This window comes from Theropithecus gelada, chromosome 19, assembly GCF_003255815.1.
Source record: "Theropithecus gelada isolate Dixy chromosome 19, Tgel_1.0, whole genome shotgun sequence".
Classification (NCBI taxonomy): domain Eukaryota; kingdom Metazoa; phylum Chordata; class Mammalia; order Primates; family Cercopithecidae; genus Theropithecus; species Theropithecus gelada.
The window spans coordinates 25694689-25763820 of record NC_037687.1 but is presented as its reverse complement, the minus strand read 5'-3'; the positions used below and the strand labels follow the sequence as shown (position 1 = coordinate 25763820).

At 52.6% G+C, this 69132-nt stretch overlaps 3 protein-coding genes across 3 annotated transcripts in view; 1 reads left to right on the top strand and 2 right to left on the bottom strand.

Moving 5' to 3' along the window:
- The window catches only part of FAM83E (family with sequence similarity 83 member E), a 14081-nt gene extending 1353 nt beyond the window's left edge, over window positions 1-12728 (top strand). The window contains exons 2-5 of the mRNA XM_025366728.1: window positions 1992-2159; window positions 2828-2952; window positions 9353-9770; window positions 12168-12728. Coding sequence (XP_025222513.1) covers window positions 1992-2159; window positions 2828-2952; window positions 9353-9770; window positions 12168-12428 — 972 coding nt within the window. The 3' untranslated portion in view covers window positions 12429-12728. The remainder of the gene's footprint in view (window positions 1-1991; window positions 2160-2827; window positions 2953-9352; window positions 9771-12167) is intronic.
- SPACA4 (sperm acrosome associated 4) lies at window positions 5492-6482 on the bottom strand. Its single transcript, XM_025366733.1, has one exon. It carries the CDS (start codon window positions 6249-6251, stop codon window positions 5868-5870), a length of 384 nt encoding a protein of 127 aa, XP_025222518.1. The 5' UTR covers window positions 6252-6482; the 3' UTR covers window positions 5492-5867.
- Window positions 12729-14517: 1789 nt separating the features above from the next.
- On the bottom strand, window positions 14518-62374 carry SULT2B1 (sulfotransferase family 2B member 1). The gene is made up of 7 exons (XM_025366729.1): window positions 62135-62374; window positions 38705-38847; window positions 26832-27040; window positions 22683-22809; window positions 21274-21368; window positions 17533-17713; window positions 14518-14801 (listed from the first exon to the last, which is right to left on the bottom strand). Exons 1-7 carry the CDS (start codon window positions 62203-62205, stop codon window positions 14536-14538), a joined length of 1092 nt encoding a protein of 363 aa, XP_025222514.1. The 5' UTR covers window positions 62206-62374; the 3' UTR covers window positions 14518-14535.
- Between the last annotated feature and the right edge of the window lie 6758 nt (window positions 62375-69132).

Genomic DNA, 69132 nt, shown 5'->3' with positions numbered 1-69132 from the left:
TGGGACGGGGACCCAGGCATTCTCTCCCTTGTCCTCCTGGGACTTGCAAGCCCACACCCCTACCCTAAAGAACCTATACCCCTGGGACCCAGGAGTCCACACCTTCCAGCCCCAGGACACAGGTGCCTACACGCCCAGACCTCATCCTTACTCTCAGAAAGGGGGGCCCAGCAGAGTGCAGTGGCTCACGCCTGTAATCTCAGCACTTTGGGAGGCCAAGGCAGACGGATCATGAGGTCAGGAGTTCAAGACCAGCCTGGCCAACATAGTGAAACCCCATCTCTACTAAAAATACAAAAATTAGCCGGGTATGGTGGTGGGTGCCTGTAGTCCCAGCTACTAGGGAGACTGAGGCAGGAGAATTGCTTGAACCCGGGAGGCAGAGGTTGCAGAGAGCCAAGATCGAGCTACTGCACTCCAGCCTGGGCGACAGAGCGAGATTCCATGCCAAAAAGAAAAAAGAAATGGGGGCCCCTACCCTCCCTCAAGACCTGGGTGCCCTTAGGTATCGATGCCCCTTGAGCCTAATTATGACACCCCCAGTCTCAGTCATTCCCTTATTCCCTCATCACCAAGCCAGAGGTCTCCACTCTCCCTCCAAGGAGGACCCAGATGTCCCCACTATAGCCCTTGGAAAGCCCACTATGTACTTCACAGTCTTAGTGTCCGCCAGCTCCCATGTGAAGGGCTTCCCAGGGACTAATGTGAATCATCGAGCCAGAACCCTGTGCCACCAGAGGGACTACTGTGACCACGGAGGCACGGGGCAGTTAAATCTCTTCCCTGCAAGTGGCCGAGTGGGGATTTGAACCCAGGCTGTCTGGTTGCTGAGTCAGGGTTTTCCACTATTTTATGCTGCCTGCAATATCCAGGCCTTCAGCACCTCTGTGTCCCCCAGGTTCGCCACGGTGGCCTAGCAGGTCAGCCCTCCTGCACCCAGCACCCAGAAAATTCCCCAGGACCCAGAAATGTAGCTGCCCACAGTGCCCTATGGGACATCCACCACTGATCTTAGAGCCAAACTGCCGTGGACATTTGGGCACCGCAGTGTCGCAGCTCAGGGGACGATGTTCTGTGATTTGTAGGCCAGGCACGGTGGCTCATGGCCTGTAACCCCAGCACTGTGGGAGGCCGAGGCTGGGGGATCACCCGATGTCAGGGGTTCCAGACCAGCCTGGCCAACTTGGTAAAAATATGAAAATTAGCCAGGTGTGGTGGCGGGCGCCTGTAATCCCAGCTACTCTGGAGGCTGAGGCAGGAGAATAGCTTGAGTGCTGGAGGCCGAAGTTGCAGTGAGCTGATATTGTGCCACTGCATTCCAGCCTGGGCAACAGAGCAAGACTTCGTCTTTAAAAAGAGAAAAAAAAAAAAGCCGGGTGTAGTGGCTCACGCTTGTACTCCTAGCACTTTGGGAGGCTGAGGCAGGTGGATCACGAGGTTAGAAGATCGAGAGCATCCTGGCTGACGCGGTGAAAGTACAACTCTACTAAAAATACAAAAAATTAGCTGGGCGTGGTGGGCGCCTGTAGTCCCAGCTACTCGGGAGGCCGAGGCGGGAGAATTGCTTGAACCCGGGAGGTGGAGTTTGCAGTGAGCTGAGATCGCACCCCTGCACTGCAGCCTGGGCGACAGAGCGAGACTCCGTCTCAAACACAAAAACAAAAACAAAACAAAAAAACCCCAAAAAAACAAAAAAGAAAAGCAAGCAAACATGATTTGTGATAACAATTTTCCAGCATTTAGGAGCCAGGAATCTCAAGAAGGGGCTGGGGATTTCATGGAGGGACAGCGTTTTGCTCATTCACACATCGGTGCGGTTTGAGCAGCAGTGTATGTCTGGGAGTCTCCCCTTTAGTGCCCCCTGAATGTTAAACTCCCAGCCCGCAGAGCACTTTACTCCCAGATTCCGGATGTCAGGCTTCCCACACCCTCTGAATGTCCCCCGAACCAGCTTTCGTTCACACATCCACCTCCCCTCTCCCCACCCCCAGCTGGTGGCCGTGGTCATGGACGTCTTCACCGACCCAGACCTGCTTTTGGACTTGGTGGATGCTGCCATGCGCCGCTGGGTACCTGTCTACCTGCTCCTGGACCGTCAGCAGCTGCCTGCCTTCCTGGAGCTGGCCCAGCAGCTGGGGGTGAACCCCTGGGCCACGGAGGTAGGGGCCGGGCCAGGGGCACCTGTGAGTCCCCATTCCCCTGGCATGGGGGCGGTGGGGGCAGACCCTTCCACGGAGCCCTGGGTCATTGAGATGGATGCTAGCAGGGATGGTCCCCTGGGATCTGATGCCCACGGCATTGGGGAAGTGGGGGTGGGCACCCCAAGGAATCTTGAGTCACTGAGTTTGGGTATCCCCAAGAAACGCCTGAGGGGTGATATCAGTGGCTCTGAGGAAGCCGAGGCAGATATTTCTTTTTTTTTTTTTTTGAGATGGAGTCTTGCTCTGTTGCCCAGGCTGGAGCGCAGTGGCACCATCTCGGCTCACTGCAACATCTGCCTCCCGGGTTCAAATGATTCTCCTGCCTCAGACTCCCCAGTAGCTGGGATTACAGGCATGTATCACCATGCCTGGCTAATTTTTATATTTTTAGTAGAGACGGGGTTTCACCATATTGGCCAGGCTGGTCTTGAACTCCTGACCTCAGGTGATTCACCCGCCGTGGCCTCCCAAAGTGCTGGGATTACAAGTGTGAGCCACCAGGCCTGGCCTTGGACAGATACTTCTATGGAGTCATGGGTCCCTCCAGTTAAAACCAGCCTGGAGGGAGCCTGAATCTGTGCAGTGGGCCTCAGCAAGGGTGTGCCGTCCACTCCCCACACCAACAGAACATGGATGTCCGCGTCGTGCGGGGCTGCAGCTTCCAGAGCCGCTGGCGGCGGCAGGTGAGCGGCACCGTGCGGGAGAAGTTCGTGCTGCTGGACGGCGAGAGGGTCATCTCAGGATCCTACAGGTGTAGTCCTCACCCCGCCCTCCACCTCCCAGCGTCCTATACCCCACTTTCCCTCAGTGTGCTCAGAGAACAGCTGGCATCCCCTGCTCAGCCCTCTCTTTTCTCATCTGTGTAATGGGGACAAAACACCCTCCCCTGGGGAGGAGATACGTGCAGCGGCCGGACCCGGTGCTGGTCTGTTTAGTGGTCTTGGGTAAGTCTGCTTCCCTTTGACCTGGTGTTTTCTCATCTGGAAAACTGGGCAAACAGTTTGGGGGTGGATTGGCACCTCGATTGGGGTCTAAGCTCTGCCTTGGGTAAATAACTCCACCTGTCTGAGCATCTAAGAAAATACCCGGGTGTGGTGGCTCAAGCCTGTAATCCCAGCACTTTGAGAGGCCGAGGCAGGCAGATCAGCTGAGGTCAGGAGTTCAAGACCAGTCTGGCCAACATGGTGAAACCCTGTCTTCCCAGCTACTTGGGAGGTTGAGGCAGGAGAATTACTTGAACCAAGGAGACAGAGGTTGCAGTGAGCCGAGATTGCGCTGTCGCACTCCAGCCTGGGAGACAGAGCAAGACTCCGTCTCAAAAAAGCAAAAGAAAAAAGAAAAAAAAAAAAAAGAAACTGCAAATAATAACAGCACCTACCTCACAGGGTCACAGCACAGTCGGGGAGGAGAGGGGTGTGGGCTCTGGGACCAGACGGCCTGGATTCAAATTCTAGCTCTGTCAGTTCCCCGTTGTGTGACTTCAGGCGACTTACTTCACCTCTCTGTGCCTCAGTTTCCCCCCTATGTCACGGGGCTGATAGGGTTAGAGCCTCTAGAAGCAGGTCCCTCAACAGGGGTAGCACCCACACTTGGGCTGGCTGAGTCTTCGTTGCGGGGGCTGTTGGGTACACTGTGGGAGGCTGCTTGGCATCTTCTGCCTTGACCCAGCAGAGGTCAGTAGCATCACACGCCCAGTACCCCCAGCTTTCCCTGCCAATTAGAGAACCGAAAACGTCTCCAGACAGCAAAGATGCCCGCTGGGGAGCACAGGTGCCTAGCTGAGAACACTGGTCAGGAACAGTGGCTTTCAACCCTGTGCGTGCACCAGAATCCCTGGGAGCACTTGTTAAAACACAGATTTGGGCTGGGCATGGTGGCTTACACCTGTAATCCCAGCACTTTGGGAGGCCGAGGCAGGCAGATCACCTGAGGTCAGGAGTTCAAGACCAGCCTGGCCAACATGGTGAAACCCCATCTCTACAAAAGTACAAAAATTAGCCAGGATGATGGCGGGTGCCTGTAATCCCGCCTACTCAGGAGGCTGAGGCAGGAGAATCACTTGAACCCAGGAGGCAGAAGTTGCAGCGAGCTGAGATCATGCCACTGCACTCCAGCCTAGGTGACAGAACAAGACTCCATCTCACAAAAACAAAAACAAAAACAAAAAACAAAAAAACCACACAGCTTTTGTAGCAGATAATTCAGGAAAAGGAAGAGGAAAAAGAAAAATGGCTGGGCGCAGTGGGTCACACCTGTAATCCCAGCACTTTGGGAGCCCAAGGCAGTGGATCACCTGAGGTCAGGAGTTTGAGACCAGCCTGATCAACACGGTGAAACCCTGTCTCTACTAAAAATACAAAAAATTAGCCAGGCATGGTGGCGTGCGCCTCTAGTCCCAGCTACTCAGGGGCTGAGGCTGGAGAATCGCTTGAACCCGGGAGGTGGAGGTTGCAGTGAGCCGAGATCGCACCATTGCACGATTACACTCCAGCCTGGGTGACCAAGCAAGACTCTGTCTCAAAAAAAGAAAAAAAAAGGAAAAGAAAAAGAAAACGGAAAAAGACATGGTGGTTCACGTCTGTAGTCCCAGCATTTTAGGAGGCTGAGGCAGGAGGATCACTTGAGCCCAGGACTTCAAGACCAGCCTGGGCAACATAGCAGGACCCCATCTCTACAAAAATTTAAAGAAATAAAAATTAGTCAAGCATGATGGAGCATGCTTGTAGTCCCAGCTACTCAGGAGGCTGAGGTGGGAGGATCACTTGAGCCTAGGAGGTGGAGGCTGCAGTAAGCCAAGATTGCACCACTGCACTCCAGCCTGGGCAGCAGAGCAAAACCCTGTTTCACAAAGGGAAAAAAAAAAAGAGAGAGAAAGAGAAAACAATACACAGCTTTTGGACCCCACTCCCATTCATCGTGCCTGGAACAGGGCCTGAGAATCTGCATTTTTAGTAAGTTCCCACTTGATACTGCTGCTGTTTCTGGTCCAGGGACCACACTTTGAGAACCCACTAGAGTTGAGACCGGAATGTTTGAAATGTTTGAAAGAGTGTTTACCTTCCCAGCTTTGTGTGAGGATTCATTGGCACGTAACATAAGACAGTCTTGGCTGGGTGCCATGGCTCACACCTGTAATCCCAGCACTTTGAGAGGCTGAGGTGGGAGGATCACTTGAGCCCAGGAATCTGAGACCCCCCGGGCAACATAGCTGGATCTTATCGCTACAAAAAGGAAAAAAAAAAAAAAAAAAAAAAAACCAACAACAAAGGAAAAGGAAAAACAAAGAATGCTCCATGAACATCAGCTGTCATTTATTATGAGATATATATATATGTATATATATATTTTTTTACCGTATTTCATGGACTCTAAGGTGCCCCCAATGGAGAGAAGCATCGTGATTAAAACGTGAGAAGCTCTGCATCTTAGAACCGGTGGAATAGAGTAGTACAATCAAACCCACAGGCCATGCTCCCCTGCCGCTCAATCAGGCCTGGGGGTGCTTCCCTGAGCACCGGGCTCCTGGTGGACAGCCTTAGAAGGGATGAAGCCAGGGCTGCAAGAGGTTGTCCAGGGCCTCTCTGGCCATTTAGTGGGAGAAGGAGACGGGGACGTGAGGAGTGGCAGATCTGGGAGAACAGTCCCAGGCCTCGTCCTCCCTGTTGGTCACAGCAAATGTGGAGGGAGCAGCATACCCAGCCCCAGTGCCAGGCTGGTGGTGGCCCCCACCGTCTGGCTGCTCGAGGAGCCCAGAGCTCTGTTACACAGGCGGCCGCTGCAGCAGGTGGTGGTGAGGCTGTAGGTGACGCCCCTGTAGCTGACGGGTTCCTCCCGGCCGCAGCTGGTGGCTCGAAGGCAGCCTTTGTTGATGACCGGACCGGTGCCTGGGGCGATCCCCCGGCCTGTGAAGCAGTCCTCGTCATCACCACAGCGCATGGAGGTGCCGGGACACTGCGTGGAGTCGGTGAGCTCACAGAAGATGCAGTCCTTGACGCCCGTCGTGCCTGGGGGCAGAGCCATCACCAGAAGCAGCAGCCAGCACAGGACCATGGCGGCCTGGCGGCGTTGACGCTGCCCCAGCCAGCCCGTGGGCTTCCTAGACCTCCCGGAACTGCTGAATGAAGGACCTCCGAGGACTCCTCCTGCCCACGGGACTTTGGCCCTGGTCCTGGCCTCCCAGGGTCAGCGCCTGGAGTGTCCTCTGTTCCCAATGCCCTGTGTCCCTCTAAGTCCTGGGGATGGAGGTGAGCTGGTGGCTGCCGTCTGACAAGAGTCTGTGAATGGAATGAGTGATCTCACAGATCCCTCAGGGTTCCCACTGGCTGCTCTGGGGATGAGGTCATAGGTGAGAGGAGGGGGTGTCACAATCCAAGGGGTAGCCTGTCCCGCCAACCTGCCAGGGCGCAAGAGGGCTCTGCCACCTCCGCCAAGGTGAAGATGCCCTGAACCCAGAGAACGCTGGCCGCAAGCTTGTCCATATTCTCTGTGCTGTACCCACCAAGGGCTTGACTTCAGCCTCATACCTCCCATGGTGACCCCATTTTCCAGACGGGCAAACCGAGGCTGGGGAAGGGAAAGTGATGTATCTGGGGTCCCGGAGTCAGGATGAGAGCCAGGTTCATTGAATTCCAAAGAGGCTGGGAAAAAAGAGGGTGTATTAACTGAGCATTTACTGTGTGCCAGGATTCATGCTCAGTGCTGGCTTGCTTTTATTTTATTTATATTTTTTGAGACGGAGTCTCACTCTGTCACCCAGGCTGGAGTGCAGTGGTGTGAACTCAGCTCACTGCAGCTTCTGCTTCCCAGGTTCAAGCGATTCTCGTAACTCAGCCTCCCAAGCGGTTGGGACTACAGGGGCGTGCAAGCACATCTGGCTAATTTTTGTATTTTTAGTAGAGACAGGGTTTCACCATGTTGGCCAGACTGGTCGCGAACTCTTGAGCTCAAGTGATCTGCCTGCCTCGACCTCCCAAAGTGCTGGGATTACAGGCATGAGCCACCGCGCCACACCTGGCCCTTGGTGCTTTCAATAACTACTGTGATGACAGGAAGTGTTAGGGCACTGGCTCCCACAGCTCACAGGCTCTCAGCGGTGGCCACGTGCAAGGGGCTTGACCTGTGTTCAGTCATTTGAATCTTCCTATGTTTTATTTATTTTTTAATTTAATTTTTGTTTTTAAAGCTGGCTGGGCACAGTGGCTCACAACTGTAATCCCAGCACTTTGGGAGGCCAAGGCGGGTGGATCACCTGAGGTCAGGAGTTCAAGACCAGCATGGCCAACATGGTGAAACCCCGTCTCTACTACAAATACTAAAAATACAAAAGTTAGCTGGGCGTGGTGGTGGGCACCAGTAATCCCAGCTACTTGGGAGGCTGAGGCAGGGAGAATTGCTTGAACCTGGGAGGTGGAGGTTGCAGGGAGCCAAGATTGTGCCACTGCACTTGAGCCTAGGCAACAGAGCAAGACTCCATCTCAAAAAAAAAAAAAAGAAAGAAAAAAAGGATCTTGCCCTGTGGCCTAGGCTGGAGTGTAGTGGCGCGATCTTGGCTCACTGCAGCCCTGACTTCCCAGGCTCAAGTGATTCTCCTCCCTGAGCCTCCAGAGTAGCTGGGACTATAGGGGTGCACCACCATGCCCGGCTAATTTCATAAAATTTTTTGTAGAGATGGAATCTTGCTACATTGCCCAGGTTGGTCTCAAACTCCTAGCCTCAAGCAGTCCTCCCGCCTCAGCCTCCCAAAGTGCTGGGATTACAGGCGTAGCCACCGCACCCGGCCTTCCCAGGTTTTGGCTCCATATTGCAGATGAACACTGCAGGGAGCAGCAACATGGAGAGCTTGGTGCACAGCCAGGGCTGACTAGATGGCAGTCATTCTAGGAAGCAGCTGGGTCTTAAAACAATCCCTTTTAGTGTCCAGAAGTGAATTCCATCTTTTTCCAAAGGGGAAAACTGAGGCATTCAGGTGTTCCTAAGTGGGGACCAGGTAGAGCCTGGGTTTAAACTCCAGTCTGATTCCAGATAAGTTTTTTGTTTTGTTTTGTTTCGTTTTGAGTCAGAGTCTCGCTCTGTCGCGCAGATTGGAGTGCAGTGGTGTGATCTCGGCTCACTGCAACCTCCGCCTCCTGGGTTCAAGCAATTCTCCTGCCTCAGTCTCCTGAGTAGCTGGAATTACAGCATGCACCACCATACCCAGCTAATTTCTGTATTTTTAGTAGAGATGGGGTTTCACCATGTTGGTCAGGCTGGTCTCAAACTCCTGACCTCATGATCTGCCTGCCTCAGCCTCCCAAAGTGCTGGGATTACAGGCGTGAGCCACAGTGTCCTTTTTTTTTTTTTTTTTTTTTTGCGGGGCGGGGAAGGGTCTTGCTCTGCTGCCCAGGCTGGAATGCAGTGGTATTATCACGGCTCACTGCAGCCTCAATTTCCCAGGCTTAGCAGGGCGCAGTCACTCACGCCTGTAATCCCAGCACTTTGGGAGGCTGAGGCAGGTGGATCACCTGAGGTCAGGGCTTCGAGACCAGCCTGACCAACATGGTGAAACCCCATCTCTACTAAAAATAGAAAAAATTAGCCGGGCATGGTGGCAGGCGCCTGTAGTCCCCAACTACTCAGGAAGCTGAGGCAGGAGAACTGCTTGAACCTGGGAGGCAGAGGTTGTAGTGAGCCGAGATCATGCCATTGCACTCCAGCCTGGGCAACAAGAGCAAAACACCATCTCAAAAAAAAAAAAAAAGATTTCCAGGCTCAAGGGATCCTCCCACCTCAGCCTCCCAAGTGGCTGGGAGTACAGGTGTGCGCCACCACAGCTGGCTAGTTTTTTTATTTTTTGTAGAGACAGAGTCTCCCCATGTTGCCCAGGCTAGTCTCAAACTCTTGGGCTCAAGCAACCCTCCTGCCTCAGCCTCCCAAAGCGTGAGTCACTGTGCCTGGCCCTGATTAGATAAGTGTCTTAACTTGGGCTGTCTTCACTCCATCCCTCCCGGGTACATACTTCAGTTGTCCCCATTCTACAGATGGGGAAGCTGAGGCTGGAGAGGTCAGGACTCTCCTGAGGTCCTACCGCCTCCCCTGGGACCTGGCTGGGGATGGGGGCGGGGCTGGGCCCTCAGGGTTGGAGACCCTGATCCCCCTGCTCCCCAACCCCCAGCTTCACGTGGAGTGACGCACGTCTGCACCGAGGCCTGGTGACCCTGCTGACCGGTGAAATTGTCGACGCCTTCAGCCTTGAGTTCCGGACGCTGTACGCGGCCTCCTGTCCGCTCCCACCTGCACCCCCCCAGGATCCCTCGGTCACGGGGGGCCTGCAGCGGGGCCGCAGCCCGCACCGCGTGTCCCGCCGCCGCTCCGTGGCCCCCGCGTCGCCCCCGCCGCCTGACGGCCCGCTGGCCCACCGCCTGGCCGCCTGCCGCGTCTCCCCTGCCGCCCCGGGGCCCGCACTCAGCGACATCCTAAGGAGCGTGCAGCGCGCCCGGACCCCCAGCGGCCCCGCGACCCGGCCCAGCCGCTCCCTGTGGGACCTAAGCCGCCTGTCCGAGCTGTCTGGCTCCAGTGATGGGGACAACGAGGTGAGATTTTGTGGCTGGTGCCAGAAGAGCACGGAGCCCAGGAAGGGGAAGGCGTTTGCCCAGGGTGGTGCAAGCCAGGCTCCAGGGGCCCTGCTCCCAGCCATAGAGCCCGAAGCGTTTCCTGAGGGCGTGCGCCGCTAAATTCCTAATAGCGTCGTTTGTTGACTTGCTGCATGCTGGGCAGGTGGGCGCTGGGTGGTATGGGGCAGAGACAGGAGAGCCCTGGGTGCAAATCCTGGCATGACACACTAGGTGGGGGGAAGCCGAGGACCTGACTTCTCTGAACCTCAGTATCCCCATCTAGGAACGGGCGGAGCAAGGGCATTCATTCAGAGTTTGGTTGAGGGAGGAATCCACATGGCTAAATAAAAATAGAGTAGTAATGATAACAACAATACATTCCTGAAACAAGGAGTTCGAGACCAGCCTGGCCAGCATGGTGAAACCCTGTCTCTACTAAAAACACAAAAAATTTAGCTGGGTGTGGTGGTGCACACCTGTAGTCCCAGCTTTCGGGAGGCTTAGGCAGGAGAACTGTTTGAGCCAGGGAGGTGGTGGTTGCAGTGAGCTGAGATCGTTCCACTGCACTCTAGCCTGGGCGACAGAGCGAGACTGTCTCAAAAAATAAACAATAATAAACAATAAATAACTTCCTGAAGTGGAATTTATTTATTTTGTGATATCCTCATCCCAGGCCAGGAAGGCTGGGAGATATCTATATTTGAGACAGGGTCTTGCTCTGCAATCTCTTGAGAATCAGGAATCATCTCCCTCCGTCCCAGGCAAGGAAGGCTCCTAGCTGGAGAGGAGACGGGGGATGGGCAGGGGCAAGGTCCTCACCTTCACCTGGTCCTGAGCACCCTCACCCAGCATCGCCTCCCTTGGCAAATATTTGCTCCCGGCTGGCAAATGCCAGCGCTTCTGGTTCCTCCCCAGCTGCAGAGGTGGGGACCCAGTTCCTTGCCCCTCTGTAGGTTAGGGGGTCCCAGGCTTGCCCTCTCACTTCCCCCCTTCCCTCTCGGGCTCCCCACACCGTCCTCCTTGCCTGCCTCCTCCTCTGCATCCCTCTCCTTTCTGTCCCTCCTCCTGCTGCCTTCCTGCTTCTTCTTGCTCATGTCGTCCTTCACCTTTCACCCCCTCTGTCTACTCTCTCTCCTTCTTGGCTCCCCTCCTCCCTCCTCTCCTTCTTTCTCCTCCCTCACCTTCTCCCTTACCCCTTCCTCTTCTTTTACCTTCCTACCTTTTTTTTTTTTTTTTTTTTTTGAAACAGGGTCTCGCTCTGTCTCCCAGGCTGGAGTACAGTGGCATGATCTCAGCTTACTGCAGCCTCAACCTCCTCGGCTCAAGCAATCCTCCCACCTCAGCTTTCCAAGTAGCTAGGATTACAGACCCATGATACCACGCCTGGCTAATCCGTGTGTGTGTGTGTGTGTGTGTGTGTGTGTGTGTTTTGAGACAGAGTTTCACTCTTGTTGCCCAGGCTGGAGTGCAATGGTGTGATCTCAGCTCACCACAACTTCTGCCTCCCGGATTCAAGGATTCTCCTGTCTCAGCCTCCTGAGTAGTTGGGATTACAGGCATGCACCACCACACCTGGCTAACTTTGTATTTTTAGTAGAGGTAGGGTTTCTCCATGTTGGTCAGGCTGGTCTCGAACTCCTGACCTCAGGTGATCCGCCCACCTCAGCCTCCCAAAGTGCTGGGATTACAGGCATGAGCCACCACACCCAGCCTAATTTTTCTATTTTTTGGAGAGTTGAGGTCTCACTGTGTTGCCTAGGTTGGTCTTGTCTCAAACTCCTGAGCTCAAGCAATCCTCCCACCTCGGCCTCCCAAAGTGCTGGGATTACAGGCGTGAACCGTGTCCAGCCTTCATCTCTCTCCTCCCTCTCTCCTCTCTTCCCTCCCTTCCCTCCTCCATCATCTCCTTCCACCTCCCTCAAATCCTTTATCACCTTTTTCTTTTTCTTTTTTGTTTTTCTTTTTTTTCTTTTTTTTTCTTTTTTTTTGAGATTGAGTCTTGTTCTATCGCCCAGGCTGGAGTACAGTGGCGCTATCTCAGCTCGCTGCAGTCTCTGCCTTCTGGGTTCAAGCAATTCTCCTGTCTCAGCCTCCCGAGTAGCTGGGATTACAGGCACCCACCACCACATCAGGCTAATTTTTGTATTTTTAGTAGAGATGGGGTTTCACCATGTTGGCCAGCTGGTCTTGAACTCCTGACCTCAAGTGATCCTCCCACCTTGGCCTCCCAAAGTGCTGGGATTACAGGTGTGAGCCACCATGCCTGGCCGTCTATCACTTTCACTGCTTCTCTCTTGCCTCACTTCCTGCCTTCTCTGGCTCTCCCCCAGGGCCCCACCTCAGCCTCCTCTCACCTCCTTCTCTTTCCTTCTACAGCTCAAGAAGTCCTGGGGTTCCAAGGACACCCCAGCCAAGGCTCTGATGAGGCAGCGGGGCGCTGGAGGAGGCCCCCGTGGGGAGGTGGACTCCCGACCTCCCTGGGGCGGTGCCCTGCCCCTGTCCCCTGCCCACCGCCTCCGCTATCTGTCCCCAGCCCGAAGGCGGTTCGCTGGGGATGCTACATTCAAACTTCAAGAGCCCAGAGGCGTCAGGCCGTCAGACTGGGCCCCGCGGGCAGGACCTGGGGGGCAACCCTGAACAGGAGACCAAGCCAAATCTGCTGGCCCACCCAAGGAGCAGTGCCGGACAACTGTCAGCTCAGAGCCCCCTGCCTCCATACCCTGCCTTGGATAAGGCTTCTGGCCTCAGCGTCTGTAAAGCAGAAGGGATGTTTTTCACTTGTTCTGCAACTTGGGGCCAGGAGTGGTGGCTCATGCCTGTAATCTCTGCACTTTGGGAGGCTACGGTGGGAGGGTTGCTTGAGGCTAGGAGTTGGAGACCAGCCTGGGCAACATAGTGAGACCCCATTTCCACAATAAATAAAACAAATTAGTTGGGCGTGGTGGCACACACCTGTGGTCCCAGCTACTCTGGAGGCTGAGGTGGGAGGATCGTTTGAGCTCTGGATGTGGAGGCAGCAGTGAGCCAAGATCACGCCATTGCACTCCAGCCTGGGCAACACAGCGAGAGGCCATCTCTTTAAAAAAAAAAAAAAAAGGAAAAAGAAAGGCTGAGCAAGGTGGCTCACTCCTGTAATCCCAGCACTTTGGGAGGCCGAGGCAGGTGGATCACCTGAGGTCAGGAGTTCGAGACCAGCCTGGCCAACATGGTGAAACCCATCTCTACTAAATACAAAAATTAGCTGGGTGTGGTGGTGGGTGCCTGTAATCCCGGCTACTTACGAGGCTGAGACGGAAAAATTGCTTGAACCCAGGAGGCGGAGCTTGCAGTGAGCCGAGATCACGCCACTGCACTCCAGCCTGGGTGACAGAGCGAGACTCCGTCTTAAAAAAAAAAAAAGAAAATGGACTTTGGCAAGCCCATTGCCTGCACCGGACCTCAGTGTCACAGCCGAGAAAATGGGCCGGCAGCGTCCCCCGCTGCGGATCCTAAAGAACGCACACGCAGCTCCCGAGGGTCAGGCCTTCCTGATGAGGGATTCGGCTGAGGCCCTGAGCTGGAGCTGTGGAGGGGAAGATGGGGAGTCGCTGCCATGCACACTGTGCTCAGGAGCTGTGGGGAAACTGAGGCATGGAGCTGAATACTGAGGGACTGGAATGTGGTACAGCCACAGCCACAGGCGAACGGGGTGGGTGGCGGGACTTTCAGTGGGCGCTGACAGGGCGGGTCTGCCGGAGCTCCCCTTTACGTCTGCTCGGAATAAAACCACTTCATGCCAAAAACATTCGTTACCACAGCCTGTCTCTGCATCCAAGAGTCCATAATCCAGCCCCCTCCTCCCTCAGACCTGGGAGTCCATAACCCAGCCCCTCCTCCCTCAGACCCGGGAGTCCATAACCCAGCCCCCTCCTCCCTCAGACCCAGGGGTCCAGGTCCCCAGCTCCTCCTCCCTCAGACCTGAGACTCCAGGCCCCCAGCCCCTCCTCCCTCAGACCCAGGAGTCCAGATCCCCAGCCCCTCCTCCCTCAGACCCAGGAGTCCAGATCCCCGGCCCCTCCTCCCTCAGACCCAGGAGTCCAGGCCCCCAGTCCCTCCTCCCTCAGACCCAGGAGTCCAGACCCCCAGCCCCTCCTCCCTCAGACCCAGGAGTCCAGACCCCCAGCCCCTCCTCCCTCAGACCCAGGAGTCCAGACCCCCAGCCCCTCCTCCCTCAGACCCAGGAGTCCAGACCCCCAGCCCCTCCTCCCTCAGACCCAGGAGTCCAGGCCCCCGGCCCCTCCTCCCTCAGACCCAGGAGTCCAGGCCCCCGGCCCCTCCTCCCTCACACCCAGGAGTCCAGATCCCCAGCCCCTCCTCCCTCAGACCCGGGAGTCCGGGCCCCCAGTCCCTCCTCCCTCAGACCCGGGAGTCCAGGCCCCCGGCCCCTCCTCCCTCACACCCAGGAGTCCAGGCCCCCAGTCCCTCCTCCCTCAGACCTGGGAGTCCGGGCCCCCAGTCCCTCCTCCCTCAGACCCGGGAGTCCAGGCCCCCAGTCCCCTTCTACCTCAGACTGGGGATCAGGCCCCCAGCCCGGGAAAGTGAGATGCCCAGCGCTGGGTTCCTGCAGCACCTTTGCCTCTGGGCAGGACTCTGAGTCGGGAAACCTGGCCTCTGGAAGCCTTGGGGTGGTGAGGATTCTCCACGCCCCGCTGCATGCCCTGCCACAGCGCATCAAGGAACCTGGGCGGAAGCGACGTGTTTATTCTCAGGGTCGCGGGTGCGGGGGCTCAGAGGCCTGGCCAGGGTTGGGGCTGGGGCTGGAGTTGGGTCTAGTTTCAGGCTCCAGGCTGTTGGGCTCAAGGCTGGGCTTGGGCTTAGGATTGGGGCTGGGCTCAGGGTCCGGGCTGGCGTCCTCCTCCGGGTCTTCATCCCAGGGGAAGGTCGGCATCCCCCGCATCTGCTTGCGGTAGACATGATCGAAGGCTTCGCTCTGGGCCACCGTGAAGTGGTTCTTCCAGTCGCCGCAGACCCCTGGAGGGGAGGGCGCGCCAGGGGGTGAGGAGCCTCTGGGGAGCACCGTGCCCCTACCTCCAACATTCCAGCACCCTCTTTACCCCTCCCGGCCTTTGGCGAGGTGTTCCCTTTGCCAGAAACACCATCCTCCCCACCCTCCACATTGCCCCCTTTGTGTCCTATGGTGGCAGAGTCTTGGCTTGTCACCTGGCACCGTTCTCACCTCCGCCCTCACTGCCTCTGCTACTGCAGGCTTCCTGTCAGTCCTCCCCTTTATCCCGGACCCTTTAAGTCTCTGCCTAGAACCTCTGTCTCCAACCCCGAATTCCTGCCCACCTTATAGCTTGTGTCACCTCCTTTGCAACCAGTCCCAAACCTCCCCTGCTAGAACAAATCATCCTGTCTCAATGCCCCCACAACACTCCGTGCTGCAGCCATTACTGCTGGGACATGGAAGGGACCCCCTTCTGCAGGCACTGTGCTCAGGGCTGGCAACCAATTTGCTGACTGGCGCAGCAAGCAAGCCTCAGGAACCCTCCAACCCTCAGTTTTCTATTTTTTTGTTTTCTTTTTGAGATGGCGTCTCGCTCTGTTGCCCAGGCTGGAGTAGAGTGGTATGATCACGACTCACTGCAACCTCCTATTCAAGCGATTCTCCTACCTCAGCCTCCCGAGTAACTGGGATTACAGGCGTGCACCACCACACCCAGCTAATTTTTTTTTTTTTTTTTTTTGAGACGGAGTCTCGCTCTGTCACCCAGGCTGGAGTGCAGTGGCCGGATCTCAGCTCACTGCAAGCTCCGCCTCCCGGGTTCACGCCATTCTCCTGCCTCAGCCTCCCGAGTAGCTGGGACTACAGGCGCCCGCCGCCACGCCCGGCTAAGTTTTTGTATTTTTAGTAGAGACGGGGTTTCACCGTGTTAGCCAGGATGGTCTCGATCTCCTGACCTCGTGATCCGCCCGTCTCGGCCTCCCAAAGTGCTGGGATTACAGGCTTGAGCCACCGCGCCCGGCCAAATTTTTATATTTTTAGTAGAGATGGCGTTTAACCATGTTGACCAGGCTGGTCTCAAACTCCTGACCTCAGGTGGTCCACCTGCCTCGGCCTCCCAAAGCGCTGGGATTACAGGCATGAACCACTGCACCCAGTCCAAGCCTCAGTTTTCTCACTGTGGGGCTATCACCAGGGCATCACCCCTCACCTGGAAACCTGGGGCTGATAGGATTCAGGGATTCTGCTGTGGCAGCAGAATCGCTTGAATCTGGGAGGCGGAGGTTGCAGTGAGCCGAGATTGCACCACTGCACTCCAGCCTGGGTGACAGAGACTCTGTCTCAAAAAAAAAAAGAAGAAGATGCTTCTCTGGTGGCTTGGCAGATGGAGGAAGAGGCCATGAGCCTCGGAATGCAGGTGGGTCAACAACTAAGAAGGTGAAGCAAGAGATTCTCCCCTAGAGCCTTCAGAAGAGATATGTCCTTTTTAACACCTTGATCTTAGCCCAGCGAGACAGATCTTAGCCCAACTCCTGACCTCCAGAGATGTTAAGAAAGTACATGCAGCCAGGCGCGGTGGCTCACACCTGTAATCTCAGCACTTTGGGAGGCTGAGGCAGGAGGATTGCTTGAGCCCAGGACTTTGAGACCAGCCTGGGCAATATAGCAAGACCCCTGTCCTTATTAAAAACATATTTAAAAAAAACAGGGGCCAAGCACCGTGGCTCACACCTGTAATCCCAGCACTTTGGGAAGCCGAGGCGGGCAGATTACTTGAGGTCAGGAGTTCAAGAGCAGCCTGGCCAACATGGAGAAACCCTGTCTCTACTAAAAATACAAAAATTAGCCAGGTGTGGTGGCGCATGCCTGTAATCCCAGCTGCTCAGGAGGCTGAGGCAGGAGAATCGCTTGAACCCGGGAGGTGGAGGTTGCAGTGAGCTGAGATTGAGCCACTGCACTCCAGCCTTGGGGACAGAGCGAGACTCCATCTCAAAAAAAAAAAAAACAAAGAAAAGAAAAAAAAAAAAAAAAGCCGGGCGCGGTGGCTCACACTTGTAATCCCAGCACATTGGGAGGCTGAGACGGGTGGATCACAAGGTCAGGAGATTGAGACCATCCTGACCAACATGGTGAAACCCCGTCTCTACTAAAAATATAAAAATTAACCAGATGTGGTTTCAGGTGCCTGTAGTCCCAGCTACTCAAGGAGGCTGAGGAAGGAGAATTGCTTGAACCGGGGAGGCGGAGGTCGCAGTGAGCCGAGATCGCGCCACTACAGCCTCCAGCCCGCCTGGGCAACAGAGTGAGACTCTGTCTCAAAAAAAAAAAAAGAAGAGTAAACGTGTGTCGTTTTGAGCCATGGAGTTTGCGGTGTTCGTTACAGCAGGAAGAGGAAACAACTGCGCTGCCGCCTGCACCCCGTAACCCAAAGTTTGAGTATTTCTGCCGTGAACATGGCCGTGGAGGAGGATTCGTGAGGATTCTAGATCTCCTCTCTCGGGCAGACCTGGCGTTGGCAGTACTCCTGGACGTTTTGCTCTCGTTGGGAGTTCTCTGGGTGGGGACGCCTCGGGTGGCTGGCACGTGTGCCGAGCCAGTGCTAAGCCCTGTGCGTGATCAACCCTGGGGCCACAGTGACCCTGTTCACCCAATGTTACAGCTGGGTGAGAAACTGAGGCCCAGAGAGGTTAAGTAACTCTCCCAGGTCACACAGCCAGGCAGTGGCCTAGTGGGCTCCGAACCCCAAAGCCCCCGCACCTTTCCGGAGGAAGGCCCCGCGACGGTGGTCCAGTAGGCTGGGAGGCAGCAGTGTGTAGTTGGACATGGTGTTGGCCTTCATGGCGCCGAAGGTCGAGTGTGCCACGACGGAGCCCAGTGCCTCCTTGCCCAGCGGACGGCCCAGGAACCCGCAGATGCGCTGCACGGAGCCCTGTAAGTCCTGCAGGCAGGGGAGACGGGTCAGCAGAGGGAGGGCACTTGGCCAAGGAAGGAGCATGGAACCTGGGGTCTGCACGTCTGGGTCCTACCCCAGGGCTGCCTGAGGGACGCTGCCTCTTTGCCTCAGTTTCCCCAGCTCCAAGCTGAGGGGTTGGGCTATATTGCCTCTAAGGGTTTTTGCAGTTTCTGTCTTTGGACGGTTCTCTAGGTGGGAGGGAATAGGTGGGCTTGGGGCAGAGGTCACAGCAGGGTCAGAGGTCAGAGCATCACCTTACCCGGAATCACCTTCCTTTGGTTAGAGACAGGCATTGGCTGGTCTACATCTCAAACCTGCTCCTCCCCCAGGCTCCCACTGCAGGATCCCATCCACCCAGGAGCCTGGCCTCCCTCTCTGGGTACCCCTCACCCCCAAACTCTGTCCCGTCATCAGACCTGTCCCTTCCCACCTGCCTCCCCTTGCCATGTCCCCTCCTCTGTGCCCTTGTAGCCTAGCACTGCTCAGGCCTCATCCTCTCCTTCCTGGAACCATGCCCCAGCCTGCTGCTCCATAACCTCCCTGCCTCCAGTCTTCATCCCCCTCCAGCTCATCCCCCACACCCAAACTGACCCTGCTCCTCACTGGCTCCCAACTCTTCTGTGGCTCCCGAGTGCCCTGGGACAGAGTCCCAGACCCAGACCCAGACCCAGACCCAGCTATCAAGCACAGAAGTGGGGCAGGTGCAGCGGCTCACGCCTGTAATCCCAGCACTTTGGGAGGCTGAGACGGGCGGATCACCTGAGGTCGGGAGTTGGAGACCAGTCTGGCCAACATGGTGAAACCCTGTCTTTACTAACAATACAAAAGTTAGCCGGGCATGGTGGTGGGCACCTGTAATCCAGGTGCTTGGGAGGCTGAGGCAGGAGAATCATTTGAACTGGGAGGTGGAGGTTGCAGTGAGCAGAGATCTCACCACTGTACTCCAGCCTGGGTGGCAGAGCGAGACTCCATCTCAAAAAAAAAAAAAAAAAAAAAGAACAGATGTGGTCTGGTTTCAGCTCTTCCAATACCTTTCCCACCCTCTCCTTCTAAGACTCACCATTCCCTACACATTCCTCCCTGCAGGCCTTGGCACGGGGCTTCCAGAAGGGCCATTGCCATGGCTGCAGCTCAAATATCACCTTCCTTACTGAGTGTCTACTATGTACCAAGCTCTGATCCAAGCCCCCCATACATTTGTGCCGATCCCACCATCAGCTTTGCAAGGGAAATGTCATTATCTCAATTGGTAAAGAGAGACCCAGAGAGGGAGAGACACTTGTCCAAGGTCACACAGCCAGAGAGGAGCTCAGGTTCCTGGAGCCCTTAGTCCTCCCCTTTGCCCCTCTGCTTTTTTTTTTTAGACGGAGTTTCACCCTTTTTGTCCAGGCTGGAGTGCAATGGTGCAATCTCGGCTCACCGCAACCTCTGCCTCCCGGGTTCAAGCGATTATCCTGCTTCAGCCTCTTGAGTAGCTGGGATTGCAGGCATGCACCACCACGCCTGGCTAATTCTGTATTTTTAGTAGAGACAGGGTTTCTCTATGTTGGTCAGGGTAGTCTCGAACTCCCGAGCTCAGGTGATCTGCCAAACTCGGCCTCCCAAAGTGCTGGGATTACAATGAGACTGTGTCTCGCTCTGTCGCCCAGGCTGGAGTGCAGTGGTGCTATCTCAGCTCACTGCAACCTCCACCTCATGGGTTCCAGTGATTCTCCTGCCTCAGCCTCCAAAGTAGCTGGGATTATAGGCATGTGCCACCATGCCCGGCTAATTTTTGTATTTTTAGTAGAGACAGGGTTTCACCACGTTGGCCAGGTTGATCTCAAACTCCTGACCTCAAGTGATCCAGCTGCCTCGGCCTCCCAAAGTGCTGGGATTATAGGCGTGAGCCACTGCGCCCGGCCATTGCTGCCTTTTGATACGTAGCGCCCAGCACGGTCAGCCCTCTGGTCAGCTCCACCAACCCCATGGCTCCTATTTTCCAGGTCATTCCTGGTTTCATAACCTTCCATCTCTTTATCTTCTTGAACCACTGACGTGTCCCAGAAATTTTAACATGTGGGCGGCGCCTCACACCCAGGGGCAGCCCAGAAGCTGTTAGGCTCTGTGGCCCAGTTCTGGGTTTGGAGAAGAAAGCTTGCTGGAAAAGAGGGGGAGGAGTAGTACCAACACCTTTTCTGGAGCTTTCCATTAAAAGAAAGTTACCAGGGTGGGAAAAAATAACCATGGAGTCTGCAGGCAAGAGCCATATGCCTTGGGCAAGTTATCAACCCTCTCTGAAATTACAAACCTCCAGTTTCCTCATCGATAAAATAGGGATAATAACAACATTTGGGAAAACCGTATAAAATTACCTTTTTTTTTTTTTTTCTGGAGACAGAGTCTTGCTCTATAACCCAGCTAGAGTGCAATGGTGCGATCTCGGCTCACTGCAACCTCCAGCTCCCAGGTTCAAGCGATTCTCCTGCCTCAGCCTCCCGAGTAGCTGGGACTACAGGCGCCTGCACCATGGCCGGCTAGTTTTTTTGTATTTTTAGTAGAGATAGGGTTTCACCATGTTGGCCAGGCTGGTCTCAAACTCCTGAGCTCAGGTGATCTGCCCACCTTGGCCTCCCAAAGTGCTAGGATTACAGGCGTGAGCCACCATGTCCAGCCAAAATTACCGTCTTAAGATAAACACTGGTTGGTGGGGCAACAAGAGCGAAACTCTGTCTCAAAACTAAATAAATTAATTAAATTAAATAAATACAAATAAATAAAGGTTGGTTGAATACAGGCATTTCATGTGGTTCAATCTTTTTTCTTTCTATTTTTTGGAACAAGGTCTTGCTCTGTCGCCCAGGCTGGAGTGCAGTGGTGCAATCTCAGCTCACCACAACCTCCGCCTTCTGGGTTCAAGTCATTCTCCTGCCTCAGCCTCCTGAGTAGCCGGGACTACAGGCATGTGCCACTGTGCCCAGCTAATTTTTGTATTTTTAGTAGAGATGTGGTTTCACCATGTTGGCCAGGCTGGTCTCAAACTCCTAACCTCAAGTGATCCACCTGCCTTGGGCTCCCAAAGTGCTGGGATTACAGGTGTGAGCTACCACACCTGGCCCTCTCTCTCTCTTTTGAGACAGGGTTTTGAGGTGTTGCCCAGGCTGTACAGTGGCACCATCATAGCTCATGGTGGCCTCAACCTCTTGGGCTCAAGGGGTCCGCCCGCCTCAGGTTCTCAAAGCATTGGGATTACAGGTGTGAGCCACTGCATCCGGCCAACCCTCCTGTGTTAAATCTCGCCCCTGCCCATTCCTTGTCTTCCTTCCCACTTGCCTTTGCTCCATAGCTCCTCTGCCCCGCTAGCTCGCTGTGTGGTTTAGGGATTTTGTCTGTGGTCCTTGCTCACAGGCTCAGGGCCTCTGTTCTGTTCCTGCAGTATCCCCAGAGGCTGGCGCATTGCATGGGGAAGCGGAGGGGTCCTGAGACCCTCGAGAAGGGGAGAGAGTGGGGTGTGAGCAGAGGGCATCAGGTGGGGGATGCTGCACCTGGCGGAGGTGGGGACTCACCTGTTGCAGCTCCTCGTAGGTGATAAATAGGAAGTTATCTTTGCCCTGCATCCGAAGCCAGCCCTTAATGTGGTCGAACCAGGAGCCAAACTGCACTGTGGGCAGAGGGACAAGTTGGGTGAGGGCCAAGTGACAGGGTCCCCCCAGCCCCACTGGGGCTCATGGGTCTAACTAGCTGTGCCCCACAAACCCCCAGGTCCAGCCCCCAGAGCCCCCACATCTCCACCAAGTTCGGGGGCTCTTCCAACCTGCTTCTCCCCTGGTTGCCCGTCTTGGGGTGCTCTTGTCCATCTGTCCATCCAGTCCCCCTCCACACACCTGGATTTCCCTCCAAAGCCAGGGTCTCTGACAGCAGCAGATAAAGGAACACGTGGCCAAAGGGCGCTGCCTGTCTTAGTACCTGGGGCCTGTGTCCTCCTGTTTCCTTGTCTCTCCTTGTCTCTCTCTGACTCTATCTCTCTTTCTGCATTTATTTCCTTACCTCTTTTTATTTTTTAATTTTTATTTATTTATATATTTATTTTGAGATGGAGTCTCGCTTTGTCGCCCAGGCTGGAGTGCAGTGGCACCATCTCGGCTCACTGCAAGCTCCGCCTCCCGGGTTCACGCCATTCTCCTACCTCAGCCTCCCGAGTAGCTGGGACTACAGGCGCCTGCCACACCCGGCTAATTTTTTGTATTTTTAGTAGAGATGGTTTCACCGTGTCAGCCAGGATGGTCTCGATCTCCTGACCTTGTGATCCGCCCACCTCGGCATCCCAAAGTGCTGGGATTACAGGCATGAGCCACCGCGCCCAGCCTATTTTTTATTTTTTACTTATTTATTAATTTAATTTTTTTGAGACAGGGTCTCACTCTGTTGCCCAGGCTGCAGTGCAAGAGCATGCAATAGCTCGATCTCTGCTCACTGCCACCTCCCCCATGGGCTCAAGTGATCCTCCCACCTCAGCCTCCTGAGTAGCTGGAATTACAGGCGTATGCCACAATGCTTGGCTAATTTTTGTATTTTTAATAGAAATGGGGTTTCACCACATTGGCCAGGCTGGTCTTGAACTCCTGAGTGCAAGTGATCTGCCTGCCTTGGTCTGCCAAAGTGCGGCATTACAGGCGTGAGCCACTGTGCTGGCCCCTGTCTCTTTTTTGTTGCCCTCTCTCTCAGTCTTTCTGTATCTGAGTGTCTTTCTGTCTCTGTCTCCTCTGTCCCTTGCTTGTCCTGCATCTCTCGGTCTCTTGGTCTCTCTCCCTCCGTCTCTTCTCTTGGTTGCCTGCTCTCTGTCTCCATTGCTCCTTTTGATGCCCTGTGTCTCTGCCTTTCTCCCTTTCTTACCCCTCCTCTGTCCCTCCTCTGCCCATCAGGGTCCTCTGGGGCTCCTCCCCACCCCTCCTGCCTGGCTTTGCCCTGTCCTCACCTTCGCCTTTGAGGAAGTCCCTCAGGAACTGGTCGGGCGTGCCCGGATCCTTTAACTGCCCGGCAATCTTGGAGTAGTGATAGAGGGAGACCACGACGTCCCGGGGGTTGCGGCCCATGTAGATCACCTGCGTGCGGATGATGAGAGGGGAGAAGGCGTCAGACGCAGGCAGGACCCCAGTCCCTAAGGCCTCCTGCCCTGGAGACCCCTCTCTTCTGACCCTGAAGCAGGAAGGACTAAGGGCAGAATTTTTTTTTTTTTTTTTTTGAGATGAAGTTTTGCTCTGTCGCCCAGGCTGGAGTGCAGTGGCACGATCTGGGCTCACTGCAAGCTCCGCCTCCTGGGTTCAGGCCATTCTCCTGCCTCAGCCTCCGGAATAGCTGGGACTACAGGTGCCCGCCACCACGCCCAGCTAATTTTTTGTATTTTTAGGAGAGACAGGGTTTCACTGTGTTAGCCAGGATGGTCTCAATCTCCTGACCCGGTGATCTGCCCGTCTTGGCCTCCCAAAGTGCTGGGATTACAGGCGTGAGCCACCGCGCCCGGCCTTTTTTTTTTTTTTTTTTTTTTGATACAGAGTCTGACTCTGTTTTGCCCAGGCTGGAGTGCAGTGGTGCCATCTCAGCTCATTGCAACCTCTGGCTCCTGGGTTCAGGCGATTCTCCTGCCTCAGCCTCCTGAGTAGCTGGGATTACAGGAGCGTGCCACCACACCTGGATAATTTTTGTATTTTTAATACAGATGGGCTTTTACCGTGTTGGTTACTCACAGGGTGAGGAACCCCTTGAGGACAGGCGGGGTCTTACTCGTTCCTAGAGCCTTAACCCAGAGCCCCACACACAGGAGGCTGTAGAAATTGCTTGAGGGGATGACGAAGGCATGAAGGGAAGGAGGCTGAGAAAGAACACTTGGCCAGCCGCGGTGGCTCACGTCTGTAATCCCAGCACTTTGGGAGGCCGAGGCAGGAGGATCACTTGACCCCAGGAGTTCGAGATCAGCCTGGACAACATAACGAGACCCCCATTCTACAAAGAATACAAAAATTAGCTGAGTGTGGTGGTGCGTGCCCGTGGTCCCAGCTACTCGGGAGGGTAAGGCAGGAGGATCACTCGAGCCCAGGAGGTCGAGGCTGCAGTGAGCTGTGATCATGCCACTGCATTTCAGCCTACATGACAGAACAAGACCCTGCCTCAAAAACAAACAAACCAAAAACAAAAAAAAAAACAAAACAAAAAAACACCCCCTGATCCACCAAAAACTAAATGAAAACAGACTTAGAGAAACGTGGCTTCTGGTGTGAGGCCTTGTAATGACGTTGGGGCTCTCCAGGGCTCCCTCCTGATTCCTGTGCTATAGAGGATTCCTTTCTGCCCAGAGAAAGGCCTGGCCCTTGGCCCTAGGTCCTGAGATACTTCCTAACGCCTTGGAATTTTTTGTTTGTTTGCTTAGATGGAGTCTTGCTTTGTCTCCCAGGCTGGAGTGCAGTGGCACGATCTCAGCTCACTGCAACCTCTGCCTCCCAGGTTCAAGTGATTCTCCTGTCTCAACCTCCCAAGTACCTGGGACTACAGGTGGGTGCCACCACGCCTGGCTAATTTTTGTATTTTTAGTAGATTCGGGTTTTCGCCATGTTGGCTAGGCTGGTCTTGAACTCCTGACCTCAAGTGATCCATCCGCCTCGGCCTCTGAAAGTGCTGGGATTACAGGCATGAGCCACCGTGCCCAGCCTAGTCTTATTTTTTAGAAACAAGGTCTTGTCAGCCAGGCGCTGTGGGTGGGCATGGTGGTGGGTGCCTGTAATCCCAGCTATTTGGGAGGCTGAGGCAGGAGAATTGCTTGAACCCTGGAGGCAGAGGTTGCAGTGAGCCGAGATCATGCCATTGCACTCCAGCCTGGGCAAGAAGAGGGAAACTCCGTCTCAAAAAAAAAAAACACGAAAGAAACAGGGTCTTGTTCTGTCCTTGAGGCTGGAGTGCCTGTGGCACAATCATGGCTCACTGCAGCCTCAAATTCCCAGGCTCAGGTGATTCTCCCACCTCAGCCTCCCAAGTAGTTGGGACTACAGGTGCATGCCACTCCAAGTAACTAATTCTTAATTTTTTTTTGTAGAGATGGGTGTTACTAAGTTGTCCAGCTGGTCTTGGACTCCTGGGCTCAATCAACTGCCCACCTTGGCCTCTGAAAGTGCTGGGATTTCAGGCGTGAGCTACCGCGCCCAGCCCCCTTGCCTGATTTCCAAGTTTGCTTTCATTGTAATTGACTATAACCAGGGAGTCCAGCAGCTTTGCTGAACACTATGAGTTTTGCTAAGTTGTTGAGCCTGAGGGTGGTCTTGGGGACTCCCCGATTGCAGTCCCCTTCTCTGCTCTGACCAAGCTCAATTCCTTGGCCATATCACCCAGTCCTGGGGCTTCGATTAATTACAGAATATATGTGCCACGGAATTGCAAATGGACGTGTCAGCTGAGGTCTCTCCCCTGAGATCCTGATGGGTGCATTTCTGTGCCCACTGGCAGCCTCCGCTGGACGTGGGATGGGCCGCAGCAGAGCCCGTGTCTCCCCCCGCCGCCTGCTCCCCTCCCTCCTCCCCTTCCCAGTTGCCCAATCCTGACAGTTGCTTCCGCCGAAACCTTGGAGTCACCCTTGACTCATCCCTTTCTCTCACACCCACATCCAGTCTGTCAGCAAATCCTCCCGGTCTCGCCTTCAAAATACCTCCGTGACCACCACCCTGGTCCAGCCACCTTCCCCTCCCCTGGACCCTGGCCAGCGCCGCCTCTCTGGCTTCCCGGCTTCTGCTCTCTCAACAGTTGGTCCCCATCTGGCCGCCAGAGGGCGCCGGTGAAGCCTAAGCCCGCTCGGGCTCCTCCTCCGCTCCGATCCCTGCTGCGCTGCCGCGTCACTCGGTCACAGCTCAAGTCCTCGCTGGGCCCACGCGGCCCTGCACATTTTGGCCCCTGTTGCCCCCGACCTCGACCTCAACTCCACTCCTCTCCCCACTTGCTCACTTGGCTCCGACCACACCGATCTCCTTCTTGCACCTCAGATACACCCACCTCGGGACCTTTGCACCTGCTTTTCCCTCTTGCCTGAAATGCTCTTCCTCTGGAAACCTCTGTGGCTCCTACCATCGCCTCCCGGGTTTTTACTCACTGGGCGCCCCCTTGACCTCCTTTTATAATTGCAGCCCCACACTCACCCCTAACTCTATCTCCAGCCCTCTCCCCACAGTGTAAATTTATCCCATCAGACATTTTATATATTATATTGTATTATATTCTTATATATTATATATTAAATATATAAATATTAAATATACAAATATTAAATATAAAGTATATTGTAATACTATTATATTATGACATGTAATATTTTATATATATATATATTTTTTGAGACAGAGTTTCACTCCCGTTGCCTAGGCTGGAGTGCAATGGTGCAATCTCAGCTCACCGCAACTTCCGCCTCCCAGGTTCAAGTGATTCTCCCCAGTAGCTGGGATTGCAGGCGTGCGCCACCACGCCCAGGTAATTTTGTATTTTTAGTAGAGACAGGGTTTCACCATGTTGGCCAGGCTGGTATTGAACTCCTGGCCTCAGGTGGTCTGCCTGCCTCTGCCTCCCAAAGTGCTTGGATTACAGGCGTGAGCCACCGCGCCAGCACCGGCTTTTTTTTTTTTTTTTTTTAGGCTGGAGTACAGTAATGTGATCTCAGCTTAGTGCAGCCTTGACCTCCTGGGCTCAAGTGATCCTCCCTCCTCAGCATCCCAAGTAGCTGGGACTACAAGGGTGTGCCACCATGCCTGACTGATTTTTAAAATTTCTTGTAGTGATGTGGTCTCACTATGTTGCCCAAGTTGGTCTCAAACTCCTGGCCCAAAGTGATCCTCCTGCCTCAGCCTCCCAAAGTGCTGGGACTACAGGTGTGAGCCATCACTCCCTGCCAAAGGGCAGGCATTTCTGTGTGTATATTGATCACTGTGCTAGGCATTTCTGTGTGTATATTGACCACTGCACTAGAGCAGAGACAGGCACATAGTAGGTGCTTAACAAATAGGTGCTGAATGAATCAATGTGTTATGCTCCGTCTCCCTGTCACCCCACACACCCATGCAGCCCCTCCCAACTGACACACACCCCTCCTCCCAACCTTGGCCTTGGAGCTGAAGAAGGCCTTGGTGAAAATCTGGATGGGAAGATGGGAGCTCATGAGGCGAGGGCTGTACTGGTCCGGGAGGCTGAAGGCACCCACGATGGTCTCACACCAGGGTGCCCGCTCCCAGATGGGCACGGAGCGGATCCAGGACGGATCCCCGTCCTTCAGGATTAAGCAGATGATCTCGATCATCCAGGTCGTGCCTGTTGGGAGAAATCGAGCAGATTATTTGGGTGCGGGAGGGCTGAAGAGGGAGGATATCATCAGAATAATCACAACAGCATTTATTGAGCAATTTGCCTTTTTTTTTTTTTTTCGGGCAGAGTCTTACTCTGTCGTCCAGGCTGGAGTGCAGTGGTGCGATCTTGGCTCACTGCAACCTCCGTCTCCCAGGCTCAAGCGATTCTCCTGCCTCAGCCTCTCGAGTAGCTGGGATTACAAGCACCCACCACCACACCTGGCTAATTTTGTATTTTTAGTAGAGACGAGGTCTCCCCATGTTGGCCAGGCTGGTCTCGAACTCCTGACCTCAGTTGATCTGTCCCCCACCCCCCTCGGCCTCCCAAAGTACTGGGATTACAGGTGTGAGCCATCGCACCCAGCCTGACAGCATTTATTGAGCAATTTACCACGTATTTTATCACACTGATTCCTTACAGCTGGCGGAGAAGGCAGGGTTGCTTAACCTCATTTTCAGAGCTGGAAACTGAGCCTCACAGAAACCATGTCGCTCGTCCAAGGGGACAGTGCTAGGAAAGTGGTGCAGGGCAGAGACTGGCGAGCCGTCCACCCAACCCCATTTCAGTTTTCTGCTGGGAATATGGCGTGATGACCTTTTCTCTTCTCCCCTGCTGCTACGTGTGGGGCCAAGAGACTGGGTCTGGCCAAGGAAGTGTAGGTGGTGGTGATGTGATGTGTGGCTATTTCCAGGCCTGGCCCATAAACGCACACCATGTGACTCCCCACTCTCTCTGCTCCTGGATACAGAGACTCCAGAGGAGAATCTGGGACTCCCGGGGATGGCAGAGCCATAAGACGGAAGGAACCAAATGTCTGGGAAAGCATGGATTTCCCCGCCGCTTCCTTCCACCCTTCCTACACCAACTAGAGTTTATAGGAACAAGAAACAAACTTGGGTTCAGCCACTGAAATTCTGAGGCTGATCTATTAGTACAGCCAGAATTGCTTTACTTATTTATTTATTTTGGGATCAAATCTTGCTCTGTCACCCAGCCTGGAGTGCAGTGGTGTGATCACAGCTCACTGCAGCCTCGAAATCCCAGGCTTAAGAGCCTTCCGAGTAGCTGAGACCACAGGTGCACGCAACCACACCTGGCTAATTTATTATTTTTATTTTTAGTAGACATAGGGTTCCACTGCGTTGCCCAGGCTGGTCTTGAACTCTTGGGCTCAAGCAATCCTCCTGCCTCAGCCTCCCAAGGTGCTGGGATCACAGGCACCATGTCCAGCAAGCACTGCTTTACTACCTGGAGGAAGCTGGAATTGAACCCAGGTGTCTGGACATAAAAAATCTCTGTTCTTTTTACTTTTCACTGCCCACTTTTGAGGGTCACCTTTTTTTTTTTTTTTTTTCCGAGACGGAGTTTCCTGCTTGTTGCCCAAGCTGGAGTGCAATGGCATGATCTCGGCCCACTACAACCTCCACCTCCCGGTTTCAAGCGTTTCTCCTGCCTCAGCCTCTCCTGCCTCAGCCTCCCCAGCAGCTGGGATTACAGGCGTTCGCCACCACGCCTGGCTAATTTTTGGTATTTTTAGTAGAGACCAGATTTCACCATATTAGCCAGGCTGGTCTTGAACTCCTGACCTCTGATGAGCTGCCTGCCTTGGCCTCCCAAAGTGCTGGGATTACAGGCGTGAGCCACCACACCCGATCGAGGTTCACCTCTTTATTTCTGTGGGGAGCCACAGAATGTTACCTAGTGGAAAGGGACCTCATCAAGGAGCCAGTTCACGGTTTTGAATTTCAGGAGACCACAGGCTGTTCAGAAGAGGAAACAATTACGTTCACAATTACCTTCTGTTAGTATTCATTGCATTTAATTCTTTTTGAGACAGGATTCCTTTTGAGACAGGATTCCGCTCTGTGACTTGGGCTGCAGTACACTGTTGCAATCACAGCTTACTTCAGCTTCAGCCTCCAACTCCCAGGCTCAAGTGATCCTCCCATCTCAGCCTCTGGAGTAGCTAGACCACATGCACCCAGCTATTTTTTTTTTTTTTTTTTTTGAGATGGAGTCTCACTCTGCTGCCCAGGCTGGAGAGTTCAGTGGCTCTATCTTGGCTCACTGCAATCTCGGCCTCCTGGGTTCAAGCAATTCTCCTGCCTCAGCCTCCCAAGTAGCTGGGACTAGAAGTGTGCCACCATGCCTGGCTAATTTTTGTATTTTTAGTAGAGATGGGGTTTTGCCATGTTGGCCTGGTTGGGCTCAAACTCCTGACCTCAGGTGATCCACCCGCCTTGGCCTTCCAAAGTGCTGGGATGACAGGCATGAGCCACCACACCTGGCCTGCGCCCAGCTAATTTTTAAAAATTTTTGTAGAGATGGGGTCTCACTGCGGTGCCTAGGCTGCTCTGGAGTTCCTGGCCTCTAGCCATCCTCCTGCTTTGGCCTCCCAAAGTGCTAGGATTACAGGCATAAGCCACCACATCCAATCCATTCACTGGCTTTCATTCTAACAACCACCCTGTACCAGTTATCAGTTTACAGGCTGGTGGCTCCAACTTCAGGCCTCTCTCCCGGTTTGTGATATTGGAGCTGGACCCTGTAAACATTTCTCCTCTGCCAGCTAGCTCAGTGTTAAGCCTTGTCAGCAGAGGGCGCTGGAGGAACACTGAATGAGGATGGGGCTCTTCCTGATTCTTACGGGCTTCTCTTCCTCATTCTCACCGGCCCCTCTCAGCAGGATGTTGTGATGGACAGGGACCAGCCCTGCACTGGACACCCAGTGACGTTTACCCCTCCCCCTAGCAAATTTCAGTGGCTGGTTGCACCTCAATGAACTTCTCAGTCACCCAGTGGGCCATGGCCATACCTCTACAGTGAAACTCTAATCTTGGGTGGGGAGCAGGTTGGGCAGGCAAGTCCTTCTTCCCAATTTTTGTCTTCCTCGGGAGTTTGGCTTTAGCCCTAGAGGAAGTGGCTGCTCCCTAGTTTAGTTATTCCTATGTGTGGTGTTTTTGTTTGTTTGTTTGTTTGTTTGAGATGGAGTCTTGCTCTGTTCCCAGGCTGGAGTGCAATGGTGCGATCTCAGCTCACTGCAACCTCCACCTCCTGGGTTCAAGCAATTCTCCTGCCTCAGCCTCTCAAGTAGCTGGGATTACAGGTGTGCGCTACCACGCCCTGCTAATTTTTGTATTTTTAGTAGAGACGGGGTTTCACCATGTTGGTCAGGATGACCTCGATCTCTTGACCTTGTGATCTGCCTGCCTCAGCCTCCCAAAGTGTTGGGATTACAGGCATGAGCCACCGTGCCTGGCCTTTTGTTTGTTTTTTGTTTGTTTGTTTGTTTGTTTGAGACAGTCCGGCTGTGTCGACCAGGCTGGAGTGCAGTGGTGCAATCTCGGCTCACTGCAACCTCCCTCTCCTGGGTTCCAGCGATTCTCATGCCTCAGCTTCCCGAGTAGCTGGGACTACAGGTGTGCACCACCAGGCCCAGCTAATTTTTGTATTTTTAGTAGAGAGAGGGTTTTACCATGTTGGCCAGGCCGGTCTTGAACTCCTGACCTCAGGTGATCCGCCTGCCTTGGCCTACCAGAGTGCTGGGATTACAGGCATGAGCCACCACACTCGGTCAAATTTCCTTCCTTTTTAAGGCTGAATAATATTCCATTGTATGAGTATAGCATAATTTGTTTATCCATTCATTAATCAACGGACATTTGGATAGTTTCAGCTTTTGGTAATTGCAAATAATGTGGCTATGAACATTGGTGTACAAATATCTGTTACAGTCCCCCCACCTAAAGTTTAGCTCTTTTGGGCATATTCCCAGAAGTGGAACTGCTGAGTTTATATGTTAATTCTAGATTTAATTTTTTGGGGAACTGCTAAACTGTTTTCCATAGCAGCTGTACCATTCTACATGCTCACCAACAGTGCACAAGAGTTCCATTTTCTCAACATCCTTGCCACACTCGGTATTTTCTTCTATTCTGTTTTTTTTCTTTTCTTTTTTTCTCTTTTTTTGATATGGAGTTTCACTGTTGTTGCCCAGGCTGGAGTGCAATGGCGTGATCTTGGCTCACTGTAACCTCCACCTCCAGGGTTCAAGTGATTCTCCTGCCTCAGCCTCCTGAGTAGCTGGGATTACAGGCACCCGCCACCACGCCCAGCTAATTTTGTATTTTTAGTAGAGATGGGGTTTCTCCATGTTAGTCAGGCTGGTCTCGAACTCCTGACCTCAGGTGATGCACCTGCCTCAGCCTCCCAAAGTGCTGTGATTACAGGCATGAGCCACTGCGCCTGGACTATTCTGTTTTTTTTCTTAAAAATTTTTTTTTTTTTTTTAATAGAGACAGAGTCTCACTATGTTGCCCAGGCTGATCTTGAAATCCTGGGCTCAAGCGATCCTCCCACTTCGGCCTCCCAGAATGTTGGGATAATAGGTACGAACCACTGCACCTGGCCACATGTTATTTTCTAAGTAATAGCCACCTAATGTGTGCAAATAATTCTCTCTCTCTCCCTCTCTCTCTCTTTGAGACTCCTAAGTAGCTGGGATTCCAGGTACACGCCACCATGCCCGGCTCAAGTTGTTTTTTTTTTTTTTTCTGAGTCAGGGTCTCACTGTCTTCCCCAAGCTGGAGTGTTATAGCATAATCATGGCTCACTGCAGCCTCAACCTTCTAGGCTCAGGTGATTCTCCCACCTCAGCCTCCCAAGTAGCTGGGACTACAGGCATGCACCACCACACCTGGCTAATTTTATTTTTATTTTTTTGTAGAGATAGGATTTTGCCATGTTGCCCAGGCTGGTCTTGAACTCCTGGGCTTAAGCTATCCACTTGCCTTGGCCTCCCAAAGTGCTGGGATTACAGGCATGAGCCACTGTGCCCAACTGCAAATAATTCTTTTTTCATTTTATTTTGAGACAGGGTCTCGCCCTGTTGCCCAGGCTGGAGTGCATTGGTGCGATCTTGGCTCACTGCAACCTCTGCCTCCCCAGTTCAAGCGATTCTCATGCCTCAGCCTCCCGAGTAGTTGGGACCACGGGTGTGCGCCACCATGCCCAGCTAATTTTTGTATTTTTAGTAGATATGGGGTCATGTAGGCCAGGCTGGTCTCCTACTCCTGACCTCAAGTGATCCGCCTGCCTCGACCTCCCAAAAGTGCTGGGATTACAGGCGTGAACCACCCCGCCTGGCTTGGAGAACAAGTTTCCACAATTTCTATAGAGGGAAATGTAGCCATTATGTATCAAAATTACAAATGTACCGACTCTGACCAAGCAATTCTATGTCCAGATATTTGTCCTAGAGATAAATGTATTCAATGCCAAGTACTGCATGTACAAGACATTGTGCATAAAATTTACATTGTATACACAGGCAAAAGATTGAACATTAATATCAATCAGTAGGAAACTGGTTAAGCAAGAACTATTGTATATCCTGTGTCTTGAAATACTATGGAACTGTTAAAAAAAAAAAAAAAAAAAAAAACCCAGAAAGTTATTTGTTTAAAGTTCCAAGATGGAACAATGAGAAAGAAAAACAAGCAAAATCCAGGCCGGGTGCAGTGGCTCACGCCTGTAATCCCAGTACTTTGGGAGGCCGAGGCGGGTGGATCACCTGAGGTCAGGAGTTTGAGACCAGCCTGGCCAACATGGTAAAACCCCATCTCTACTAAAAATACAAAAATTAGCCAGGCATGGTGGCACGAACTTGTAATCCCAGCTACTCGGGAGGTTGAGGCAGGAGAATCGCTTGAATCCAGGAGGCAGAGGTTGCAGTGAGCCAAGATGGCACCACTATGCTCCAGCCTAGTCAACACAGTGAGACTTCATCTTAATAATAATAATAATAATAATAATAATAATAATAATAATAATAAAACATACTCTGAGAAAACTCTGATAAGAAAATGGAAAGACAAGCCATTGATCGGGAGAAAATATTTGCAAAACAAGTATCTGATCAAGGATCTGTGCTCAGATCATATAAAGAACTCTCAAATCTCAATGATAAGAAAACAATCCAATTCAAAAGAGGAAAAATATGGCCGGGCGCGGTGGCTCACGCCTGTAATCCCAGCACTTTGGGAGGCTGAGGAGGGCGGATGACTTGAGGTCAGGAGTTCAAGACCAGCCTGATCAATATGGTGAAACCCTATCTCTACTAAAAAATACAAAAATTAGCCGGGTATGGTGGTGCATGCCTGTAGTCCCAGCTATTCGGGAGCCTGAAGCAGGAGAATTGCTTGAACTCAGGAGGCAGAGGTTGCAGTGAGTCGAGATCATACCACTGCATTGCAGCCTGGGCGACACAGCAAGACTCCATCTCCAAAAAAAAAAAAAAAAAAAAAAGGTAAAATATTTCAATAATTTGCCAAAGAATATATTTGTGAGCTTCAAGTCAGTGGCAAGTAACAGAACAAACAAACAGAAAGGAATATATATGATGGCTAATGAGCACACGAAAGATGCTCAAACACCATTAGCTGTTAGGGAAATGCAAATTAAAACTGCAGTGAAACACCAGTATGCACCTATCAAAATAGCTTTAGAAAAAAAACTGGCCAGGCACAGTGGCTCATGCCTGTAATCTCAGCACTTTGGGAGGCTGAGGCAGGAAGATCGCTTGAACCCAGGCATTCGAGACCAACCAGAGACCCTTATTGCTACAAAAATTAGCTGGGTGTGGTGGTTGTTAGGGAGGCTGGGATGGGAAGATTGCCTGTGCCCGGGAGGTGGAGGTTGCAGTGAGCCATGATCGCGCCACTACACTTCAGCCTGGGCAACCAAGCAAGACCTTGTCTCCGGTAAATAAATAAATCCCTGTTGATGCTAATCACTGGAGAAGATGTGGGGCAACAGAGGGTCACCTATTGCTGGGAAGAATGGAAAAAGCCCTTTGGGCTGGCACGGTGGCTCACGTCTGTAATCCCAGCACTTTGGCAGGCCGAGGCGGGTGGATTAACTGAGGTCAGGAGTTTGAAACCAGCCTGGCCAACATGGGGAAACCCCGTCTCTATTAAAAATACAAAAATTAGCCAAGCGTGATGGTGGGCGGCTGTAATTCCAGCTACTCAGGAGGCTGAGGCAGGAGAATTGCTTAAACCCGTGGAGGCGGAGGTTGCAGTGAACTGAGATCTCGCCACTGCACTGCACCCTGGGCAACAGTGAGACCCTGTCTCCATAAAAAAAAAGAAAACATATGTCCACATAAGAACTTGTTGGTGCAGGGCCCGGTGCGGAGGCTCACTCCTGAAATCCCAACACTTTGGGAGGCCAAGAAGGGAGAACTGCTTGAGCCCATGAGTTTGAGACCAGTCTGGGCAACACAGTGATACCTTGTCTGTGGGGAAAAAAAAAAAACAAAATGTTTTTTTTTGAGACAGTCTCGCTCTGTCACCCAGGCTGGAGTGCAGTGGCCTGATCTCAGCTCACTGCAAGCTCCGCCTCCTGGGTTCATGCCATTCTCCTGCCTCAACCTCCTGAGTAGCTGGGACTACAGGCACCCACCACCACACCTGGCTAATTTTTTATGTGTTTTTAGTAGAGACGGGGTTTCACCATGTTAGTCAGGATGGTCTCGATCTCCTGACCTTGTGATCCGCCCACCTCGGCCTCCCAAAGTGCTGGGATTACAGGCGTGAGCCACCGCGCCCGGCCAAAAAAAATGTTTTTTAATTAACTGGGTGTGGTAGTGTGCACTTGTCATCCAAGCTACTCAGGAGGCTGAGGTGGGAGGATAGCTTGAGCCCAGGAGGTCAAGGCTGCAGTGAGCCAAGACCGCACCACATCCAGCCTGGGTGAAAGATGGAGACCCTGCCTCAAAAAATAAAAATAGAAACAAGAACTTGCGTGCAAGGCCGGGTGCGGTAGCTCACGCCTGTAATCCCAGCACTTTGGGAGGCTGAGGCGGGCAGATCACCTGAGGTCAGGAGTTTGAGACCAGCCTGGCCAACATGGTGAAACCCCGTCTCCACTAAAAATTACAAAAATTAGCTGGGTGTGGTGGCAGGTGCCTGTAATTCCAGCTACTCAGGAGGCTGAGGCAGGAGAATCGCTTGAACCCAGGAGGTGGAAGTTGCAGTGAGCCGAGATTACACCACTGCACTCCAGCCTGAGGGATAAGAGCGAGACTTCACCGCAAAAAAAAAAAAAAAAAAAAAAACTTGCGTGCAATGTTCATAGCAGCTTCACTCATAATAAGCCCAGAGAGGAAATAATCCAAATGCTTATCAACTGATGAATAAATAAAATACAGTTTATACATAACATAAAATATTATTGGACCATAAAAAAGAATGAAACTCCGACACATGCTACAATGTGGTTGAACCTTGACAATGTGATGCTCAGGAAGAAACCAGACACAAGAGGCCACATGGTGTAGATTCCATTTCCATGAAATGCCCAGAATAGACAAATCCATAGAAACAGAACGGAGATTGGTGGTTACCAGGGCCCGGGGGGAGGGGATGTGAGGACTGGGAGGTGATGGTTTATAGGTCTAGAGTTTCTTGTTGGATGATGATAATGTTCTTTATTTTTTATTTATTTTTATTTTTGAGACAAGGTCTCGCTCTATCACCAAGGCTGGAGTGCAGTGGCACACTCTCGGCTCACTGCAACCTCCATCTCCCGGGTTCCAAGTGATTCTCCTGCCTCAGCCTTTGGAGTACTGGGATTACAGGTGTGTGCCACCATGCCTGGCTAGTTATTGTATATTTTAGTAGAGACGGGGCTTCACCATGTTGGCCAGGCTAGTCTCGAACTCCCGACCTCAAGTGATCCACCCGCCTTGGCCTCCAAACTGCTGGGATTGCAGGCATGAGCCACAGTGCCCGGCCCACTCAGTGTTTTATTTTTGTTTTTTTTTTTTTGAGACGGAGTCTCGCTGTGTCTCCCAGGCTGGAGTGCAGTGGCGTGATCTCGGCTCACTGCAAGCTCCGCCTCCCGGGTTCATGCCATTCTTCTGCCTCAGCCTCCCGAGTAGCTGGGACTACAGGCGCCGCCACCACGCCCGGCTAGTTTTTTGTATTTTTAGTAGAGACGGGGTTTCACCATGTTAGCCAGGATAGTCTCGATCTCCTGACCTCGTGATCCACCCGCCTCGGCCTCCCAAAGTGCTGGGATTACAGGCTTGAGCCACCGCGCCCGGCCACAGTGTTTTTTTTTTGAGACAGAGTCTCTGCCACCCAGGCTGGAGTGCAGTGGGGTGAACACATCTCACTACAACCTCCACCTCCCAGGCTCAGGCGATCCTCCCACCTCAGACTCCCAAGTAGCTGGGACTACAGGCGTGCACTATGATGCCTGGCTAATTTTTGTATGTTTTGAAGAGAGGGGGTCTCGCCATGTTGGCCAGGCTGGCCTAGGCTCAAGAGATCCTCCTGCCTCGGCTTCCCAAAGTGTTGGGATTATGGGTGTGAGCCACTGTGCTCGGCTGAAAATATTCTAAAATTGATTGTGGTAATGGATGACCACATGCTATTGAACATGGCAAAGTCATTGAATTGTACCCTTTTTCTTTTTGTTAAGACAGGGTCTCACTCTGTTGCCCAGGCTGAAGTGCAGTGGTGTGATCACAGCTCACTGCAGCCTCAACCTCTCCAGCTAAAGTGATCCTCCTGCCTCAGCCTCCCGAGTAGCTGGGACTACAGGCGCACAGCACCATGCCTGGTTATTTTATTTTATTTTGTAGAGATGGGGTCTTGCTATGTTGCCCAGACTGGCCTTGAACTCTTGGCCTCAAGTGATCCTCCTACTTCAGCCTCCCAAAGTGTTGAGGTTACAGGCATGAGCCACTATGGCCCGCCTACCCTCTACTTTTCTTTACAGCATTTATTGCCACCAGTCATAGTGTCATATTTTTTTTTCATAGTGTCATATTTTTATTTGTTGATTTATTCTCTGGGTTCCCCCACTACAATGTGAGCTTCATAAAGGCAGACATTTCAGTCTGTCTGGAGAGTTGCAGCTTTCTTTGTTCTTAGAACAGTGCAGGGCACATAATACGTGTTTAACAAATACTTGTTGGAGGAGGTGGGGAAGAGAGGAGAAAAAAGGGAAAGAAGAGTTTTTGTTATTTCCCTTTGGTCATTTAAATGCTACTTATTGACTGGGCTCACGCCTGTAATCCCAGCACTTTGGGAGGCCGAGGCAGACAGATCACGAGGTCAAGAGATAGAGACCATCCTGGCCAACATGGTGAAACTTCGTCTCTACTAAAAATACAAAAATTAGCTGGGCATGGTGGCGCACGCCTGTAGTCCCAGATACTCGGGAGGCTGAGGCAAGAGGATCACTTGAACCCGGGAGGCGGAGGTGGCAGTGAGCTGAGATCACGCCACTGCATTCCAACCTGGGCAACAGAACAAGACTCTGTCTCAAAAAAAAAAAAAAAAAAAAATTCTGGGCTCAGTGGCTCCCGCCCGTAATCTCAACACTTTGGGAGGCTGAGGCTGGTGGATCATGAGGTCAGGAGTTCAAGACCAGCCTGACCAAGATGGTGAAACCCCGTCTCTACTAAAAATACAAAAAAAAAAAAAAAAAAAGTAGCCACAGGTAGTGGTGGGCACCTGTGATCCCAGCTACTCAGGAGGCTGAGGCAGAGAATTGCTTGAACCTGGGAGGCGGAGGTTTCAGTGAGCTGAGATCACGCCACTACACTCCAGCCTGGGCCACAGAGCAAGATTCTGTCACCAAAAAAAAAAAAAAAAAAAAATAGACTGGGGGTTTGCCGTTTTGCCCAGGCTGGTCTCAAACTCAAACACTCAAATTGTATATAATTCATCAGTTTAAAGTATACAATTTAGCTGGGTGCGGTGGCTCACGCCTGTAATTCCAGCACTTTGGGAGGCTGAGGCAAGAAGATTGCTTGAGCCCAGGAGTTCAAGACCAGCCTGGGCAACACGATGAAACCCCATCTCTACAAAAGTTAGCTAGGTGTGGTGGTGCACACCTGTGGTTCCAGCTACTCAGGAGGCTGAGGTGGGCAGATCACTTGAGTCCAGGAGGTCGAGGCTGCAATGAGCTGAGATTGTACCGCCACATTGCAGCCTGGACGACAGAGCAAGACCTCCAAAAAAAAAAAAAAAAGGTATACAATTAGGTGGTGACCAGCACCTGTAGTCTCAGCACTTTGGGAGGATGGGAGGATTGATGAGCTGATATTGCACCACTGCACCCCCAGCCTGAGTGACACAGCAAGACCTTGTCTCAAAAAATAAAAATAAAAATGATCAGGTGTGGTAGTTCATGCCCCTAATCCCAGCACTTTGGGAGGCCAAGGCGGAAAGATCACTTGAGATCAGAAGTTCAAGACCAGCCTGGGCAACGTCGCGAGACCCCATCTCTACAAAAAAGAAAAGAAAAGAAAACAGAAGAGAAGAGAAGATAAAAGAAAAGTAGAGGGTAAAGAGGACAGGGAGGGACAGAAGGAGGGCCCTATTTCAGCCAGGGAGGTCAGGGAAGGCGAAGTGTTGAGAACTGACCTGGAGGGGAGAGGCTGGGCGCCAGGTGGGTATCCCTGGGAGGCTACTTCTGGCAGAGGCACGGTTCTCAACAAACCTGGCCCCGCTTTTCCTCCTCCCCTCTTCCTCGATGTGCCTTTCCCGTCCTCCGCCGCACCCCCTCCCCACGCTCCCCAGCCCCGGACGCCCGCAGCCCGGCAGGTACCTGACTTGGGGTAGGTGATGATAAAGATGTCGTCGTCCCGCACATCTTGGGTGTTCTCCGCCAAGCTGATGCTCTCCGGCGAGTACAGGCCGACGGGGAAGGGGACGCCCTTGTACCGGAAGTATTCACCTGGCAACTTCTGGCTGTGGAAGGGTGGGGGAGACGCCATGAGGGAGAGCAGGGAGGTGGGTGCCAGGGTTCTCAGGGCGGCGCCACTCGGACCCTGGCAAGGAACTTCCTCCTCAGAGCCTTGGTCCCTCTTCTGTAAAGTGGTGACACTGTCCCTATAAACCTTATAAAGCTGGTCGGGCGCAGTGGCGCACGCTTGTAATCCCAGCACTTTGGGAGGCGGAGGCGGGTGGATCCCCTGAGACCAGCCTGGCCAACATGGTGAAACCCCGTCTCTACTAAAAGGACACAAATTAGCTGGGCGTGGTGGCGCATGCCTGTAATCCCAGGTACTCCGGAGGCTGAGGCAGGAGAATCGCTTGAACCCAGGAGGCGGAGGTTGCAGTGAGCTGAGATCGTGGTGCCGTTGCACTCCAGTTTGGGCAACAAGAGCGAAACTCCATCTCAAAAATAAAATAAAATAAAATAAAAATAATAAAAATAAAATATTAAAAAAATTTTTTTAATAAAAAGATACTGGGTGAGGTGTCTCACGCCTGTTGTCCCAGCACTTTGGGAGGTCAAGGCGGCTGGATCACGAGATCAGGAGGTTGAGGTTGCAGTTAGCTGACATCGTGCCACTGCACCCCAGCTTGGGCAACAGAGTGAGACTTCATCTCAAAAACAAAAAGAAAAACAAAAGCAAACACAAAAATTAGCCGGATGTGGTGGTGGGCACCTGCAATCCCAGCTACTCGGGAGGCTGAGGCAGGAGAATTGCTTGAATCCAAGAGGTGGAGGTTGCAATGAGCGGAGATTGCGCCACTGCACTCCAGCCCAGGGGACAGAGCAAGACTCTGTCTCAAAAAAAAAAAAAAAAAAAAAAAAAAGATTAAAACAGAGCCTAGCCCATAGTCTGCATTCCGTAACTTTGAGCTAAAATTATTATGATTATTTCATGCAGTAGCAGGCACCACGGTGCCTTATGTGAACTCAGAGGAGGGCCTGCTTAGCACAGCCTTGCGCACACAGTAGGCCTTCAATAAACTGCAGTTACTTTGTTCAGTGATGTCATCAGTTATCCCATAGGTTGAGCGTGGGCGTGGAATTAGTGATGATGTCATCGGTTACCAGGCAGATTTAGTCCAGTGGGCGGACGCGGTGAGGTAATCAGTTTTCAGGAGTATTAGCTACTGAGCGCCTGCTGGGCCTTGGCTGGGCTTCCATAGGTCCTACTTGCCCTTTCTGTGCCTTGGGCAGTGGACCTCACTTCTTTGATCCTCAGTTTCCTCATCTGTCACGTGAGGATAAGAACAATCTCTGCCTTGAGGTTTTAATCCTACTTGGGGATTCAATGGGATAATATATTTTAAGTGCCTGGCTCCCAATACATTTATCAGGAAACGGAAGCTCTGTTTAGCATTATTTTAGTCTTTGATCTGGCCAATAGCTCCTTGAGGGAGAAAGCTCCTTCCCAGCTTACAGGAGAGGAAAACCCAGATGCCAACAAGAAAAGACCCTGTGCCCTTGGAGAAGCCCTGAAGGAATAAATGAATGAATGGGAGGGCATCTTGCCCATTCCTCTTGGCACCTACAATCTCCAAATTGGGGGTCCCACCACCACTGCCCAGAGGCCAGGGTGGAGCCCACAGTGCTGGGACATGTTGGTGTTCAACCAGTGTTTGATTGACTGAGTGTAGGAAGGAAGGAAGGAATGAAGGGGTTTACCAGGACAAAAGGAAAGTCAAAGACACTTATGGCTTTCAGCTGCTGTAGCAGTTCTCAGCCCTGGGTGCTGCGGACACTTTGAAAACTCCCCAGCGGCTGGGCGCAGTGGCTCGCACCTGTAGTCCCAGCACTTTGGGAGGCCATGACAGGAGGATTACTTGAGGACAGGAGTTCGAGACCAGCATGAGCAACATAGTGAGAACACTGTCTCTGTGCAAAAATTAAAAATTAGCTGAGTGTAGTGGCATACACGTGTAGTCCCAGCTACTTGGGAGTTTGAGGCAGGAGGATCAATTGAGCCAGGAGTTTGAGGCTGCAGTGAGCTGAGATTGCACCACTGCACTCCAGCCTGGGTGACAGAGTGAGACCCTGCCTCTAGAAACAAACATACAAACAAACCAATTGTCGTGCAGTGGGTGCGGTAGAATCAGGCTCTCACTGTAGGTTCCAGTGCTACAGACAGGACATGGAGGTTCAAGAAGGGAAGCAGTTTGGCTGTGGCCACACAAGAACTGAACAGAGCTGGGATTTGAACCCAAGCTGCGGTGGCCTCTCAGCCCTGTAGACTCAGGCCCTCCTTCCCCATGAACCCCACAGTCCGCCAAGACCTCCAAATGCACCGAGCACTAGTCCCACCTCTGGGCCCCTGGAGCTGCTGTTCCTGCTCCTGGAAATGCCCCCCTGACCCTGCCACTCTCTGGGCCTGAGCACTGAGCCCACCAAGGAGCACCCCCGACACCCGCCCAAGCGCCTATGTGGCTGCATCCTCGCATTCCTAAAACAGGTGCCCTGCGCCTGCTGTCCACCTTGTAGAACAAATCTGCCCCCGGGGCGACCTTCTCTACGCCTGGGTCACAGGCCTGTTTGTTCCCACAGAACACATCCAGGGCCTGACATGCTGATATCGCTCGATTTGAGTGGAGGAATGAAGGGGACAATTGAGCCAGTGAGAGGCTGGGGGCAGGGACAGCAGACAGAGCTCCGGGTTGGTGGCCGCAGCAGGCAGGTGATCGCTGGGAACGACTCAGCCTCCTGTACGGCGAATGGACATGTGACCTTTTTTTTTTTTTTTTTTGAGATGGAGTCCTGCTCCGTCACCAGGCTGGAGTACAGTGACATGATCTCGGCTCACCGCAACCTCCACCTTCCAGGTTCAAGCGATTCTCCTGCCTCAGACTCCTGAATAGCTGTGACTACAGGTGCCTGTCATCATGCCCAGCTGATTTTTGTATTTTTAGTAGAGATGGGGTTTCACCATGTTGGCCAGGCTGGTCTCAAACTCCTGACCTCAGGTGATCCACCCACCTCGGCCTCCCAAAGTGCTGGAATTCCAGGTGTGAGCCACCCACACCCGGCAGACATTCAACTCTTTTTTTGGTTTGTTTTTTTTTTGAGACAGAGTCTCGCTCTGTCACCCAGGCTGGAGGGCAGTGGCTGGATCTCAGCTCACTGCAAGCTCCGCCTCCCGAGTTTATGCCATTCTCCTGCCTCAGCCTCCCGAGTAGCTGGGACTACAGGCGCCCGCCACATTGCCCGGCTATTTTTTTGTATTTTTTAGTAGAGATGGGGTTTCACCGTGTTAGCCAGGATGGTTTCGATCTCCTGACCTCGTGATCCGCCCATCTCGGCCTCCCAAAGTGCTGGGACTACAGGCTTGAGCCACCGCGCCCTACCAGACATGCAACTCTTAAAGGCCCAACCTCCCAGGCCTCCTGCCTCCCTCCTCCACGGCCTACCAGGCCCCAGTTCCCTCTCTGTCCCTGTGTTCCTGCCCACCTCAGGCCTTCTCCTTTTCCTGTGGGCCCTGGACTCAGCCTCCTCCAGGTCTTCTCTGCTGCCCCTCCTCTGCTCCCAGCTATCCTGTGGCGCCTCAGTGCCTTCAGGTCAAACCCTGGGTCACTGCCTCCTCTGGCCTCCTTCCTGCAGACACCAGCTCTAGGCACGCCCATTTTCTGCTCTCTGAGTGCCTTTCCCACCTCCTCCATCCACCTCGACACAGGTCAGATGTTACCCTCCTTTTTTTTTCCTGAGACAGAGTCTCGCTCTGTTGCCCAGGCTATAGTGCAGTAGTGTAATCTCGGCTCACTGCAACCTCCGCCTTCCTGGGTTCACACCATTCTCCTGCCTCAGGCTCCCTACTAGCCAGGACTACAGGTGTGTGCCACCACACCTGGCTAATTTTTGTATTTTTAGTAGAGATGGGGTTTCACCATGTTAGCCAGGACGGTCTCGATCTCCTGACCTCGTGATCTGCTCGCCTCGGCCTCCCAAAGTGCTAGGATTACAGGCGTGAGCCACCGCTCCCGGCACAGATGTCACCCTCTAAATTCAGACCTTCTTGACCAATAGCCTCCTTGCCCCAGGAGATGGGGACACAGCCTCCTCAAACCTCTGAATGTCCTCTGCCCATCCCCCTCCAATCCCAGGAAAGGGCCTGGCACCAGCATGGAAGCCACCGGAACAGAAACTCTATGCCAAGAACATGCACGATCCTAGACTTCTCCCAGAACCTCATGAGGGGGGTAGTGAGAGGACCACTTTATGCTGGAAGAAATGGAGGCCCAGAGCGGTTAATAGAGTCCCCCAAGGTGACACAGCAGCCATTAGTTTTCATTAAATACAAGGACAGCTGGGCACAGTGGCTCACGCCTCTTGTCCTCCACTTTTTCAAGCCTTTGCTCCAATGTCACCCCTTATCATGAGGGCTACCCCGGAGCATCCTGTTTACAGCTAGACCCCCTGCACCCCTTTCCCCTGCTCTGCCTACCATCACACCTGTCACTCCTGAGCTGCTCTACAGTTGACAGATGACACTGATGGCTTACTGACCATCTTCTCCGCTTGCATGTAAGCTCCATGAACCTGGGAATTTAAACAAATTTGGGTTTTTTTTTTTTTGTTCTGTCTTGTTTGCCAATGTACCTAAAGCACTCTCAGCAGAGCCTGGCACCAGGGAGGTGCTTGTCAATATTTATTGAAGGACCCAGGCAGGAGGATCGCTTGAAGCCAGGAATTCAAGACCAGCCTGGGCAAACTGGGTGCAGTGGCTCACGCCTGTAATCCCAGCAGTTTGGGAGGCCGAGGTGGGTAGATCACCTGAGGTCAGGAGTTCGAGACCAGCCTGGCCAACATGGCAAAACCCTGTCTCTAATAAAACACAAAAATTAGCTGGGTGTGGTGGTGTGCGCCTGTAATCCCAGCTATTCGGGAGGCTGAGGCAGGAGAATCACTTGAACCTGGGTGGTGGAGGTTGCAGTGAGCCCAGATCACGCCATTGCACTCCAGCCTGAGCAACAATAGTGAAACTCCGTCTCAGGAAAGAAACAAAACAAAACAAAAAAACAAACCAGCGGTACCCACAGACACAGGGAAGGGTCTTTCAGGCATTGCGCTGGGTGAAAGAGCCAGACTTGGACGGTAAAGTCTGTGTAGTTCCATCTCTGTGGCTGTGGTTGGCCAAATCACAGCCTCCAATGATGTTCTCGTCCTAATCCTTGAAATCTGAGACTGTGTTCCAAAGTGGCCAAACGGACTTTGCAGATGTGATTAACAGTCTTCATGAGGTGGCTCATGCCTCTAATTCCAACACTTTAGGAGGCCGAGACGGGTGGATCACTTGACATCAGGAGTCTGAGACCAGCTTGGGCAATATGGTGAAACCCCATCTCTACTAAAAATACAAAATTAACCAGGCGTAGTGGCGCATTCCTGTAATCCCAGCTACTCAGGAACCTGAGGCAGGAGAATCACTTTAACCTGGGAGGCGAGGGTTGAAGTGAGCTGGGATCGCGTCACTGCACTCCAGCCTGGGTGACAGAGTGAGTCTGTGTCTCAGAAAAAAAGAAAAAAAAAAAAAAAAACTTGAGGCCAGGCATGGTGGCTCATGCCTGTAATCCCAACACTTTGGGAGGCTAAGATGGGAGGATTGCTTGAGGCCAGGAGTTCAAGACCAACCTGGGCTACACAGAGCAAGACCCCAATCTCTTTAAAAAAATGAGAAAAAAAGAAAGAAAACTGCTGGGCTCAAGCGATCCTCCCACCTCAGCCCCCTAAAGTGCTGGGATTACAGGTGTCACTGAGACCAGTGGGTTGCAATGTTAGATAAAAATTTATCTAAAATGTACCTAATATTTAATCTTAATTTTGTCATTTATCTAAATGCTAAACGCTGCTAGAACGGCGGCGTTAGGGAGGCCCCTCTGGGAACCGGACATCTGAGCAAAGACTGAAGGTAGCGAGAGAGGAGGGAGCGGTGTGTGGGGATCAGAAGGAAGAGTGCGCGCAAAGGAAGTGAGCAGTGGGCTGCGGGGATTCTGGGGTCTGAGTGGGGCTGGAGCTGGGGGGCCCTGAGCGGCCCACCCTTCCAGGAATGCAATCCGACAGCAGGCGGGGTTTCTCAGCAGCCCTGGCACACGGTTTCGCTGACTCACTGCCGGCGCCTGTGATCAACTCGCCTTTGGAGAGAGAGCATTGCCAAGACCCCCCCACCAGCCTGAGCTGGGTTCAATGCGCCTCACTCCCAGGACGCGCCGAGCAGTATCCCGGCATCCTGCCCCGCCTCTGTCCGGGCTGTTCTCCCCACCAGGCTCGCCCTCACTCATCTCCGGACAGGCTTGCATTTGGAGCCCATCTGGGCAGGCGTCCCCAGCTCAACCTCTCAGCAGGATGACTCACCCTTGGCCATGGCTCAGAGAGACTCTCTCGGCAGAAGTGTGATTGGCATAACCTCTTAGGGAGATTTACAGGATTCAAGGCCAGCTCCTTCTCCATCTTCAGGGCTTGGGTCTTCCCTGACCGCCTTGGCTAAAGCAAGAAACCTCCCACCTTGTGCACTTTACTGCCCATCTCCACATCCTGCTGGCCTCTTTTGCAGCCCCTTTTAATAGTGTTTTTTTTTGTTTGTTTGTTTTGTTTTTTTTTTTTTTTGAGACAGAGTCTCACTCTGTTGTGCAGGCTGGAGTGCAGTGGCTCGATCTTGGCTTACTACACCCTTGACCTCCACCCTTGAGCTCCTGGGCTCAAGCGATCCTCCCACCTCAGTTTCCCCAGTAACTGGGACTACAGGTGTATGCCACCACATTCAGCTAATTTTTTAATTTTTTGTAGAGACAGGGGTCTCGCTATGTTGCCCAGACTGGTTTTGAACTCCTGGGCTCATGGGATTCTCCTGCCTTGGCCTCCCAAAGTGCTGGGATTACAGGCATGAGCCACCGTGCCCTGCTTATTTTTATTTTTTTGGATACAGGGCCTTGCTCTGTTGCTCAGGCTGGAGTGCAGTGATGCAGTCATAGCTTTCTGCAGCCTCAATCTCCCAGGCTCAAGTGATTTTCCTGCCTCAGCTCAGCCTCCTGAGTAGCTGGGACTACAGGCATACACCACCACACCTGGCTAATATTTACATTTTTTGTAGAGATAGAGTCTCACCGTGTTGCTCAGGTTGGTCTTGAACTCCTGGACTCAAGTGACCCTCCCACCTCAGCCTCCCAGAGTGCTGGGGTTACAGGCATGAGCCACCGCACCTGGTCTGTTGCCTTCTTTTTTTTTTTTTTTTTTTGAGACAGAGTCTGGCTCTGTCGCCCAGGCTGGAGTGCAGTGGCCGGATCTCAGCTCACTGCAAGCTCCGCCTCCTGGGTTCACGCCATTCTCCCACCTCAGCCTCCCGAGTAGCTGGGACCACAGGCGCCCGCCACCTCGCCCGGCTAATTTTTTTTTTGTATTTTTTAGTAGAGACGGGGTTTCACTGTGTTAGCCAGCATGGTCTCGATCTCCTGACCTCGTGATCCGCCCATCTCGGCCTCCCAAAGTGCTGGGATTACAGGCTTGAGCCACCGCGCCCGGCCTGTTGCCTTCTTTAAATCTGCCTTCCCCACTAGCAGGAGAGCTAGGAGGTGGCAGAAATTTTCCCTGTGCCATGTCCTACCTCAAAAGCCAATATCTGACCATGGGTAACACTGTGTTCTTTTTTTTTTTTTTTTTTTTATTGAGACAGAGTCTCGCTCTGTCGCCCAGTCATGATCTTGGCTCACTGCAACCTGCCTTCTGGGTTCAAGCGATTACTCCTGCCTTAGATTCCCGAGTAGCTGAGATTACAGGCATGCATCACCACGCCTGGCTAATTTTTGTATTTTTAGTAGAGACGGGATTTCACCATGTTGGTCAGGCTGGTCTCAAACTCCTGACCTTGTGATCTGCCCGTCTTGGCCTCCCAAAGTGCTGGGATTACAAGCGTGAGCCACCGCGCCTGGTTAAACACTGTGTTCTATTTGCCAGATCCCCAAATGAACCTGACCTCCTAGAAATGTAAGGAATAGACAGATGCCCTTGAGGAAGCGCACAGTGAAACATATCCCAGGGCGATAATGGCGATGATGTTCCAAGAAGGGCCAGAAGCAATAGAGGACGGGGTAAATGAGTCCAGACCGGAGACACGCTGGAATTCAGCCACTCAAAAAGGAGTTTACAGCTCAACAGGGACCTGGGTTATACATACATCTCTCTCTCTCTCTCTCTCTGTCTCTCTTTCTCTCTCTTTGAGACAAAGTCTTGCTCTATCGCCCTGGTTGGAGAGTAGTGACACAGTCACGGCTCTCTGCAAACACCACTTTCCAGGTTCAAGCAATTCTCATGTCTCAGCCTCCCAAGTAGCTGGGATTACAGGTGTGTGCCAACACGTCCCTCTAATTTTTTTTTTTTTTTTTGACAGTCTCGCTCTGTCACCAAAACTGGAGTGCAGTGGTGCAATCTTGGCTCACTGCAACATCCGCCTCCCGGGTTGAAGTGATTCTCCCATCTCAGCCTCCCAACTAGCTGGGATTACAGGAGCACGCTGCCACGCCCAGCTAATTCTTTGTATTTTAGTAGAGACGGGGTTTTACCATGTTGCCCACGCTAGTCTGGAACTCCTGAGCTCAGGCAATCCACCCACCTCGGCCTCCCAAAGTGCTAGAATTACAGGTGTGAGCCACCACGCCTGGCATGTCCCTCTAATTTTTGTATTTTTAGTAGAGATGGGGTTTTGCCATGTTGGCCAGGATGGTCTCGAACTCCTGGCCTCAAGCAATCCACCAGCCTTGGCCTCCCAAAGTGCTGGATTTACAGGCATGAGCCATCGCGCCCAGCCATACATGTATTTCTCAAAATGAGCACACTTGAGGCTGGGTGCGGTGGCTCGTGCCTGTGATCCCAGCATTTTGGGAGCCCAAGGTGGGAAGATCATTTCAGCCTAGGAGTTTGAGACCAGCCTGGACAACATAGTGAGACTCCATCTCTACAAATAACAATTAAAAAAATTAGGCCGGGTGCGGTGGCTCATGCCTGCAATCCCAGCACTTTGGGAAGCCGAGGCGGGCAGATCACGAGGTCAGGAGTTTGACACCAGGAGTTCAAGACCAGCCTGGCCAACAGAGTGAAACCCCGTCTCTACTAAAAATACAAAAATAGCTGGACGTGGTGGCACATGCCTGCAGTCTCAGCTACTTGGGAGGCTGAGGTGGGAGAATTGCTTGAACCCAGGAGGTGGAGGTTGCAGTGAGCCAAGACCATGCCACTGCTGCACTCCAGGTAACAGAGTAAGACTCCAATCTAAAAAAAAAAAAAAATTAGCCTGGTGTGGTGGCATGTGCCTGTTCTCTCAGCTACTTGGGAGGCTGAAGTGGAAGGATTGTCTGAGCTGGGGAGGTCAAGACTTCAGTGAGGGCCGGGCGTCGTGGCTCACGCCTGTAATCCCAGCACTTTGGGAGGCCGAGATGGGCGGATCACAAGGTCAGGAGATCGAGACCATCCTGACTAACACGGTGAAACCCCGTCTCTACTAAAAATACAAAACAGCCGGGCGCTGTGGCGGGCGCCTGTAGTCCCAGCTACACGGGAGGCTGAGGCAGGAGAACAGCGTGAACCCGGGAGGCGGAGCTTGCAGTGAGCTGAGATCCGGCCACTGCACCCCAGCCTGGGCGACTGAGCGAGACTCCGTCTCAAAAAAAAAAAAAAAAAAAAAAAGACTTCAGTGAGCTGTGGTTGTACCACTTAGGTGACAGGGCAAGATCCTGTCTCAAAAACAAACACACACACACACAAAAACAGTAGTACACTTTAGATTTGCATGGTTTACTGTAGGTAAACTTTTATTTAAAAAACAAAAAACAAAACAAAAAAAAACACTGGCCGGAAGCAGTGGCTCACATCTGTAATCCCAGCATTTTGGGAGGCCGAGGCAGGCAGATCGCCAGAGGTGAGGAGTTTGAGACCAGCCTGGCCAACAGAGCGAAACCCCATCTTACTAAAAATGCAAAAATTAGCCGGGCGTGGTGGTTGGCACCTGTAATCCCAGCTACTTGGGAGGCTGAGGCAGGAGAATTGATTGAACCTGGGAGGCAGAGGTTGCAGTGAGCCAAAATCTAGCCTTTGCACTTCAGCCTAGGTGACAGAGGGAGATTCTCTCTCTCTCTCGCTCTCTCTCTCTCACACACACACACACACACACACACACACCCATAAACAAATATTGAAGTAGTTAATAATATGCAGCCCTGGAATGTTTAGGGTGAAACATTCAGATGTCTGTAATTTACTTTGAAATGCATCAAAAGTAAGGATTAGGCTGGGTGCCGTGACTCACGCCTGTAATCCTAACACTTTGGGAGGCCTATGCAGGTGGATCACCTGAGGTCAGGAGTTTGAGACCAGCCTGTTTAACATGGCGAAACCCTGTCCCTACTAAAAAACCAAAAATTAGGACGGGAGCAGTGGCTTACGCCTGTAATACCAGCACTTTGGGAGGCTGAGGCAGGTGGATCACCAGGCCAGGTATTCAAGACCAGCCTGACCAATATGGTGAAACACTGTCTATACTAAAAATACAAAAATTAGCCGGGTGTGGTGGTGCAAACCTGTAATCTCAGCTACTTGGGAGGCTGAGGCAGGAGAATCGCTTGAACCTGGGAGTCAGTGGTTGCAGTGAGCCTAGATCTCGCCACTGCACTCCAGCCTGGGTGACAGAGTGAAATCTCATCTCAAAACAACAACCGCCGGGCGCGGTGGCTCAAGCCTGTAATCCCAGCACTTTGGGAGGCCGAGACGGGCGGATCACGAGGTCAGGAGATCGAGACCATCCTGGCTAACACGGTGAAACCCCGTCTCTACTAAAAATTACAAAAAACTAGCTGGGCGTGGTGGCGGGTGCCTGTAGTCCCAGCTACTTGGCAGGCTGAGGCAGGAGAATGGCGTGAACCCAGGAGGTGGAGCTTGCAGTGAGCTGAGATCCGACCATTGCACTCCAGCCTGGGCGGCACAGCGAGACTCCGTCTCAAAAAAAAAAAAAAAAAAACAACAACAACCACAAAACCACCACTACCACCACAACAACAACAACAAAAAAAGCCAGAAGGATTGATACATGGCTAGAGGGATGCAAAGATCTGTGACAAAACAAGTACTATACAATAAAATTTCAGTGTATCCTGAGAGGGACACTGTAAAAAAGAAAAAAGATTTTAAAAATGTTAAAACCCCCAAATTTTAGTGGTGGTGGGTATAGGGGTGTTCACGGGGTAATCCTTCCATTGTTCTTGTAAGTTTCGAAAAATTTCATAATAAAAGGTTGGGAGAAGGAGGTGGCATTTATTTGGCAAGATGTCTGACGTTACAAAGAACGGAAAAGCAAGGGTGGAGACAGATAGAAAGTCGTATCTTAGTTATGTAAAAAAGTAATCCGGGCACAGTGGCTCACACTTGTAATTGCAGCACTTTGGGAGGCTGAGGTGGGAGGATTGCTTGAGCCTAGGAGTTCTAAACTGCGGTGATCCATGATGGGGCCACTGCACCTTTTGAGATGGAGTCTCACTCTGTCGCCCAGGCTGGAGTGCAGCACTGCCATCTTGGCTCACTGCAACCTCCGCCTCCCAGGTTCAAGCAACTCTCCTGCCTCAGTCTCCAGACTAACTGGGATTACAGGTGCCCACCACCACACCTGGCTGATTTTTGTATGTGTGTGTGTGTTTTTTTTTTTTAGACGGAGTTTCATTCTTGTCACTCAGGCTGGAGTGCAATGGCACGATCTTGGCTCACCGCAACCTCCGCCTCCCGGGTTCAAGCGATTCTCCTGCCTCAGCCTCCTGAGTAGCTGGGATTACAGGCATGTGCCATCACACCCGGCTAATTTTTGTATTTTTAATAGAAATGCGGTCTCGCCATGTTGGTCAGGCTGGTCTTGAACTCCTGGCCTCAAGTGATCCACCCGCCTCAGCCTCCCAAAGTGCTGGGATTACAAGCGTGAGCCATGGCGCCTACGCCCCGGACTGCATCTTGTCTCAATCAGTCCCTGCCCTGTCCCCAGAGGCCACCCCTCCACCTCCCCCACCGCACAGATTGTGTCAACTCTATCTTACATGCTCTGGACCTGTCATCTTACAGAAGAGGCTCTTTGGTGTCTTGGTTGTTTTTGCCTAGCATAATGTTTCTGACATTTTCCGTGTCTGTGTGTACATTAGAGCTTGTTCCCGTTTGCGGCTGAGTAGAATTCCACTGCATAAATAAATCACAATGTGTTGATCCAGTCCTCTGTTAATGGACACCTGGGTGGTTTCCAGGTCAGGCTATTACTCCCAAAGCCACCACAGCTGTTCCTGTCTTTGTGGGAACCTGCGTTCTCATTTCTCTCGGGCAAATAACTAGGAACAGAATTGCTAGGTCACAGAGTGGATATCATATGATTTGCATTGTAGTAGCTGTAAAGTAGGTTTTAAGATCTGATAGGAGGCTGGGTGCAGTGGCGCATGCCCCTGTCATCCTACCACTTTGGGAAGTCAAAGCGGGAGAATGGCTTGAGCCCAGGAGTTCAAAATCAGCCTGGGCAACATAGTGAGACTCTGTCTCCACAAAAAATCTATTTTAATAAAATTTTATATTAAAAAATATATAATACATTTTTATCTCAAGCCTGTAATCCCAGCACTTTGGGAGGCCGAGACGGGCGGATCACGAGGTCAGGAGATTGAGACCATCCTGGCTAACACGGTGAAACCCCGTCTCTACTAAAAAATACGAAAAACTAGCCGGGCGAGGTGGCGGGTGCCTGTAGTCCCAGCTACTCGGGAGGCTGAGGCAGGAGAATGGCGTGAACCCGGGAGGCGGAGCTTGCAGTGAGCCGAGATTCGGCCACTGCACTCCAGCCCGGGCGACAGAGCAAAACTCCGTCTCAAACAAACAAACAAACAAACAAACAAACAAAAAAAGATCTGATAGGGAAAGTTCCCCCTTCACTTTTTTCTTTTCTTTCCAATTCCTGCACACTTGAAGTCTATATAAATATCGGCTGGTCACGGTGGCTCACACCTGTAATCCCAGCACTTTGGGAGGCCGAGGCAGGTGGATCCCTTGAGGTTGGGAGTTCAAGACAAGCCTGATCAACATGGTGAAACCCTGTCTCTGCTAAAAATACAAAAATTAGCTGGGTATGGTGGTGCATGCCTGTAATCCCAGCTACTTGGGAGGCTGAGGCAAGAGAATTGCTTGAACCTGGGAGGCGGAGGTTGCATTAAGCTGAGATCGTGCCACTGTACGCCAGCCTGGGTGAGGATGTGAGACTCTGTCTCAAAAAAAAAATAAAGTCTGTATAAATATCGTATATATCCTCAAAACAGGTAAAACTGTGATCTATAAATAATAAAATAATAATAAAAATCGGGCCGGGCGCGGTGGCTCAAGCCTGTAATCCCAGCACTTTGGGAGGCCGAGACGGGCGGATCACGAGGTCAGGAGATCGAGACCATCCTGACTAACACGGTGAAACCCCGTCTCTACTAAAAATACAAAAATTAGCCTGGCGAGGTGGCGGGCGCCTGTAGTCCCAGCTACTCTGGAGGCTGAGGCAGGAGAATGGCATAAACCCAGGGGGGCGGAGCTTGCAGTGAGCCGAGATCGCGCTACTGCACTCCAGCCTGGGGCACAGAGCAAGACTCCGTCTCAAAAAAAAAAAAAATAATAATGATAATAATAATAATAAAAATCTATATAAATATTCATATGATTTTTTATTTTTATTTATTTACCTCCCAAGTAGCTGGGATGACAGGCACACTCTACCACACCCGGCTAAATTTTTTGTATTTTAGTAGAAACGGGGTTTCATCATGTTGTTCAGGCTGATCTCAAACACCTGACCTCAAGTGATTCTCCTGCCTCGGCCTCCCAGAGTTCTGGGATTACAGGTGTAAGCCCCTGGGCCCGGCTAATTTTTGTGTTTTTAGTAGAGATGGGGTTTCGCCATGTTGACCAGGCTGGTCTTGAACTCCCGACCTCAGGTGATCCGCCTGCCTCGGCCTCCCAAAGTTCTGGGATTACAGGCGTGAGTCACTGCGCCCAGCCAAGGCCCATTTTGGAGAAGAGGAGAGTGGGGCTCCGGGATGGAGAGCATCTTTCACCCACATCTGCCTGATGGAGCACACACCTTCGGTTCGAGGTCCCTGGCTCTGTCCCTGGAAGCCTGGCGGTCTCACCACAGGCCCTGCCCCTCCGAGTCCCGCTCTAGCTGGGCTGCCAGTATTGTTCCGTTCTCACTGTCCAGTTTGGCTTGTTCCCTGAGTGTGGAATGCTCCACCACACCGTGGAACCGCACCCTGCGCGACACCTTTCGCCTGGGGCACTTCACTTTTTTCTCTCCTCCTTGCTCTCAAACGCCTCCTCGCTCTCTCCCTTCCAGCATACCTTTATTATTTATTTATTTATTGTATCTTAATTAATTTTATTTATTTATTTATTTATTTATTTATTTATTTATTTATTTTGAGACAGAGTTTTGCTCTTGTTGCCCAGGCTGGAGTGCAATGGCGTGATCTCGGCTCACTGCAACCTCCGCCTCCCGGGTTCAAGCGAGTCTCCTGCCTCAGCCTCCGGAGTAGTCTGGGATTACAGACATGCACCACCACGACCGGCTAAATTTCTATTTTCAGTAGGACAGGGTTTCTCCATGTTGGTCAGGCTGGTCTGGAACTCCCAACCTCAGGGGATCCACCTGTCTCAGCCTCCCAAAGTGCTGGGATTACAGGCATGAGCCACCGCACAGGGCCGGAATTTATTTTTTTGAGACAAGGTCTTGCTCTGTCTCCCAAGCTGGAGTGCAGAGGTGCGATCTCAGCCCCATTGCAACCTCTGCCTCTTGGGTTCAAACAATCCTCCTGCCTTAGCCTCCCAAGTAGCTGGGATTACAGGTGCCCACCACCACATCTGGCTAATTTTTATTTTTTTAATTTTTGAGACGGAGTTTTGCTCTTGTTGCCCAGACTGGAGTGCAATGGCGGGATCTCAGCTCACTGCAACCTCCACCTCCCGGGTTCAAGTGATAGGCTCACTTCGGCCTCCCAAAGTGCTGGGATTACAGACGTGAGCCACCATGGCTGACCTAATTTCTGTATTTTTACTAGAGATGGGGTTTCACCATGTTGGCCAGGCTGGTCTCGAACTCCTGACCTCAAGGGATCCACCCGTCTCGGCCTCTCAAAGTGCTGGGATTACATGAGCCACCATGCCCAGCCTCAGTGACAATTTTTGAAATTGAGTGTATGTGGAAATGCTATTTCAGATAGATTAGATATGTGTTTAAAATTAATTTCACTTGTTTCTTTTATGTTTTTTAAAAAACGTGGCTACGAGAAAATGTTTTCCTATGGGCTCGTGGTATATATCTATGGAGGGTGGCCAGAGTCATGGAAACCACAGGGGGTGACAAGGCCCCCAGAGAAGAAATGGCCACTGAGGGGCAGCCTCTGACTGCAGTTCCAAGCCCCTGTCGGATTCCTTTCTCTGGCATGAGAGTTATGAGTGGGGCCTCAGTTTTCCCATCTGTAAAACGGGCATTGTAACACTAGGACCACACACGGCTGTTGGGAAGACTGAATGAGCTCCTCCCTACACCGCCCTCAGCACAGGGCCTGGCTCAGGGCAGATGTTCAGGAAGCTCGTCATTATTATCATTCCTCACCTGTCCCCTCCCTCCCTCCCTGGCTCAGCAGCGGTCCCAGAAACTGGGGAAGGAGGAAAGAGAGAAACAGCACAAACGCTGAGTCAGCCGTGAGCCCCGGTCAAGCCCTTCCCCAGTCATTGCCCGTTTCACAGACGCTCAGCCCTCAGGGCAGTCCTGTCTACCAGGAGGGTCCCAGCTCCTGAGCCACAGAGGCGGTGTTCGAACCTGGGACTGCCTTCCTGTGGGCATTCTTCTTTTCTTTTTAATTTTTTTTTAAAGGGAGATGAGGGTTTGCTATGTTGCCCAGGCTGGTCTTGAACTCCTGGCCTCAAGCAATCCTCCCGCCTCGGCCTCCCAAAGTGTTGGGATTACAGGCGTGAGCTGTGGCACCTGGTCCCTGCATGCATTCTTGCCTGCGGTGTCAGGGTCCCCACTTTCCCAGATCCTTGGGGCTCTGGTCCCCGTGTAAGTAGCCGGCCACACCTGTCTTAGGGCCTCCACTCCAGGCCTCCTGGCAAGGCTAGGGTCTCCCTTCTCGGCCTGGCATTTATTTCATGTCATGGGTGACCCACTGGGTCCCACAGTTCCTCCTCCAGACCCTCCAGGTGGCAAACTGGGCTGCTCGGTTCTTTCCAAATGAGTCCTGAACTCAGCTGGCCAACATGGAGAAACCCTGTCTCTATCAAAAACACAAAAATTAGCTGGGTATGGTGGCACAGGCCTGTAATCCCAGTTACTTGGGAGGCTGAAGCAAGAGAATCGCTTGAACCCAGGAGCCGCAGGTTGCAGTGAGCTAAAATCGTGCCACTGCACTCTAGCGTGGGGGACAGAGCAAAACTCTGTCTCCAAAACAAAACAAAACAAAACAAAAAACAAAACCAAATGGATCCTGAACTCTGAACGTCCCCACTTCTCAGCCTTTCCTCTGCCGGTCCCTACGCAGGCCCGCCAGGCACAACTGCCACCCCCCACCCCAAAGAGCGAGTGGAAAGGAAAACGCATCCTGTCCCTCACTCCTCAAGCCTGAGTCAGGGGCTGGGGGGAGAAGGAGGGAACCGTGAGCATCTTTTTCCACTTCTCCCCAAGTCCCCGCATCCGCTAGTGCCGGCCCCAAAGCCCCTCTCCCTAGTCTGCCTGCCCAAATTTCACCCAGCGGGGAGGCAATGTCTTATTATTTCTTAATTGTTTGAAACCTCTTGATCAGCCCCTGTCTCAGAAAAAGCAGCTTCAGGGTGCGATGGCTCACTCCTGTAATCCCAGCACTTTGGGAGGCCGAGGCGAGTGGATCACCTGAGGTCAGGAGTTCGAGACCAGCCTGACCTGTATGGTGAAACACCGTCTTTACTAAAACTACAAAAATTAGCCCGGCATGGTGGCGTGCTCCTGTAGTCCAAGCTACTCCGGAGGCTGAGGCAGGAGAATCGCTTGAACCCGGGAGGTGGAGATTGCAGTGAGCCGAGATGGCGCCACAGAACTCCAGCCCGGGCAACCAGAGCGAAACTCCGTCTCAAAAAAAAAAGAAAAGAAAAGAAAAAAGAAAAAGCAGCCTCATGACTGGCAGGGTTTTGGCCGTAAAATCATTCAAGTGGCTCAGCCCTCCCTAAGGAAGGCGGGACCGGGGTTGAAAAACCAGAGTTGGCTCCTCCTCGCCCCGCCCTCCCCGCCAATAAGAGGCAGAGATGAGACGGTGCCGGCGCCAGGGACTCCCGAGATCAGAGCGAGGGGAGGAGCGGCCATCGCAGCTCTCCTTGGCTGCCCGAGGCGCCCCAGGTCCAAAGGCCGGCGTGGCTTCTCTGGCCTTGACACTCTCCGTAGCCCAGCATGCAGGGAATGCAAAGAAACGCCTGGAACCGCAGAGCGCCGGCTATGCCTCCTGTCTGGGGCTGAGTCTCCCTCCCGGATCTCGCTCCTTCCGGGTCTTGCTCATCCCTAAGTTCCCCATCCAGGGCGTGATACAGTCAGGCTTCCCTGGTTCAAATCCTGGCTACGCCCTGCTTGGCAGCTGTGTGACCCTGGGCAAGTCACTCAACCTCTCTGGGCCTCACCTCTCACAGGGGATGACAGTAGTTAAAGTGGGTTAATCTCAGACCGCTGTGAGGATTAGATGAGGTAGTACAGACAGCACTCAATAGGTTGAGAACAACTTCAAGGATGTTACAGGGATTATAACATCCTGGGCTTGTCAGTCTACTGGCTCTGCAGCCCATCCTGCCTACCGCCTGTGCCAAATGTTTTCCTCTTACGATTTTTTTTAAATTTTTTTAATTGTAATTTTTTTTTTTTTTTTTTTTTTTTTTTGAGACAGAGTTTCACTCTTGTTGCCCAGGCTGGAGTGCAATGGCACGATCTTGGCTCACCGCAACCTCTGCCTCCTGGGTTCAAGCGATTCTCCTGCCTCACCTCCCAAGTAGCTGAGACTACAGGCACCCACCAGCATGCCTGGCTGATTTTTTTTCTATTTTTAGTAGAGAGAGGGTTTCTCCATGTTGGCCAGGCTGTCTCGAACTCTCGATCTGCCCGCCTCGGCCTCCCAAGGTTCTGGGATTACAGGCATGAGCTGTCGCGCCCGGCCTTTTACGATTTTAATTTAGCCCTTATTATCCTTTTTAGTCCTTTTTACATACAAGGCCACATGGAACACATATTAAATTTCTTTTTTCTTTTTTTTTGAGATGGAGTTTCAATCTTGTCACCCAAGCTAGTGTGCAGTAGTGCGATCTCAGCTCACTGCAACCTCTGCCTCCTGGGTTCAAGCAACTCTCCTGCTTCAGCCTCCCGAGTAGCTGGGACTACAGGCAGGCACCTTCACGCCTGGCAAATTTTTGTATTTTTAGTAGAGACAGGGTTTCACCATGTTGGCCAGGCTGGTCTTGAACTCCTGACTTCAAGTGATCTGCCCTCTTCAGCCTCCCAAAGTGCTGGGATTACAGGCATGAGCCACGGAGCCCAATCTCACATATTAAATTTCTAAAGCATAATTTATAACCAACCCCATAAACTAGAACATTCTGAGCGATGCATCTTGCTGATATCTCTGGGCCCCTCCCTGTAGCATCTACTCTTCCCTTGAGCTGCTATCCTGAATTAAATTCTGGTCAATTCCTTGTTTGGTTTTTATTTTATTTTTTTAGAGACAGGGGTCTTGCTGCATTGTCTAGGCTGGAGTGCAGTGGCACGATCTCAGGTCACTGCAACCTCCGCCTCCTGGGTTCAAGCGATTCTCCTGCCACAGCCTCCTGAGTAGCTGGGATTACAGGCGTGCGGCATGACTCTGGCTAATTTTTATATTTTTAGTAGAGACGGGGTTTCACCATGTTGGCCAGGCTGGTGTCGAACTCCTGACCTCAAGTGATCCACCTGCCGCGGCCTCCCAAAGTTCTGGGATTACAGGTGTGAGCCACTGCGCCAGCAACTTTTTTTTTTTTTTTTTTTTTTTAAATCACGTATGTGTGTATTCTGAAAACAATAGTTTCTCTCCCTCCCTCCGGGGTGCTTAAAGAATGAACCATTTGAGAGCCACTCAGATCTGCTTCAGGATGACCCACCACAGGGAGTTTCCACTGCGGCTGCCTCTCTTCGGACCCAGCTGATCCTTACTCTCCTGAAGCCACCTACGTCCCTGTGCCCCAACCATTCCCTCTCCCAGCATGCCCTGCCCCTCCTCCCCGTCTGCTAACCCTGACTCATTCTGGAAGCCCCAGCTCAGAGGTTGCTTAATGGAACCTCCATTCATTCATTCATTCTCGACATCCTTTTCACAAATTTCCCACATTCATTTCCTATCCACGAACAGGCCAATATTTTGGTGCCACGGGGCAGATTTGAAGTTAGACCGGCATGATCAGGGACCTGGAACCTGGGGTGGGTGTCTGCCTGCCTTCTCTCATCCCCCTGGCCAAAAATCCTAAATTGCCTGTGTTGAATCTTAAAGCCTGAGCAGTTTGGCAAAGGAAGGAGAGAGGGCAGAGGTCAGTCCAGGCAAAGGACAGGGCACTGGTGCGTGCAAAGCCCCGAAAGTGGTGAAACCCTGTCTCTACTAAAAATACAAAAATTAGGCCGGGCGCGGTGGCTCATACCTGTAATCCCATCACTTTGGGAGGCTGAGGCGGGCAGATCACCTGAGGTCAGGAGTTTGAGACCAGCCTGGCCAACATGATGAAACCCCGTTTCTACTAAAATATAAAAAATTAGCCAGGCGTGTTAGAGTGTGCCTGTCATCCCAGCTACTCGGGAGGCTGAGGCAGAAGAATTGCCGGGTGACAGAAATCCCAGGTGACAGAGCAAGACTCCGTCTCCAAATAATAATAATAATAATAAATTTAAACACATTTACCTGGGCGTGGTGGCACATGCCTGTAATCCCAGCTACTCCGGAGGCTGAGGCAAGAGAATTGCTTGAACCCAGGAGGCAGAGATTGCAGTCAGTCGAGATTGTGCCACTGCACTCCAGCATGAGCCACAGAGCAAGGCTCTGTCTCAAAAGAGAGAGAGAAAAGATCTCTCTGGGATCCCTGGGGAAGGAGCCAGATAAGCAAAGGCACTGTGGCAGGGAACAGTGTGGCCAGAAGTAATTCGAAGTAATAGAGTAGATAGGCCGGGCACGGTGGCTCGCACCTGTAATCCCAGCACTTTGGGAGACCAAGGTGGGTGGATCACCTGAGGTCAGGAGTCGAGACCAGCCTGGCCAACATGGTGAAACCCTGTCCATACTAAAAGTGTAAAAATTAGCTGGGCGTGGTGGCAGGTGCCTGTAATCCCAGCTACTTGGGAGGCTGAGGCAGGAGAATCACTTAAACCTGGGAGGCCGAGGTTGCAGTGAGCCGAGATCGTGCCACTGCACTCCAGCCTGGACTACAGAGCGAGACTCCATCTCAAAAAAAAAAAATTACCCAGGCGCAGTGGCACGCACCTGTCATCCCAGCTACTCGGGAGGCTAGAACCTCAGAGTGCCTGCTACGCCTCCCATCTGGGCTGAGTCTACCTCCTGAATCTCGCTCCTTCCTGGTCTTGCTCATCATCTCTACATTTCCTGTCCAGCGCATGATACAGTCAGGCTTCCCTGGTTCAAATCTTGGCTGTTCCCTGCTTGGCAGCTGTGTGACCCTAGGCAAGTCACTCAACCTTTCTGGGCCTCATCTCTAACACGGGATGACATCAGAGTGGGTTCATCTCAGATGGCGGTGAGGATTAGATGAGGTAATGCACCTGAACCTAGGAGGCGGAGGTTGCAGTGAGCCAAGATCGTGCCACTGCACTCCAGCCTGGGTGACAGAGCCAGACTCAGTCTCAAAAAAAAAAAAACACACACAAAGTAGTAGAGTAGTTGGAATGCAGGTGAGGAGGCTGGGGGCGGGGTGGGTGAGGGCTGGGCGCTGAGGAATTCACAGGATGGCTGGGAGGAAGGGAGGAGCAGCCTGGGACAGCTGAGGTGGTGTTGGGGGGGAGATGAGGAGGCCTGAGCTGGGGCTGTGGCAACCGAGAGGAAGAACCGGGACAGAGAGTCAGGGGACTGGGGTGGGGATTGGGGACTGACAGGCTGGGGGCGAGCAGAGGGGAAAGTCGGGGCCAGGAGAAGCCCTGTGGATCTGAGCCAGTGATGTGGGGTGAGGGGGGGCATCCCTGAGATGGGCAACCCAGGAGGAGATGGGAATTTGAGGCGGCTGCTGAGTTCAGGGGGATGTGGCGTATCTGAGGGGACCCGAGAGGGGGACACCCAGGAGGAAGCAGGCCCCAGGGGGATGCTCCAGTGGGCTCGCTGGGGAGAGGCACGCTTCCTGGCCTAGGGGATTCCAGAAGAGCCTGGAAGTTTGAGGTCCTAAGGGCACCCCCCAGGGCGCTGCAGCCATTCAGGGCTGGAGGAGTCCTGCAGGGGAGGGCTGTTCTCCCTCACGATGATGAAACCGAGCGTCGCAGAGGGTCAATGACTGAACCAAGGTCACCCACTTAGCGAGCACACTCAGGGCATTTTATGACCAGCTGGCAGGGCCTTAGCAGAGATAAAAAAGGCTCCCAGGTGCCTGGATGGGGTGGGGGTGAGGCCTTCCCAGAGGCGAGCTGGTTTATCTGTTTATCTCTGGAGGGAAGAATTGCAGAGCTCAGAAGGCCTGGATTAGCCAATGTTGAGTACCGAATGCTGGGGCCTCCCTCAAGCAGAACTGGGCCAGCCTGGTCACCGCTCTCAGCCCAGGAGGCCCAGAGACACTAGGAAGCTTGTCTAGGTCACACAGCAATCAGGATTGAACTGCACCTGTCTCTGGAGTCCCAGGCACCCAAGAAGGCCTCTCCATGCCCCAGCTTCTGGCTGAGGGAGGGGAGGGGAGGGCCTGAAACAGTGGAATGAAAGGAGGCAGCCAGGTGCGGTGGCCCACGCCTGTAATCCCAGCACTTTGGGGGGCCGAGGCAGGTGGATCACCTAAGGCCAGGAGTTCAAGAACAGCCTGACCAACATGGTGAAACCCCTTTTCTACCAAAAATACAAAAATAAAATTAGCCAGGCATGGTGGCAGGCTCCTGTAATCCCAGTTACTTGGGAAGCTGAGGCTGGAGAATCACTTGAACCCGGGAGGCGGAGGCTGCAGTGGGCTGAGATTGTGCCATTGCGCTCCAGCCTGGGCAACAAGAGCGAAACTCCGTTTCAAAAAATAAAATAAAATAAAATAAAATAAGAAAGGAATGAGGCAACTGGGCTGAGAACGGGTCTTGGTTGTCCTCCTCCTCACAGCCCACGGTGGCTGGAGGGGTCCAGGCTGCCAGGAAGGTCTCACTTGGCAAGAGTACAAGATACGAGGGATTGCAGATTGTCTCAGCAGTTCGCTGTGTGATATGGGGCAGGCTGCCTGCCCTCTCTGGGCCTCTGCACGCTCACCTGAAAAACGGAGCCACGGGGAGGGGTGTAAAGGGACATCACCAAGGCTGTGAGGAGCAGGAGAAACCACAGGCTCTGGGGTGAGACAGACTGGCTTCAGATTTGCCTCTAGCTTTGTAATTGCGGTCATGTCGCAGTCCCTCCCAGCCTCAGTTTCCCCACCTGGAAAGCAGGTGCTGTCAAAGTGCCTGACTCATCCCCAGGAACAGGGAGTCACGCTGAGCTCACGGAGGTGGGCAGTGCTCTGCCCTAACCACTCTTAGGATACCTGAAGAGTCCAGAGCCTGCCCTCTCAGCCCCAAGCCCCCTAGAACACAGACTCCCTCTGGGACTCAGCGGCGTCCCAGTTTCTCCCATTTCACCCCAAACACCCCCCTTATTTCAGGCTTGCATGGGGTGTCCTGGGCACTACAGGCCGTTGTGTTTCCTGAGCAACTACTGTGCACCAAGCAGTCTGCTCTCTTCCACTCTTCTATCAGGGAGACACGGGGCTTGTGAGCCCCTTTGGCAGACAGAAAAACTGAGGCCCCAAGAGGGACAGGGACACCCCAGGCATCCCCACTGGTGACTCAGCACAGCCGTGTCCTCACTCCCTTCTCAGGAGGGACCTGTACACCACGCTGGATGCCCCAGCCCAGCCCAGCCCCGCCAGCCAAGTCTGGGCTAGGCCTGCCGCCATGGGAGGCTGGAGGCCACCCTTGCCACAGCCTCTGGCTCCCCAAACAGCCACGTCCTCCCCGGGATCTCCTGGCTCCTGCCCAGGTCTGGGCCTCACCTGATTTCCGAGATGTCAGGTTCATAGGTGTCCCACAAGCCCGGGATCTGGGGCTCAGCGGGCCCGTCCATGGCAGGTGGGTGAGGGTGGGGAGGGGAGGACGAGCAGGGAGCAGGCGGCACGGAGGCCAGGTGTGCGCAGCGACAGTGTCTGCCACCTGGGGAGCCCGCCAGGTGCCTACTCCGTGCCCGGCCCAAGGGGAGGGGCAGCACCCAGCCGGTTTTCCCAGCTGCTACCCACGCCTCCGACAGCGGGGAGAGGCCAGAGGGAGTCACCCTGCTCTGAGGGCGGGGAGGAGCAGTGATGGGCACGTCCTGGCGTCTGGTGCTCAGCTGGGGGCAGAGTCCAGGGGGTCAGTGTCAAGCCCACACTGGAACCTTCCGGGCTGGCAGTTCTGGGCCTGCGGGCGCCCACCTGGAGCCCACGTTGCTCATTTGGGAAATGGCGCTGATCTCGCCCATCTCAGCGAGCTCATTCATTCACTCACTCATTCATTCCTTTATTCATTTGAGAAATATTTACTGAGCATCTCCCGTCTGCCCCGCACTGTTCCAAGCACTAGGCCACCGCTGGGGACGGGCGACAGAAACTCGCCTTCACGGGCTGATGCTTAGGGGCACCCTGGAAACACACACAGGGACAGAGGCACAGCCAGGACCACAGCAGCACAGACAGGGCGGGAGCCAGGGAGAGAGGGAGAGGGAGAGGACGGAGCTCGTGGGAGACCGAGACCTAGAGGGGGCTGAGATGCACAGGGGCCAGAGACCTTGAGAGACACAACAGAGATACACAGAGGGCAGAGACAGAGACACACAGAGACCCAGAGGAGAGGAGACAGAGACACACAGGGGCCAGAGACCTTGAGAGACCCAACAGAGATACACGGAGGGCAGAGACAGAGATACACAGAAAGGTCAGGGACAGGGAAAGACACGGATATGAGAGACGACTGCCAGATATGGTTGGGCGTGAGAGTTTGAAGGTCACAGCCCTGGTTCAAATCCCAGCTCCAGTGCCTCCCAGCTGTGGGGCCTGGAACCAGGCTCATAGGCTCATCCTGCCTTGGTTTCCCCATCTGTGAATCTTGCCTTGGTTTCCCTGGGCTGCTGTGAGGACTGAGGGAGACCCTCTCAGCTGCTGGTGGAGTATCTGGTACACAGTGGGCTTGGCATAGACAGTGTTCTCTTCTGTTCTGCCCCTACCCCAAACCCTGGCCCTCCCCAGCTGTTGGTCCCTGACCCGTAAGAGTCCTGGAGTCTGGCCATGAAGCCAGTCTCCCCACCAGTGGTGGCAGGTGCCTGTAATCCCAGCTACTTGGGAGGCTGAGACACGAGAATCACTTGAACCTGGGAGGTGGAGGTTGCAGAGAGCTGAGATCATATCACTGCACGGCAGCCTGGGCGACAGAGAGAGACTCCATCTCAAAAAAAAAGAAGAAAAGAAAAAAAAAGCCGGGCGCGGTGGCTCAAGCCTGTAATCCCAGCACTTTGGGAGGCCGAGACGGGCGGATCACGAGGTCAGGAGATCGAGACCATCCCGGCTAACATGGTGAAACCCCGTCTCTACTAAAAAATACAAAAAACTAGCCGGGCGAGGTGGTGGGCGCCTGTAGTCCCAGCTACTCGGGAGGCTGAGGCAGGAGAATGGCGTGAACCCGGGAGGCGGAGCTTGCAGTGAGCTGAGATCCGGCCACTGCACTCCAGCCTGGGCAACAGAGCGAGACTCTGTCTCAAAAAACAAACAAACAAACAAACAAAAAAGCAAAAAGAAGGCCTGCGCAGTGGCTCATGCCTGTAATCCCAACACTTTGGGAGACCGAGGCGGGTGGATCGCCTGAGGTCAGGAGTTCGAGACCAGCCTGGCCAACACAGTGAAACCCCATTCTACTAAAAATACAAAAATTTAGCAGATTATGGTGGCAGGTGCCTGTAATCCCAGCTATTCGGGAGGCTGAGGCAGGAGAATCGCTTGAACCCTGGAGGCAGAGGTTGCAGTGAGCCAAGACCGCGCCATTGCACTCCAGCCTGGGCAACAAGAGCAAAATTCCGTCTCAAAAAAAAAAAAAAAAAAAAGCCAAAACAAATAAAATTGTATTTACTGACCAATTATTGTTGCATAGGTGAGGGGGATGGAAGATGTCAGAGTCATCGAACAGATGCAGAAAGGGGGCCCAGAGAGGTCATGTGACTTCTCCCAGGTTGCACAGCACTGCCCGCCTTCACTCTGAGGGCGAGCAGAAGAGGAGGGTTCTGGGATATCCCATCTCTCAGTTCACCACCCCAAGACCCGTCTCCAGGAGGCTCAGCTGTGGGAGCGCCCACCCCTGCCCCCAGCCACCACTGACTCCACATCCTCAACATTCTGCCTTGGTACTTTCAGTGTTAAGCCTTGATGTTCCCTGCTGTGAAAAGGGGTCTCCCGCAGGGCGGGTGGAAGGGTGAGAGGGCCAGGCTTCCCCCTCTGAGGCTGAGTGAACCCCTCTGATATCAGAGGTGGGGGACTGAACCATGACACCCCACCTGGCCTCGGGCTGGACTGCCTACACCTTTGTTTTCTATTCAATGACCCTTTGTCCTGGCTCTGTGTGTTGCTGGGGCAGGGAGGTGGGGAGAGTCTGGGGAAGGGAATGCCCAGGTCCTTAGGGGTCCTGAGAGGGAAACTGGCAGGCAGGTGGGGAGGCAGCCCTGGGGCACAGGAAGGTCGGGGAAGGGAGCAGTAGGGCCTGAGGTTGTACCTGAGTGGGCAGTGGCAAGAAATTGGCCAAACTAGGAGGCCTAAGACCCAGGGGAGGTTTCTACTGCAGGGCCTTTGCCCTTGCTTTTCCCCCGCCTGGCATGCGGTTCCCGATACCTGGGAGCTTCGTGGGCTCCCCTCGTGCGAGTCTGCCCAGTGTCACCTCCCCCAGGCTCATCCACCAACTTCTCCATTCCTCTTTCCTGTTTTACTTTTTCCCATAGCACTCGTCACCACCTGACCTCCTAAATGTTTTGCTTCTTTGTCTTGTTTATCATCTGTCTCCCCACGAGACTGTCAACCCCATGAAAGAAGGGCTTGTTATATGTCACATCTTCAGTTGTTTCCCAAGGGAAGAGCCTGGAATATAGTAGATGCTCAATAAGTGCCTGTTGGTGGAATGAATGAATCGTCAGAGGAAGACATGATGGAATGAGTGAGGGTCATGGTGGTGCAAGGAGAAGTCCGTCGAATCTCTGTGGAAAATGAGGAGGGAGCTGAGGAGATGCAAAAGCCTGATTCTGGGAGGCGAGGGGTCCACTCCCAGAGGTGGCAAGGAAGAACCAGAAGACACCAGAGTGACATTTTAGCCAATTATGGGAGTGCAGGGATACTAGTACAATCCCCCAGAAATGAATCTGAGGGGATTGGACATCTGGGAGACAAGGATGAGACTAGAACGATGAAGGAGTGGGCCGGAGCCGGTGGCTTACGCCTGTAATCCCAGCACTTTGGGAAGCCGAGGCGGGTGGATCACGAGGTCAGGAGTTCAAGACCAGCCTGGCCAACATGGTAAAACCCCATCTCTACTAAAAATACAAAAATTAGCCGGGAGTGGTGGTGGGTGTCTGTAATCCCAGCTGCTCAGGAGGCTGAGGCAGAGAATTGCTTGAATCCAGGAAGTAGAGGTTTCAGGGAGCTGAGATTGTGCCACTGCACTCCAGCCTGGGTGACAGAGCAAGACTTGGTCTCAATTTAAAAAAAAAAAAAAAAAAAGATGAAGAGTGTGGGAAAATGCAAGTGGAAAACGCAGTGCCACTTGGTCATGGGTAGTGAGAGGAGCAAGGATTATACACTCATTCATTCCTCCAGCTGTTCATCCCTCTATCTATGCATCCGCCTGTCCCTCTATTCTTCCATCATCCATCCACCCAACCCATTCATCCAGCTACCCAACCACTTATCCAATCATCCATTCAACATCCATCTATCTACCCATCCAACCACCCATCCCTCCATCCATTCATCAGCCATCAAACCATCCACCTCTTCATCCATTCATCATCCATCCATCCATTCATCCATCCATCCAACCTTCTACTCAATCATCCATCTATCCAGCCAGCCATCACCCATCCATTCATCATCCATCCATCCATTCATCCATCCAACCTTCTACTCGATCATCCATCTATCCAGCCATCCATCACCCATCCATCCATTTTTCATCCATTCATCTAGCCACCCAACCATCCAACCATCCATGTATCCATCCATCCTCCATTCATTCAGCCATTTATTCATCCAACCATCACCCAACCATTCCTCCATCCATCCATACATCCATCCATTCATCACTATCTATCCATTCATCCATCCAAGCATCTACTCAACCAACCTTCCATCCATCCATCCATCCATCCATCCTTCCCTCCATTCATCCACTCAGCCAGGTATCCATTCAACCAGCCATCTATGCATCCATCTTTCTATGCATCCTCCATCCATTCATCCATCAATCCAACCATCTACCCATCCATCCATCCATCCATGCATCCACTCATCCATTCATCCAGATATCCAATCATCTATTTCTCCAACTAATATCTGCAGAGACCTCCTCTGGGTCAGTCTCTGGTATTGTGTCCACAAACAAGACAGGTAAGTAAATGGCTTAGACCTGTGCTGTCCATCTCAGAAGCCACTGGCCATAGGTGGCTATTTAGCACTAGAAATGTGGCAATGTGACTGAGAAAGTGAACATTTTCCATTTTATTTCATTTTAATTAACTTAAATTTAACTTTAAAAACAGAAACAACATAAAATACTCTCCCCTTAAACATGATATTAATGCCTTGGTAAGTCTCCATTTTAATGTAACTTTTGGAAATTGAGCATCAAAATTGAGATACAAAGCATATAAAACATCTCATGGGTAATTTTTATATTGATTACATGCTGAAGTGGTGATATTTTAGATACATCAAATTGAATAAAATCTATTCCTACAATTAATTATTTTCTTTTCTTTTTTCCCTCTAGTCTTTTTTTTTTTTTTTTTTTTTTATATAAGTTTTTTTTTTTTCCCCAGGCTTGGGGTTCGTGGAATTATTTTTGCTTACTTCCATTTTCCCCTCCTAATTTTTTTCCCAAATTCTTTCTTNCTCACTGCAATCTCCACCTCCTGGGTTCAAGCAATTCTCCTGCCTCAGCCTCCTGAGTAGCTGGGATTACAGGCGCCCACCACCACACTCAGCTAATTTTTTGTTTTTGTATTTTTTTTTTTTTTTTAGACAGAGTCTCGCTCTGTTGCCCAGCCTGGAATGCAGTGGCACAATCTCGGCTCACTGCAAGCTCCGCCTCCCCGGTTCACACCATTCTCCTGCCTCAGACTCCCGAGTAGCTGGGACTATAGGCGCCCGCCACCACGCCTGGCTAATTTTTTATATTTTTAGTAGAGACGGGGTTTCACCATGTTAACCAGGATGGTCTCGATCTTCTGACCTCATGATTTACCCGCCTCTGCCTCCCAAAGTGCTGGGATTACAAGCGTGAGCCACCGTGCCTGGCTGTTTTTTTGTATTTTTAGTAGAGATGAGGTTTCACCATGTTGGCCAGGCTGGTCTTGAACTCCTGACCTCGTGATCCTTCTGCCTCAGCCTCCCAAAGTGCTGGGATTACAGGCATGAGCCACCGCACCTGGCCCTTCCAGTCTTAAAGCTGGAGAAACCTACGATTAATTTTACCTGTTTCTTTTTTGTTTGTTTTTGAGACTGAGTTTCACTCTGTCACGATCTGTGCGATCTCGGCTTTCTGCAACCTCTGCCTTCTGGGTTCAAGCGATTGTCCTGCCTCAGCCTTCCAAGTAACTGGGGTTACAGGGGTGTACCACCATGTCCAGCTAATTATTTTGCATTTTTAGTAAAGACGGGGTTTCATCAGGTTGGTCAGGCTGGTCTTGAACTCCTGACCTCAAATGATCCATTCACCTCAGCCTCCCGAAGTGCTGGGATGACAGGCGTGAGCCACCATGCCTGGCCACCTATTTCTTTTTGCTTTTTTTAAAAAAATGTGGCAACTTATGGTGTGTGGCTTGGAGGCTATTTGTATTGACTGCTGGCTCAGGCTAAGTTCTGTGTGCTTTGTATCCTGGCTGTAGAGGCCAGGACCTTCTTGGGAGGCCAGGAATGACTTCCCAGGAAAAGGATGCCCCAGAAGGCAAAACCAAGGACAGAGGAACTCACCAGGTGGGTAGGTGGGACTTCAGTGGAAAAGGCATCTTGGTACAGGGCCTGGCAGGGACAAAGGCCTAGAGGCTGGAAAGACACTGGGAGGTATTTCTGCCAGGCCAAAGAGGGGGCCTCTGGGGGCCGGGCTCAGCGCCTCACCTCCGTAATCCCAGCGCTTTGGGAGGCTGAGGCAGGAAGATCGCTGAAGCTCAGGAGTTTGATATCAGCCTGGGGTACAAGGCCTCATCTCTACAAAAAATGTTAAAATTGGCCAGGCGGGGTGGCTCAAGCCTGTAGTCCCAGCACTTTGGGAGCCCGAGACGGGCGGATCACGAGGTCAGGAGATCGAGACCATCCTGGCTAACCTGGTGAAACCCCGTCTCTACTAAAAAATACAAAAAACTAGCTGGGCGAGGTGGCAGGCGCCTGTAGTCCCAGCTACTGGGGAGGCTGAGGCAAGAGAATGGCGTGAACCCAGGAGGCGGAGCTTGCAGTGAGCCGAGATCCAGCCACTGCATTCCAGCCTGGGCGACAGAGCGAAACTCTGTCTCAAAAAAAAAAAAAAATTATCTGGGCATGGTGTCATGCACCTGTGGTCTCAGCTACTCGGGAGGGTGAGGTGGGAGGATCACTTGAACCCAGGAGGTGGAGGCTGCAGTGAGCTATGATTGCACCACTGTGCTCCAGCCTGGGTGACAAAAACAAAACAGGCCAGACGCGGTGGCTCATGCCTGTAATCCCAGCACTTTGGGCGGCCAGGGTGGGCACATCACCTGAGGTCGGGAGTTCGAGACCAGCTTGACCAACATGGAGAA

What these genes read in the sequence shown, in the direction of transcription:
- SPACA4 (XM_025366733.1), bottom strand. Translation starts at nt 6,251, where the DNA reads ATGGTCCTGTGCTGGCTGCTGCTTCTGGTGATGGCTCTGCCCCCAGGC.
- SULT2B1 (XM_025366729.1), bottom strand. Translation starts at nt 62,205, where the DNA reads ATGGACGGGCCCGCTGAGCCCCAGATCCCGGGCTTGTGGGACACCTAT. An exon ending in TCTTCAGCTCCAAGGCCAAG is followed by an intron (nt 22,810 to 26,831) that starts GTTGGGAGGAGG and finishes ATCCGCACGCAG; the next exon opens with GTGATCTACATGGGCCGCAA. An exon ending in CGGGGCCTTCCTCCGGAAAG is followed by an intron (nt 14,802 to 17,532) that starts GTGCGGGGGCTT and finishes CCTCCCCTCCAG; the next exon opens with GGGTCTGCGGCGACTGGAAG.